The sequence below is a fragment of the Zingiber officinale genome, chromosome 3A, assembly GCF_018446385.1.
Source record: "Zingiber officinale cultivar Zhangliang chromosome 3A, Zo_v1.1, whole genome shotgun sequence".
Taxonomy (NCBI): domain Eukaryota; kingdom Viridiplantae; phylum Streptophyta; class Magnoliopsida; order Zingiberales; family Zingiberaceae; genus Zingiber; species Zingiber officinale.
In genome coordinates, this window is record NC_055990.1 from 39,603,684 (window position 1) to 39,675,772 (window position 72,089).

At 40.7% G+C, this 72,089-nt stretch overlaps 2 protein-coding genes, 2 long non-coding RNA genes and 1 pseudogene across 6 annotated transcripts; all 5 read left to right on the plus strand.

The window, feature by feature from the left end:
- Nucleotides 1-9,977: 9,977 nt before the first annotated feature.
- Nucleotides 9,978-10,858, plus strand: LOC122053691. Its single transcript, XR_006132308.1, has 3 exons — nucleotides 9,978-10,466; nucleotides 10,560-10,650; nucleotides 10,844-10,858. It is a non-coding gene; the product is annotated as an uncharacterized LOC122053691 (long non-coding RNA).
- Nucleotides 10,859-14,789: 3,931 nt separating this feature from the next.
- On the plus strand, nucleotides 14,790-17,920 carry LOC122050368 (annotated as a pseudogene).
- A 908-nt stretch (nucleotides 17,921-18,828) lies between these two features.
- Nucleotides 18,829-19,390, plus strand: LOC122053692. Its single transcript, XR_006132309.1, has 3 exons — nucleotides 18,829-18,956; nucleotides 19,050-19,140; nucleotides 19,334-19,390. It is a non-coding gene; the product is annotated as an uncharacterized LOC122053692 (long non-coding RNA).
- Nucleotides 19,391-38,918: 19,528 nt separating this feature from the next.
- LOC122051770 lies at nucleotides 38,919-43,542 on the plus strand. 3 transcript variants are annotated; one of them, XM_042613045.1, is made up of 9 exons: nucleotides 38,932-39,080; nucleotides 39,605-39,906; nucleotides 40,996-41,093; nucleotides 41,205-41,229; nucleotides 41,336-41,456; nucleotides 41,578-41,712; nucleotides 41,998-42,198; nucleotides 42,528-43,191; nucleotides 43,346-43,542. In XM_042613045.1, the coding sequence occupies exons 2-8, from the start codon at nucleotides 39,609-39,611 to the stop codon at nucleotides 42,538-42,540; spliced, it is 891 nt and encodes a 296-aa protein (XP_042468979.1). In that variant the 5' UTR covers nucleotides 38,932-39,080; nucleotides 39,605-39,608; the 3' UTR covers nucleotides 42,541-43,191; nucleotides 43,346-43,542. The 3 variants fall into 3 exon arrangements, with proteins under 3 accessions (XP_042468976.1, XP_042468978.1, XP_042468979.1); XM_042613042.1 differs by having other exon boundaries at nucleotides 38,919-39,906; XM_042613044.1 differs by having other exon boundaries at nucleotides 38,919-39,906; nucleotides 43,371-43,542.
- A 1,012-nt stretch (nucleotides 43,543-44,554) lies between these two features.
- Nucleotides 44,555-46,770, plus strand: LOC122051771 (pectinesterase-like). Its single transcript, XM_042613046.1, has 3 exons — nucleotides 44,555-45,351; nucleotides 45,505-45,879; nucleotides 45,947-46,770. Exons 1-3 carry the CDS (start codon nucleotides 44,769-44,771, stop codon nucleotides 46,627-46,629), a joined length of 1,641 nt encoding a protein of 546 aa, XP_042468980.1. The 5' UTR covers nucleotides 44,555-44,768; the 3' UTR covers nucleotides 46,630-46,770.
- The last annotated feature ends 25,319 nt before the right edge of the window (nucleotides 46,771-72,089 follow it).

Consider the following 72,089-nt stretch of genomic DNA (forward strand, 5'->3'; position numbering starts at 1 on the left):
TTGGACTAACACAATTTGCAGGGCAAAAGGAGCAAAAAGCCTTCGGATGAACAATACCCGAAAGTGCCTTCAAGCATTGGAAGGCGCCTTAGTACTGTTCATGGAAGGCGCCTTCCAAAGGATAAAAGTTGACAAATTCAGCGATAAGCTTCAGCAGATTTGGGATCAGATTTGACCCATTGGAGGCACCTTCAACGCCTATGGAAGGCGCCTTCGATGCCCTATATAAGGCAGTATCGACTAAGCTTCTTTCAACAACTGATATACGAGCTACTGCGCGTCAATTCGAGGTTCCGACTGCTCTGACTTGCTACTACGACTCTGCTACGAAGCTGATGTGCCCGACGACTACTCTGAGGACTTCCGATAGCGACTGGTTGACCGACACCGACATAAGAGTGCTCTCACATCGATCCCTACGTGTTGGTAACAAAGTTATTCTATAATTAATTACTAAAAGAGGGAAGTGTAGCGTGTTACACTTCGCCTAAATTCTTTATACTCGATTCCCTCTTCCGGAGGTACCGAAAGAGGTATTTTAGTGGATTACCCATCGATAGGTCTGCGGGACCTGAGTCTTGGAGTAGGAGTCGCCGAAGGCTCCGAAGTAAGTAAAATAGACTGTGTTTTATTGTGTTTGCTTTCTTATTTAGTTTTTCGCTGCGTACTCATCTTTTAAAATAAAAAAGAATAAGTTTTCAAAACCACACGATTCACCTCCCTCTCACGTGTGACTCGATCCAACAAGTGGTATTAGAGCTGGTTCTGCTCTGAATTGGTGCAACCACCAATCAAGCCAAGGGGAATTGTTTTATTTTATTTTCAAATTTTAGTTTTTCATATTCAATTTGAATCGGTAGAACTTACCCTTTCAAATAATGATTTCTCGTTCGGTTCTTAACTCGAAGTTGGTGCAACACTACTCGAGTTCTTTGAAATTTTGTATTCTTCTTCTCAAACTCTGTTAATCCAAGACCAAGTCTTGGTACCTTTCATTAGTTTTCTATCTACAGCTCTAGATGACCCAAAATGAAGGGTGCAACACCATTCGTCTCACACTCTTCAACAGGGATGATTTCCCATATGGGAAGAAGTGGATGGAGGAATATCTAAAAGCTGACTTCGACTAATGGTTCAGCATCACCAAAGGGTACAAGGCGCCAATTGACAATGCCGGAATTCCAACGTGTTGGTTGCTACTCGGAAAACCTAGAGGTTCCACTGTACAAAAATTTTGTACAAAGGTCTGAACCTTTTTCCTAGCTACCATGTGTTCTTTTAAATTAAATTTTGGATCGCCTGCGGAACTTAACACGTTTGATCCAAAACTTAATCTATTTGTTCTTTTAGGTTTTAACTTGGATCTCCTGCGGAACTTAACACGTTCGACCCAAGTCTCCTTAAGTTATTAATTCCATTAAATACTAATTTCCATAAAAGGTTCCCAGTACTGACGTGGCGAGGCACATGACCTTCTTGGATATGGGAGCAACCACCACCGACTAGACAAAACCTTTAATAGAAAGCTAATATTTAATTTCCTAAAATAACTTTAGGTTAACCAAAGAGAACAATCAAATCACAAGAAAAGAAAGAAAACAAAAGAACACAACATCGAAAAACATATTCGAAATACTAGATCATAAGCCTCTTGTATTTGGTATTATTTCCATAAATAACTAGCATGATGCGGAAATAAAAATTACTAATTATACCTTGTAGAAAAACCTCTTGATCTTCTACCGTATTCCTCTTCTAACCTCGGACGTTGTGTGGGCAACGATCTACCAAGATGAGAAACCACCAACCACCTTCTTCTCCTCCAAGCAAGGTTCGGCCACAAAGGAAGAACTTTACCAAAGAAGAAAATCAAAATACTAACCAAGCTCCAAGAGATGCTAACTTTCTCTCCTTCTTCTTCTTTTTCTCCAAGTAGTATCCGGCCACCACAATAACTCCAAGAGAGATGAAGTATTCGGCCACCACAAGAGGAAGAGAGGGAGAGGGTAATGGCCGGCCACAACACCAAGGAAAAAGGGAGAGAAAACAATAGAGGTTGTGTCTCATGAAGGCACCCCCACCCCTTCTTTTATATTCCTTGGCCTAGGTAAATTAGGAAATTTAATTACAATAAAATTTCCTCAATTTCCTTGATATGATTTAATTTAGAAAAATAAAACAAATTTTCCAAATTAAAGTTCAATGGCCGGCCACATCATTGGAGAGCAAATTGGACAAGTTTTAATCAACAATTAAAACTTCCTAATTTGTTTCCGGAAATTTTAAAAAATAAAATTTCTCTTTAAAATCTCTTCATGGTTAATAAAAGGAAATATCTATAATTTTAATTTTATTAACATGTGAATAATTTTAAAGAGAAAATAAAACATCTCTCCAATCTACAAATAAGGAAAGAGATCTAATCTCTTTCTTTAATCTTTTGTAAATCTTTTACAAGAGAGATATTTTAATTTTAATTCTCTTTTAAATTAAATCTTCCACATAATAATAAACATTAAAATTAAATTTTCTTTTTAATTAATTATGGTCGGCCCTACTAGCTTGGGTTCAAGCTAGGGCCGGCCACCTTAAACCCAAGCTTAGGCCGGCCCTAGCTTGGTTCCCAAGCTAGCTTGGCCGGCCCCCTTTAGGTGGGTATAGAAGGTGGGTATATGTGGGTATAGTACTCTATAAATAAGAGGCTACGATAGGGACCGAGAGGAGGAATTGGTTTTGGTCTCCCGATAAAATTAAGCATCCCATGTTCGCCCGAACACACAACTTAATTTTATCAATGATAATTCATTCCACTAGAGAACTATCATTGAACTACCGCACCAATCCCAAATTACATTTTTGGGCTCCTTCTTATTATGAGTGTGTTAGTCTCCCTATGTTTAAGATATCGAATGTCCACTAATTAAGTGAGTTACTGACAACTCATTTAATTAATTTCTTAGTCCAAGAGTAGTACCACTCAACCTTATTATCATGTCGGACTATGTCCACCTGCAGGGTTTAACATGACAATCCTTATGAGCTCCTCTTGAGGACATTATCAACCTAGATCACTAGGACACAGTTTCCTTCTATAATCAACAACACACACTATAAGTGATATCATTTCCCAACTTATCGGGCTTATTGATTCATCGAACTAAATCTCACCCATTGATAAATTAAAGAAATAAATATCAAATATATGTGCTTGTTATTATATTAGGATTAAGAGCACACACTTCCATAATAACTGAGGTCTTTGTTCCTTTATAAAGTCAGTATAAAAAGAACGACCTCAAATGGTCCTACTCAATACACTCTAAGTGTACTAGTGTAATTATATAGTTAAGATAAACTAACACCTAATTACACTACGACCTTCCAATGGTTTGTTCCTTTCCATCTTAGTCGTGAGCTACTGTTTATAATTTATAAGGAACCGATAACATGATCTTCTGTGTGTGACACCACACACCATGTTATCTACAATATAAATTAATTGAGCAACTACATTTATCATAAATGTAGACATTTGACCAATGTGATTCTTATTTCTAGATAAATGTTTATACCAAAAGCTAGGCTTTTAGTATACACTCTAACACAACGGACCTAGAAAATTAGAATCCAGAAATGAAGAAGAAGGCATAGATTGACTTCAAGGTCCTCAACACATTCTAGTGAGAGTTAACAAAGGAGGAGCTGAACCGCGTCGGCCCACACGAAAACGTTAAAGAGCTATGTGACAAAATTATAGAACTACACGAGGGAACCAACGACACAAAGGTAATGAAAAGAGATCTATATTTAAATAAATCATTTAATATAAAAATACAAGAAGGTGAAACTGACAGTCAGCTACATGCATGGATAAAGGATATCCTCAACGGACTTCACACAATCGACCACTAGATGGAGAACCATAATCTTATAAGGTACGCTCTAAATACATTTCCTTGAAATGCACTGTGGTCGTCCATCGTGGACGCCTATAAGATTTTGAAGAATTTATCCAAATTAAAGTTAGATGAACTTTTTTGTGAACTAGAGCTGCACAAACAAACTAACGCCAAACCCGAGAAAGGTGTTGCCTTTATTGCAGACACATCAAAAGAAAAGTCCAGAACTAAACCAGAACATGAAGTTGAGTCTGACCAAGACTCAAACGATGAAGAATACCTAGTGAACCTGGTGAGAAAAATATTCACCAGGAGAAAGAAGAATTTCACCAAAAGAGATCTGCAGAAGATCAACTCCAACAATAACAAGATGAACGTCACATGCTTTGGATGCAATAAGAAGGGACATTACAAGACCGAATGCCCAAATCTCAAAAAGAAAAAGGGCCTTAAAGGAACTTGAGATGAATCATCCGTGGAAGAATCAGACGGTAATGAACCAAGGCACACCAACTACCTCGCACTGATGGCTTACGAACCAGACTTGGAAAATGAATCGGAAGACATGTCCGAACTCGAATCAAGCCACAAGTCTGCACTCGTTTCCGAAGGTTCCGATGAGGTACATTTTGATCTTAGCAATTTTTTTAAAAAAAATCATTGCATGTTTAGATAAAAAGTTAACTATGCCTGAAAATAAAATAAACGAACTAAATCTGCAAAATAAAATACTTAATGATCAACTGAATTCAAACTCAATAGTTAAGCAAATTCAACTTGAAATCCCTACTCAAGTTACAAAACTTGAGGATAATTCTAGATTGAAGGGCGAAATACTTGAACTAAAAGAATTACTAGAAAAATTTACAATTAGATCCAAGTACCTTGATATGATACTTAGATCACAAAGAGCTGTATACAATAAATCCAGACTCAGATACAAGTCCAGCTAATCTAACAAAACATTTATATAACTAATAAGTCAAGAGAAGAAACTAACTAAAACCTGGGTTCTGAAAGTGTGCTTAACCACGCAAGTAGGACTCAATCATTTTTATGTATCTAAAAATGGAATTCATTATTTAAAATCAAATCCAACTAAATCTATTAATACAAAACCTTCCAAACTAAAGAATAAAATAAAGTCAAACAATTCAAACTCAAACATAGAAAATAAATCAAATAACTCCAAAACTAACTCAAATTACCACCAAATCTACTATAATTATAAAAGTAATCGACACAAACCCAAAACTTAAACTAAAAAGATCAATAATTCAGGGGGAGACTTTAAATTAGTTGACACCTCCAAATTCAATAAACTTACCCTGAGGGGTAATTATGATTAGTCAAAAAGGGACAAAAGTTTAACTTGATCAACGGTACTGGTGAAGTTTTGAATGATAATAGGTTAGAGAAGCTCTATTTATGCATATCTAGGAATATATGACTTCGACCTTGTAATGCCCGAAAATTCTCAAAACTATTTTAGGAATATTTTATTATTTTTCTGGAATTATTAGATATTTTTCTGGAATTTTTAGAGTATCGGAAGTAGAAAAAATGAATAGAAAAGTAAAATGGTTTAAGCAGGAATCGAACACGGGACCTCTCGGGTCCGCTAAACCTTTAGTTAGCCTTAGTAACCGGTGAACCCAGCAGGGCCGTGTTGAAAGGAAAGGGAACTAATTATATTTATAATTGGTTTGGCCGAATTAATTACTTAGTATAAATAGGAAAGTTAAGTTGAGGTTTGGTTTATTTTTAGAACTTGGTTCGGCAACTCCTCTCCAAAACCCTCACGCCGACGCCAACCCTCTTCCCTCTCCTTCTCTCGGCGCCACAACAAGGGAAGAACTAGGGTTCCATCCCTAGGGTCCCAAGGTCACTTTCTGGCGACGATTTCAGCACAAGGACGTTCCCCTCCGCGAGTAGAGCACGTGGACGCGAGCGAATCGTCGAGAAGTCGTCTCCACCGGAATTTCTAGCGATTAGATTTGTAAGAAATCTAGCACACAAGGTAAGGAACCCCTCACCTGCAGCATAAGTAGCTCTCGCGTGTTTTCTTTTATGCATTAGATTAGTTTTATTAAATTTTGTCAGCATATAGTGTGTATTTTAACTCTTCTCACAGATTTAGGGATTAGTGAGCATCTCTAGATGGGCCGAGCACGTGTATCCTCTGTAGATAGGGGTTTAGATGCTGCTGGGTGCCTGGAGGTGGTCTCCCTGATTGAGAGGAGAGTTAGAGAGCGCCAAATGCTCGACAAAATGCCTAGCACAGCCTTATGATACAGTGGGCATTTAGTTAAATGCCATAGAACGTGTTAATTAGCATGATCAGTTTTTATTTCAGCTTTTATGAGACTAGATGTCCAAATGGGTGTGCTCCCACAGTCGCCTCTAGGTTCAGACAACCTAGTTCTAGGTTCAGATAACCTAGATTCAGCAAAATAGAATTAGCTATTTCAGTATTTTACTTTTCAGTGGTACTGTACTGGATTAGATATCCATTGGGTTGGGCTCCCATAGTCGTCCCTAGGTTTAGCTAACCTAGTAAACCCTACTAGATTCGGAACTTGCAATCCCGGGTCTAGTTAGGGATGCGCGCACAGCAAGTACAGTTGCCAGGGCCCATCAGCAGCATGTTTAGTATTTTTACTTACTATATGTATATGGTTTTCAACCTTTCACAAATTAGTTCGTGAATTCAGTACAATCCTAGCAGTAGCTCAGTATTAGCTTAGCTCAATTTTTAGTATCAGCTTAGTTCTTCATTGATACCATGTGATTGATATCATGTTCAGCTTTAGATATGCCATGATTGTATGCTTATATGCCATGCCATGTTTAGTTTATTCAGTATACTTAGCATATCCTTTCAAACAGCATGATTTAAAATCATATTTGCATCGTATGCATGTGTTAGTGAGGTAGATGATTTCTTACTAAGCTTTTTAGCTTACAGATACTATTTTCCTTATACTGCAGATACAGGTAAAAGGAAAATGGACTAGCAGTGGAGGCTGGAGGTCAATGCAGATCAAGATGTGTGTGGAAGGAACTGGAATAAAGATCCTAGGGATCTAGTTTTATTTTATTATGCATTAGAACGTGTTCAGTATGCATTAGTACTTATAGCAAGCGTTATCTTATGTTTCTGTTAGTTAGCAAGAGAACAGTTTAAAACCTTGTTAGTTTTGGTTTCCATATGTTTACATGCCATGAATTAGTATTCTATGCCTTAATCATGTTTAGTATGTTAGTCATTACCTAGTAGAATGTTTCTCTTAGCTTTTATAGCGTTGTGTAATGACCTTGGCACGCATCAGTGCTGATATCAGGGGCCTGATACGAAATCAGAAACCCCTGATCGGTCAGCAGACCGATCAGGGAGTCTCTGATCGGTCGGTAGACCGATCAGGGACCTGGTTTCTGCGAACAGAAGCTTTCTGTTCGTTCCCTGATCGATCCGTGGATCGATCAGGAGCTGGGTCGCGAAAAAAAATGGCTCACTGATCGGTCAGCAGACCGATCAGTAAGCCACTGATCGGTCTCATTGACCGATCAGGGATCGGTCGGCAGACCGATCCAGCAGCGTACAGGATTGCAGCGTAGTTTATGGATCGGTCGGTTGAACGATCCGGAGTTTCCTACCGTGCCAGTATCAGTAGATCGGTCTGTGGATTGATCCGAAGTTTATTATCAGTTGTAAACACCTCCCCTAGCATGTGTACAACTCCTAGGTACACCTAGAATATTAAGATCAGATTTCAAAGATAATAGTTTAGCAAAATTTTAATAAATCCAGATTTTCCGCAATAGTAATTTAGCACAGCATTATGTAACGATCGGCCTCGCAGCTTAGTCAGTAGGAGGCGGGTCGTTACAGACCTAATGCATTTGGATTAGTGGAACTAACTGAAGCTACCATTTACAAATCCTAACTGGTTAGACCAGAGTTTTTTTATTAAGTTCAGTGGTGATCCGGCAGTAAGAATGGGGGACCCACTTCCTGAAGGGTCTCAGCTTGAGAACCGATGAAGGGCTGACTAAGCGGTTAATGGCCGAGCCGATCAGCCGGGTAGGTCCGAGCGGAGTTAGAGATAACCCATCTATGGGTTTGGGTTTCCGACGCCAAGGCAGGAGGATCGAAGGGCCGACCGGTAGCCCGAACGGCAGGGGCCAAAGAGCCGAGCGGGCAACCCGCCCGGACAAAATAAGGGCGATGGGACAAAAGGTGGCCGAGCGGCCTATGCGCTCGGCTCGGGATATGGGATATCGGTAGAAGCATGTCTGATGATTAGGCCGTACACAAGATCGCACGATGGAGGATCTTGCCGTCACATCATGGAAAGGTTGATACAGTAGCAGTATGGCCTCATGGACGCCTTTTCTGACGGATCCATATCTGGGCATGGTCCTTCTGACAGACCCATGCCTGGGCATGGTCAAATGCAGGTGGTTGCTTTGATTGGCGCGCCCAGGCTTCTTCGAGGGGTCTATATAAGGCCTCCATTTCTTCACCGGAGGTATGCACGTCTTCATCTTGAGGCCACCTTTTTGTCATTCCTCGCCTGACTTGAGCGTCGGAGGACCGTCGCCGGGACACCCCTCCCGGCTCGGTTTTGTTGCAGGTTCGCCGGAGCACTCGAGGATCCAGCAGAGAGCGCCACGTGCCTAGCGTCCGCTGACTCTTGATTCGGACAGGATCAAGTGGATAGGACTATTTTAAAAATTTCAAATGCATGGTTACTCTAATGATGTCAGGGTGACTCACCATAGCTTAGAAGTTTATCCAAAAAATACCTATTTGTTGAACCCAAAGCTAAACTTGAATCAAACACAAGGTTAAATCCAACCCTAAAATTCAACCTAATTCATCTCAAAACATTATAGAATGTTGGTTGCTACTCGGAATATCGTTCTAGTTCCCCTGTACAAAAAATTTGTACAAGCATAGAACTATCCTAGCTACCCATGTGCTCTACTGAAGTTAAATTTGGATTACAAATGATGCTTAACATTATTAATCCAAATTGTCCTTCAGAAGTTAAACTTGGATTGGAAACGATACTTAACATTTTTAGTCCAAGTTTAACCGATGTGTTATTCATAAGTTAAACCATATTACATAAGTTAATTAAATATCTATTTCAAAGATCGACTTCCAGGTTAAACATGGTGAGACACTAGGCCTTCCTGGGTATGGGATCATCCACCATTTCCTAGATAAAGCCTTTCAAAGAAATCAGATATTTAACTTCTTATAGTAAACTAGGTTTAACTACGGAGACCTCAATAGAAGCACAATATCGAAACATGAAATCGAAAAATAAAATCGATAACAAAATGATAACCTAAAACCGATAACCTCTTGTGTTTGGTTTTTCAAGATCTATACAAAAGGATGAACTAGTTATGATGTGGAAACAAATAACTAGTTATACCTTTTGTAGCTTATAGACCTTTTGATCTTCTACTGTATTCCTCTCATTCTCTTGGACGTCATGTGGGCGACGATCTTCCAAGATGAAATCCACCCAAGCTTCTTTCTTTGCTTCCAAGTTTAAGCCACCAACTAACCTCCAAGGGATGCTAGACAAGAGAGCTTCATTCTCTTCTTCTTCTCCTTCAAGCAACCGGCCACCAAAAGATCACCAAATTTGATTCCGCCGGCCTCCAAGTGTAAAATACCAGAAAAATAGGCAAATATTAATAAGGGAATTTTCCGGAATTTTTAGAAATTTTTCGGGAATTTTTCGGAGTTCGTACGGATGAGTTAACGGGGATCAAGATGGGGCCCGGAAAAGCCTGTTTAGGCTACCCAGTTTTAGTAAGGAAAAGTTTTATTTTTCTTTTCCTTTTTACTTTTCTTTTTCTTTATATTTTTCTTTATTTTCCTTAATCCCTCCGTTTCTCTCCCTCGTGCAACCGAGCCCATCCCGACGCCGCATTCCTTCTTCCTCCCTGCCCTCTCCTTCTCCTCCTCTCCTCTGCCGCCCCAGCCGACGCCGAGCGTCGGCCACAAGGGCTCTCTGTGCCCTAGCGTCGGCTGCCGCCGCCGCATCATGCCCTACTCGCCGGCGCCTCTCCTCACTGCCGCCCGACGCCTTCCTCTTCCATGCCCTAGCGCCGGTGCCGCCACCACAGTCGACGCCGAGGACTTCTTCTCTTCTCCTCTCCCTGCTCTAATCGGCGCCGCAACATCCGCCGCCGAGGCCTTAATTCCTCTGCTGCCGAAGCCCTAGCCGCCGGCGACGCACCGAGCTTCTTTCTTCCTCTCCTCCACTGTGTTTCTGCTGACCTTGGAGGCGCCATCTTCCCGGAGAGCTGTGCCCTAGCCTTTGCACAGTGCCACTGCCGCGGCATCTTCTGCCGTAGTTTCCGGCCGATTTCCCCACTCACTGGAGTAGGCTACGGTTTCCAATCAGTGACACTCTTCACCAGAGAGTAACCTGCCAATGTGGTTAGGAGTATTTGAGTGGAGATTTTGACCCCCACCTTGCTGCAATCACTGGATCCGGCAGTAACTTTAGCCACAAACCTTGATCCAGCAGTATTAGGGTAAGGAATTTGGTGATTTAATATTTATGTGAGTGAAGGATAAATTGACACATAATTAATTGATAATTATTTGATCATTAGGTTTGTTGGCAGCGACCCTTTGATTTACAGCAGCAATTAATCTTTGCTAGCAGTAGAGTTTTGTTTTCCGGCAGCAGCTTGGTCTAGCAGCGGTTGATTTGAGGTAAGGTTTATGGTTTCGATCTTTGTGTTAGATTATTGCTAGTTGTGTTAGCAATAATTATTGATTTAGGTTTATAAGTTGTATAACGGTGTAATTGGGGTTAATGTAACTAACCCTAACTGGTCAGTGGATTAGGAATTAGTTTAGCTATTTGTTTAAAATTGAATTAGCTAAATTGTGCGATTTAACACAGGACTTTGACGCGAGATGAGTATCTCGGAGTCAGATCGGACCTTTCTATTTTCGGAGGCGGGTACTTTTGACTTATGTCATTTGATATGCTTAGTAATTAAATTAACATGTTGCATTAATTGTGTTTCTTATCTGTTTCGGTTAATCACTACCCAAATCTTACATGCTTGATTGATTGATTGGTTTTGCATCTCAGGTATATTTTACCTGTTTGTACATGCTTATAGGGGTAGTGATATGCCATGCTTGACCATGTTCAGGACCTAGGTTTTTATACCTTCTGTGTACCTTTGATTCGATATGATTCGTTGACCTAGGGTGCACTTTTCTATATATATGGATTAGGTCAGGATGTTTATATGGTTATTGTCATGCATCATTTGCATGATTGCATGCTGTGCGATAGTCCGCTCCATTATTGTTGAGCACATCGCCAGTTACATGGATCTGCACACACCACCACTCATGGGTTAGTGGTCGATTCAGGCTGAGTGTGTTGCAGCAGGGACTCTGTTAGGCACCGTTGGTCCGCTCATGGGTAGTGTGACACAATGTGTTATCCGGCAGGGATTCCTCCCCGTCTTTGAGTACCGGGAGTTGAGAGCATTGCGCTCCCCCATCTATGATTTGGGGTAGGAGGATAGGTGTACTCCGACAGCATCCCGTCCACTCGGTCACTCATCAGGAGTAGTGACGACAGAGTGCACGGTTGTCACAGCCCTACCCACTCGGCCTCACTGGCGTCAGGGGTGACCAGGACGCATCATTGGCATCATATGCATGATGCATTTATTGCTTGTGTTTGTAGTTGCTGCATTTATATGCTGCATATTGTTTGGATACCTATGTTTGACATGCATACAGGATTCTTTATCCCTCGGACTGTTTGACCTTATACTCAGGACCTGGTTAGTACAGTATTCTCCTGTTTATTTCAGATGCATTCTTATCTTTCTTATCAGGAGACTGTACGCATGATTAGTGCTAGGTGTTGTTTCTTTACTTTGCATATCAACTGTACCTGCTGAGTGTTGGACTCACCCCGCCTCCATTGTTGTTATTTTCAGGTTGATGCTGTCAGGAGGGAGTTCCAGTCGCTAGTCCCCACAGCACGTAGTGCTAGTCCTCTGCTGGGTTGAGTTGTTATTTTATTTTAGTTTTTTTTTTCTCTATCAGACTTTGTTTTAGTCTTGTTTTGGATTTTTCATATGGATATTGTATGAAATCCTTTCGTTTGATGGACCTTTGAGTATGATTTGGATTTACTCTACTACATGCCTGCCTGAACGGCAGAAGAGGTAAGAAAAATCGGATTTGGGCTTTACGAGTGTAGTTGAGCAGGGTTGATTTTGAGTCAGAGTATTATTACTGCGTGGTTGTGTCAGCCAGAGGCTGAATATATAAATATAAACTGCGTGGTGATTGATTTTTATTACTGTTATTATTCCAGCCGCCTGTGGCTGAGTATTTAGTGCTTGTAGAAAATTTTGATTGTCCGCCGTACAGGGGAGATGCTGCCGGAATTTTCTCGGACAGGGACTCTTCTGGGGGCGTGACAATTTAGTGGTATCAGAGCACAGTTTTACGATCTTTTGTTTCGTATTTTGGATTTTCGGGATTTATCTGATACCAATTTATTTGATATCAGAGCGGGTTATGATACCTGCTTATGGTGTTCTGGAGATTTATCAGATACCTGTTGTTGGTATTCTGGATATTTGGGTTAGCCAGGTTTGCGAGTCAAACTAGGCATTATCGGATTTTCGATATGGTTATGTTTCGGATTTCCGTTTCGGATTTGTGATTTTCTCGTTTGAAATTTTGAGGTCAAATTGGGAACTGGACAGCGACGGAACAGAAAATAGGTATGTTGTTATTTTATGTTGGTTATATTGGTATTGATATCCGTAATTTAATTTAATGGATATGAGACGATCTACTCAGATTCTGCGAGACGCGTGGACGACCACGCGAGGACCACGGATCTCCGGATATGCGGAGATGCCCATCGTTAGTGAGCACCGTGATGACTCAGGATGCAGCGGGAGCATCGGGCTCTCAAATCCCGATAGCTCCTGTAGAGATACCTACTTTGGCCACACCGACGGTATCCACGCCTACCCTGTTTACAGTACCATCAGGAGTACCATTGGTGTACCCGACATTTGCTCCAGCGCAGCCTACGACGTATTCAGTGCCACCACCACTTGGACCTACAGTGTACCCGACACCAGTGGCACCTGTACCCCCAGTGCCTACAGTAGCAACAGCTGCACCATATCCGGTACCTTTTCCTACCGTACCTCCAGTTGCCACCATTTTTGTTCCCCAGGCAGTACCACAGACGGCCTATGCTCCGGTATATACAGCAGTACCGGGAGTTCCTCCTCGGGTTTATTCCGCGGTACCACCTGTAGTATCAGCTCCAGTGTTTCCACCAATTCCTGCAGCCGTCCCGACACAGCTCACTGATATTGTCGCTGCACGAGCTAGGATTCCAGCACTGGCCGAGTCGATGAAGACTCGTTTCACTCTTTTCCGCGGAGATCTTGATCCGAGTATGGCTCTGTCATGGATAGAGACTATGGAGCAGACTTTCTTCTATATGGCTTGCTCCGAGTGGGAGAAAGCAGAGCTGGCTGCTTACCATTTACGGGATGAAGCTAATGCCTGGTGGGTTACTCAGCGTTCTATTATTGGTGAGCGCAACGTCACATGGACCAGGTTCAGAGAGGCTTTTGAGAGCCGTTTCTTTCCACTGTCCTATCAGATGTCTCGCCGACAGGATTTTATGAGTTTGAGGCAGAATAATCGCTCAGTGACCGAGTATAATACTGAATTCCTCCGGTTGGCTCAGTTTTGTCCAGAGTTAGTTGCGGAGGACAGAACTCGCATGATGCAGTTTATACAGGGATTGGATGGTTATCTGCATGTACAGCTGGCCGGATTAGGGATTTCATCTTACTCTGATGCATTGAATCGAGCTTTCATGATAGAGTTAGCTCGGCAGACAGCATATCCGGACAGGAAAAGAAAGCATACGGGTCAGACATCTGGGCAGGTCCAGCAGACACAGGCGACAGGACAGCCTCAGAGTAGTCACAGACGGTCAGGTCAGGGTACTTCTGGGGCGTCTCGTAGGCCTCAGAAATCAGGGCGGTCTTCTTCAGGACGTTCCCGGTTTTCTCAGCAGAACCGGCAACCACCTTCCGGTGATACTCATTGTTTCAGATGTGGATCCAGAGATCACCTCACCTCAGCTTGCTCTCTGGGACAGCCAGTTTGCTTTTATTGCAAACTGCCTGGACACCAGAGCCGAGATTGTCAGCTGAAGGCTCAGCACACGGCTTCCGGAGGGTCAGGTCAGAGGGGACAGTCTAGTCAGTCAGGGGCATATCGAGGAGGGCAGAAAGCCCAATCTTCACAGCGTCAGCAGGGAGTAGCTCCCTCCGCAGCAGCATTTGGCATGCTTGGACAGGAGTACTCCAGTGCTTCTGTAGCACCCCAGAGTTTTGCTCCAGGACCTTATTATCCGACTCAGGGGCAGTATCAGACTCAGTTCCAGCCAGCTGCACAGTATCAGTCACCATCCTCTCAGTCTTATCTGGCACATCCAGCCGCAGCAGCCGCTGGCAGCATTACCACCTCCTCCTCCGCCAGAGACTGGTCGTGTTCATGCTATTACCAGAGAGGACGCTCAGCGGGCCGACGGATCCGTTTTCCGCGGTACGATTTCCATTTATGCATTTACTGCTGATATTTTGATTGATACTGGTAGTTCGCACTCTTTTATATCCCGTACCTTTATGCGGGAGATTGGTAGATTACCTACTGTTAGGTTGCGGCGATTGACTGTCTCCCTACCGTCTGGTGATACTTTAGACGTCACCCAGGAGATCAGAGGTTGCCCGTTAGACTTTGGCAACATGATACTTACGGTAGATCTTCTAGTATTGGAGATGGTCGAGTTTGATGTCATTCTTGGCATGGATTGGCTGTCAGTGTATCATGCTACCGTTGATTGCCAGACGAGGGTGGTCACCTTCCGGCCTCCGAACCAACCCTCGTGGAGTTTCACTGGCATCAGAGACGACGGCATCTCGATTATTTCGGCGATTCAGGCGCAGAAGCTGCTGTCTCACGGCTGTCATGGTTTTCTGTTGTCGTTGATCAGTACTGAGGACAGTAGTAGTTCGCAGCTCTCCGACGTTCCTGTTGTCCGGGAATACCCAGATGTATTTCCGGAGGAGCTGCCAGGTTTGCCTCCTAGAAGGCCAGTGGAGTTCGCTATTGAGCTGATTCCAAGAACTGCGCCGACATCGAAAGCTCCGTATCGTATGGCACCAAAAGAGTTGAACGAGCTGAAGGTTCAACTCCAGGAGCTTTTAGACAGAGGATTTATTCGCCCTAGTGTTTCACCATGGGGTTCTCCAGTTCTGTTTGTCAAGAAAAATGATGGTACCATGAGGTTATGTATTGACTACAGGCAGCTGAATTCAGTGACTGTCAGAAATAAATATCCATTACCACGGATTGAGGATTTGTTTGATCAGCTCAGAGGTACATCAGTATATTCTAAGATTGATCTGCGATCCGGATATCATCAGCTGAGAGTCAGAGACGCAGATATTCAGAAGACAGCTTTCCGTACCAGATACGGTCATTATGAGTTTTTGGTAATGCCATTTGGGCTTACCAATGCTCCAGCGGTGTTTATGGACTTGATGAACCGCATCTTTCTAGAGTATCTGGATCAGTTTGTTATCATTTTCATTGATGACATATTGGTCTACTCTCGTTCCGAGGAGCATGCACAGCATCTTCGCACAGTCTTAGAGATTCTTCGACGACATCAGCTGTACGCGAAGTTCAGCAAGTGTGCATTCTGGCTATCCTCAGTTGGGTTTCTGGGACACGTGGTTTCTAGCAGAGGTATTTCAGTTGATCCTCAGAAGATCGAGGCTATCACCGGTTGGGAGCAGCCGAAGTCAGTTCAGGAGATCCGTAGTTTTCTGGGATTGGCCGGATATTACCGATGTTTTGTCGAGGGATTCTCGCGTATTGCTATGCCGCTGACACGTCTTACCCGGAAAGGCGTGAAGTTCATATGGTCCGATGATTGCGAGACCAGCTTCCAGGAGCTGAAGCGGAGATTAGTGTCGGCTCCAGTTTTGATTTTACCTTCTGGAGAGGATGGATTTGTACTTTACACCGACGCGTCTCTACAGGGTTTGGGCGCTGTTCTGATGCAGCACGGCCGAGTAGTCTCTTATGCTTCTCGTCAGCTGAAGGAGCATGAGAAGAACTACCCAGTTCATGATTTGGAGTTAGCCGCCATCATATTTGCTTTGAAGCTATGACGACATCATTTATACGGTGTCACATTTGAGATTCTCACTGATCATAAGAGTCTCAAATATATTTTTACTCAAAAGGAGCTTAATCTCCGACAGAGGAGATGGATGGAGTTCCTGAAGGACTACGATTGTATCATTAGCTACCACCCGGGGAAAGCTAATGTGGTTGCAGATGCACTCAGCAGGAAGTCCAGAGGGACTGTGGCTTGCCTCCGGATTTCGGTTACGGATTTGATTCAGAGTTTCTCGGAGTTAGATCTTGAGGAGCAGGGATCTACAGAGCAGGGTATTCTTGTTACCATGGTTGCTCAGTCGTCGATCAGGACGAAGATCCGAGAGGCCCAGGCTAGTGATCAGCATATGCAGTTCATTGGCAGTCAGATAGCTTCCGGTCAGCAGGCTGAGTTTACACGAGACGAGGAGGGTGTTATATACTTTCGAGATAGATTATGTGTACCCCAGTCTCATCCGGTCCAACAGGAGCTACTTCAGGAGGCTCACCGTTCTCGATTTGCGATCCATCCAGGTGGGACTCGTATGTATCGAGACTTGAGACGTTCCTACTGGTGGAACGGCATGAAGAAAGACATCGCGGATTTTGTAGCTAGATGTCTTGTCTGTCAGCAGGTGAAGGCTGAGCACCAGAGACCTGCAGGGTTACTTCAGCGGATTCCTATTCCCGAGTGGAAGTGGGATCACATTACCATGGACTTTGTGGTAGGTTTGCCGAGGACACGACGAGGCCATGACGCGATTTGGGTAATCGTTGATCGATTAACCAAATCTGCGCATTTCTTAGCGATTCAGAGGACTGATTCCCTGGATCGATTAGCAGATTTGTATTGTCGAGAGATTATCAGGCTACATGGTGTTCCATTGAGTATCATTTCGGATAGAGATCCACGGTTTACGTCTCGTTTCTGGCAGAGTCTGCAGCAGACCTTGGGCATACAGCTCCGTTTCAGTACAGCTTTCCATCCACAGACAGATGGACAGTCAGAGCGGACCATTCAGACTTTAGAGGACCTGCTGAGGTCATGTGTTATGGATTTCGGAGGCAGTTGGGAGGACCATCTGCCGTTGGTAGAGTTTGCCTACAACAATAGCTTCCATTCGGCTATCCAGATGGCACCGTTTGAGGCGTTGTATGGTAGACCTTGTCGGACACCCGTCCTTTGGGATGAGGTTGGAGAGGCTCAGTTGTTGGGACCTCATAGAGTTCAGCAGGATGCAGAGTTGGTCCGTACTATCAGACGGAGGATGTCAGAGGCGCAGGACCGCCAGAAGAGTTATGCTGATCGGAGACGCAGACCACTAGAGTTCTCTGTTGGCGACCATGTATTTCTACGAGTTTCACCCACGAAAGGGGTGAAGAGATTTGGCCTCAGAGGTAAGCTAGCTCCGCGGTACATTGGTCCCTTCGAGATCTTGGAGAGGATCGGAGCAGTAGCTTACCGACTGGCACTACCACCGTCCACGATGTATTTCATGTATCCATGCTGAGGAGATATGTACCCGATCCGACGCATGTGCTGGCAGATATCCCAGTTCCAGTTCAGCCTGACATTACGTATGAGGAGGTTCCGGTACGGATTCTCGACCGGAAAGAGCGTCAGTTGCGGAACAAGACTATCCGGCTGGTTAAAGTCGGATGGCAGCATCATTCGGACGAGGAGGCTACTTGGGAGCTTGAGGACACTATCCGAGCTCGATATCCCCATCTTTTCACTTGAGGTATGTGATTTAGTTTACCGTTCAGCATTTATACTCTATATCTGTTGTTAGTATTTGCTGATGGTAGATAACGAAATTTGGGGACCAAATTTTTATAAGTGGGGGAGAATGTAAAATACCGGAAAAATAGGCAAATATTAATAAGGGAATTTTCTGAAATTTTTAGAAATTTTTCGGGAATTTTTCGGAGTTCGTACGGATGAGTTAACGGGGATCAAGATGGGGCTCGGAAAAGCCTGTTTAGGCTACCCAGTTTTAGTAAGGAAAAGTTTTATTTTTCTTTTCCTTTTTACTTTTCTTTTTCTTTATATTTTTCTTTATTTTCCTTAATCCCTCCGTTTCTCTCCCTCGTGCAACCGAGCCCATCCCGACGCCGCATTCCTTCTTCCTCCCTGCCCTAACCGCCGGCCGGCGGTTCCTCCTCTCCGAGAGCACAAAAACGCCGGCCACTTCTTCTCCTTCTCCTCCTCTCCTCTGCCGCCCCAGCCGACGCCGAGCGTCGGCCACAAGGGCTCTCTGTGCCCTAGCGTCGGCCGCCGCCGCCGCATCTTGCCCTACTCGCCGGCGCCTCTCCTCACTGCCGCCCGACGCCTTCCTCTTCCATGCCCTAGCGCCGGTGCCGCCACCACAGTCGACGCCGAGGACTTCTTCTCTTCTCCTCTCCCTGCTCTAATCGGCGCCGCAACATCCGCCGCCGAGGCCTTAATTCCTCTGCTGCCGAAGCCCTAGCTTCTTTGCTCTCCTCCACTGTGTTTCTGCTGACCTTGGAGGCGCCATCTTCCCGGAGAGCTGTGCCCTAGCCTTTGCACAGTGCCACTGCCGCGGCATCTTCTGCCGTAGTTTCCGGTCGATTTCCCCACTCACTGGAGTAGGCTACAGTTTCCAATCAGTGACACTCTTCACCAGAGAGTAACCTGCCAATGTGGTTAGGAGTATTTGAGTGGAGATTTTGACCCCCACCTTGCTGCAATCACTGGATCCGGCAGTAACTTTAGCCACAAACCTTGATCCAGCAGTATTAGGGTAAGGAATTTGGTGATTTAATATTTATGTGAGTGAAGGATAAATTGACACATAATTAATTGATAATTATTTGATCATTAGGTTTGTTGGCAGCGACCCTTTGATTTACAGCAGCAATTAATCTTTGCTAGCAGTAGAGTTTTGTTTTCCGGCAGCAGCTTGGTCTAGCAGCGGTTGATTTGAGGTAAGGTTTATGGTTTCGATCTTTGTGTTAGATTATTGCTAGTTGTGTTAGCAATAATTATTGATTTAGGTTTATAAGTTGTATAACGGTGTAATTGGGGTTAATGTAACTAACCCTAACTGGTCAGTGGATTAGGAATTAGTTTAGCTATTTGTTTAAAATTGAATTAGCTAAACTGTGCGATTTAACACAGGACTTTGACGCGAGACGAGTATCTCGGAGTCAGATCGGACCTTTCTATTTTCGGAGGCGGGTACTTTTGACTTATGTCATTTGATATGCTTAGTAATTAAATTAACATGTTGCATTAATTGTGTTTCTTATCTGTTTCGGTTAATCACTACCCAAATCTTACATGCTTGATTGATTGATTGGTTTTGCATCTCAGGTATATTTTACCTGTTTGTACATGCTTATAGGGGTAGTGATATGCCATGCTTGACCATGTTCAGGACCTAGGTTTTTATACCTTCTGTGTACCTTTGATTCGATATGATTCGTTGACCTAGGGTGCACTTTTCTATATATATGGATTAGGTCAGGATGTTTATATGGTTATTGCCATGCATCATTTGCATGATTGCATGCTGTGCGATAGTCCGCTCCATTATTGTTGAGCACATCGCCAGTTACATGGATCTGCACACACCACCACTCATGGGTTAGTGGTCGATTCAGGCAGAGTGTGTTGCAGCAGGGACTCTGTTAGGCACCGTTAGTCCGCTCATGGGTAGTATGACACAACGTGTTATCCGGCAGGGATTCCTCCCCGTCATCGTGTACCGGGAGATGAGAGCATCGCGCTCCCCCATTTATGATTTGGGGTAGGAGGATAGGTGTACTCCGACAAGATCCTGTCCACCGGTCACTCATCGGGAGTAGTGACGACAGAGTGCACGGTTGTCACCCTACCCACTCGGCCTCACTTTTGTATGAGATGATCGTCAGGGGTGACCAGGACGCATCATTGGCATCATATGCATGATGCATTTATTGCTTGTTTTTGTGGTTGCTGCATTTATATGCTGCATATTGTTTGGATACCTATGTTTGACATGCATACAGGATTCCTTATCCCTCGGACTGCTTGACCTTATACTCAGGACCTGGTTAGTACAGTATTCTCCTGTTTATTTCAGATGCATTCTTATCTTTCTTATCAGGAGACTGTACGCATGATTAGTGCTAGGTGTTGTTTCTTTACTTTGCATATCAACTGTACCTGCTGAGTGTTGGACTCACCCCGCCTCCATTGTTGTTATTTTCAGGTTGATGCTATCAGGAGGGAGTTCCAGTCGCTAGTCCCCACAGCACGTAGTGCTAGTCCTCTGCTGGGTTGAGTTGTTATTTTATTTTAGTTTTTTTTTTCTCTATCAGACTTTGTTTTAGTCTTATTTTGGATTTTTCATATGGATATTGTATGAAATCCTTTCGTTTGATGGACCTTTGAGTATGATTTGGATTTACTCTACTACATGCCTGCCTGAACGGCAGAAGAGGTAAGAAAAATCGGATTTGGGCTTTACGAGTGTAGTTGAGCAGGGTTGATTTCGAGTCAGAGTATTATTACTGCGTGGTTGTGTCAGCCAGAGGCTGAATATATAAATATAAACTGCGTGGTGATTGATTTTTATTACTGTTATTATTCCAGCCGCCTGTGGCTGAGTATTTAGTGCTTGTAGAAAATTTTGATTGTCCGCCGTACAGGGGAGATGCTGCCGGAATTTTCTCGGACAGGGACTCTTTTGGGGGCGTGACACCAAGGAAGAAAACAAAAGGAGAAGAGAAAAGGAAGAGGGCCGACCACCAATGGATTGGAAGAGAAGAATAGAAGATGTGTTATCTCATGAGGCACCCCCTCCATCTCTTTTATAATCCTTGGTCTTGACAAAAAAGGAAAGTTTTAAACAGAATTAAAACTTCCTATTTTCCTTGCTAATGACTAAAAAGGAAAGTTTTAAAACAAAAAAAAAATTAAAACTTCCTTTTAATGCTTGTCATGGCCGACCCTACACATGTGCTCCAAACAAGGAAAGTTTTAAACATAAAATTAAAACTTCTTTATTTATTTTCGGTAAGAAATTTTTAATAAAAAATTTCACTTTTAAATCCCTTGTTGGTTATAAAAGAAAAATTTTATAAATTAAAATCTCTCTTTTAAAAACATGTGAATGATTACAAAAATGAAAGTTTTATCAAAAATTAAAATATTTCTTTTAACTATAAATAAGGAAAGATATCAAACCTCTCTCTTAATCTTTTGTAGAAAGCTATAAAAGGAAAGATTTTAAAATTTAAAAACTCTCTTTTAAAACCATGGCTTCCATAAAAAGAAAGATTTTAAAATTTAAAATACCCTTTTAATTTTTATGTGGCCGACCACCTAGCTTGGGCTCCAAGCTTGGCCGGCCACAACTTGGCTCCAGTCTTTGGCTTGGCCAGCCCTAGCTTGGGCTCCAAGCTTGGCTTGGTCGACCACATCAAGATGGGTAAGAAGCTGAGCTTTAAGTGGATATAAGGCTTTATAAATAAGAGGCTACAACAGGGACCGAGAGGAAGAATTGGTTTTGGTCCCCCGATGAGCTTGAGCTTCCCGTGTTCGCCCCGAACACCCAACTCAAGTTCATCAATAATAACTCATACCACTAAAGAGTTATTATTGCACTACCGCACCAATCTCATATTACAATATGAGCTCCTTCTTATCATGAGTGCATTAGTCTCCCTATGTTTAAGATATCGAATGCCCACTAATTAAATGAGTTACTGACAACTCACTTAATTAATATCTAGCTCCAAGAGTAGTACCACTCAACCTTATTGTCATGTCGAACTAAGTCCACCTGCAGGGTTTACATGACAATCCTTATGAGCTCCTCAAGGGGACATCACCAACCTAGATTACTAGGACACAGTTTCATTCTATAATCAATAACACACCATATAAATAATATCACTTCCCAACTTATCGGGCCTATTGATTTAACGAACTAAATCACCCTTTGATAAATTAAAGAAATAAATATTAAGTATATGTGCTTATTATTGTATTATGATTAAGAGCATATACTTCTATAATAACAGAGGTTTTGTTCTTTTATGTAGTCAATATAAAAAGAAACTACCTCAAATGGTCCTGCTTAATACATTCATAGTGTACTAGTGTAATTTTATAGTCAAGATAAACTAATACCAAATTACACTACAACCACTCCAATGGTTTGTCTCATTCCATCTTGGTTGTGAGCTACTATTTATAATTTATAAGGAACTGATAACATGATCTTCTGTGTGGCACCACACCCCATGTTATCTACAATATAAATTAAATGGACAACTATACTTAATATAAATGTAGACATTTGACTAATGTGATTTTTATTTCAAAATAAATGTTTATACAAAAAGCTAGACTTTTAATATACATTCTAACATATAATTCCCTAATTGAAAATATAGATTGGGTGAGATGACTAAGGATTTAATTAAAATTCCAAATAAAATAAAATAAAATAAATTTAAAAATTAAAATTAAATTTAAATTTAAAATTATAAACTTAAAATTTAACACTTACAATTAAAAATTAAAATCAAACTTAAAATTAAACTTAAATTTAAAAACTTAAAATTAAACTTAAAAACATGATATAAAAAAAGGCGCTAACCGAAGGCACCTCCGAGACCATAGGAGGCGCCCTCGGAAAGGCAGGAAAAATCTTGCCCTAACTGACCGAAGGCGTCTTCGGTCGGTTGAAGGCGTCTTTTGATGTGCCGAAAGGATGCCCATATATCTCCACAATGACATGATATTATCCACATTGAGCCTAAACCCTCATGACTTTGCTCTTGGGCTCTCCCCAAAAGGTTTTATGCGAATTGAGATATCCTATATCCTTTTAACCCCATGATCTTTCCCAAATGTTTCTAATGTGGGAATTTGATTGAACCTCAACAATCCTCCCCTCAAACGAAGGACCACAATTACTCTCATAGTCCGGCCTCCCCTTGAGTATCTACATCCAGTCACTTTTGACCTACTCCGGGCCTCCCTGCAAGCATCCGATTACCCTGACCTACTCACCTCTCCATAAGTATCTGGTCACCCTGACCTGCTCTAGGTCTCTCCATGAGTATCCGGTCATCCTGGCCTGCTTCGGGCCTCCCCATGAGCATCCGGTCACCCTGACTTACTCCAAGCCTTCCCACGAGCATCCAGTCACTCATGACCAGCTCTGAGCCTACCCTCAAATTCATTTAAGGCCACCCCACATTGCATCTAGTCTGGACCATAGCTCCGATACCATTTGTTGTGTCCAAAGGATGTCCACATATCTCCATAATGGTATGATATTATCCACTTTGGGCCTAAACCCTCATGACTTTACTCTTGAGCTCTCCCCAAAAGGTCTCATGCGAATGGAGATATCCTACATCCTTTTAACCTCATGACTTTTTCCAAATCTTTCCAATGTGGGACTTTGATTGAACCCCAACACCTTCCGCAACACATGGAAGATGCCTTCCATCAGGATTGAAGGTGCCTTCGACCAAACCTTTTCCAATGAACAGAGTGATGCTTTGTTCGGGAATTCAGACACAACAAGGCACCTTCCAGCAGTTCTCTCCTATGATTTTTCATCTCCAAAGCTCAAAAATACCTCCTAGGTATACCCTAATCCAATCTATCTAGTTAATATTTGGTTACGTATGAATTTTCTTTGTCAATCTGTGCTTATATGTTGTTAGAAAATGATGGCATATTACCCCTAGCCCTAGTAATGCCCCATCTAATGATGCTAGGTTTCCCTTTGAGTAGCTTAGATTAGATTTTCTAAAGCATACATATGTTGCATTAAAATCTAGATATCTAAGTAGGACTTTCTTTACCCAGTATTGCGCTCTTATTATAGAGATTATAGATTACTACTAGTTGGATAGACTAGTTTACTGTAGTCATGCTATAAATCTAGACTTATGTGCATAGTTTTACAACAATCTTGTTAAGATTGATGACCTAACTTACTCTACTAGAGTTGGTGCGCAGGACTTACACTTCTCTCCCACTCTATTATATGATAGCCTAGGACTTAGGAGGTCTGCTTGTCTATTTTTGTGTTACCCTAGTAGGGATTTGTCATTTGGTGAACCCTACTTACATAGTACATTAGATACTATCTACATGTATTTCTTTGGGGAGGAGAGATTACCTACAGTCGCTGACTTTATTTCACTCTCACTCAAGGTATAGGACTATATTTTATATCGAGTTCTGACCACTTGTATTTTGCTAATCACATCTTGCGACGTTGCAATGATGCGACCATCTCATTCATTTTTCTGTATACACTATGCCTGCGTCTTGACATCAACATTGCATTACACATATTCCATAATGTCATTCATGCATCCAGTCTCGCCACTAGGTTGCAGGTTCACATGCCATACTACCATATTTTGATATATATTCTTAACCATAGGGGTAGATATGATACATGGTATGACCACTTCCTTTAGTACATATGACAAGATTAACTAGCGTCAGCTTGTATTAGTGCATATAGACATTACTGCTTGGGGGGAACTAGCTTGGAGAGCGGGGCCACAGCTAGATATACCAAGAAGGCCGAGGATGATTTCCCACCTATCATTCTGGCCGAGGGGGAGGAGTTGTAAACATTCACAGAGGAGGAGCTCTTAGGACAACCTTTGACTCTGACCCAACCCTCAACCTCACTATCCATCGAGGGTTGACTAGCTCGACTCGAGGAGTCCTTTGCATAGCTTCGGCAATCAGTCTTTGATGGATTTAGCGCCATTCGAGGGGAGATGACTATCGATTTCTCTGCTCTTCGGGAGGAGATAACCACTGGCTTTCAGCAGATCCTATGGACTATGCGAGCACCTGAGCAGCCTCCACCACCTCTAGCTGATGATGATCAGCTCTGACCTTATTTATTATATAGTGCATGTTTTGGATGCTGTGACTGTTTGGACATGTACTATTTGCCACTCTTTACCTTTGTTGCTTGTTCAAACCAGGAATGTGTTTCATAGAATAGGCTTGTTGTTTTCAAAACATTTTCTAGCCAATTTGCAACTTCTAGGAAAAATTTCTTACATTTTCTTAAAATTATCATTTTCTTAGAATTTCAAAATTGATTTTAACTTTAGACTAGATTAAATCCATAGAAATGTTCCTATAGATCTAGGACTTGAGCATCTCACAAACACATTAGGTTTACATTGCTTGTGAATTCATAAACTTAGAACGATGTGAAATGCATATGCCCATTGCCTTGGACTTAAGATGTTGATATTTGTGCATCAACACAAGTCTGAGCGAGAAATATCAAATTACAGTGATCAGATTAAGTAATCCATCTTAGTTAAATACTAACTGAACACATATACTTAACTTAACTAACTAAGTGAATACTGTTATCCTCTGATAGTTAGTTAGTAACTACTGGTTAGATATGTAAGGATAATTTCTAGATGATTATATATTTTTTTTCAAATAATATAGTGCAGGGGGAGGATATTTGCTTGCTTAAAGTTATTTTAAAAACCTTTCTATGTTAAGAATTTCTTGTATTTTGAAAATATTTCTAAATTCTTATTTAGAATATTTTGAAACTGCTTATAAAAGTCTTATGAAAATATATTTTTAAATATTTTTGAACAATAACTTAGAAAGGTCTCTAAAGTTAGTATATTTAAAATTTACTTAAGAAATATTTTGAAAACTCCTTAAAACTTTAACTTTGATGTTGTTTTTTTGCAAGAGTTAGTTTCAAAACATGTTATAAATTTTCAAAATTTCCTTAAATAAAAAGCCAAAATATATGTTTTGAAATCTAACTTGAAAGGTATTTTGAAAAATAAAATACAAATGTTCTAAACACTGTTTTAAACATATTTTGAAAGATGTTTTTGATAACACTTTAATAATTGTTTTAACATATTTAATGTCCTGGACCTTAAAATTACTTTTGCAAAAGCTAACTTTCGAAATCTAGTATACTCATTCAAAATTTTCCTTGCAAAAATTTTGAAGCTCTTTTAAAATATATGTTTTGAGGAATTAAATGTTTTTTCAAGTCCTTTATAAACTACTTTAAACACTTTCACATATGTTTTTAAAAAGCTTGATACAATCTTTCGTCAAAGTTAATAATTGTTGGACCAGCTAGGGTCGACAAGAGGGGGTTGAGCTTATCTGTCAAAAAGTAAAACAAACACCTTTCTCATCCCTTCAACTCAGATTAGTAGCAACAATATAATTAAAATAAACAACAAAAAAAATAAAGGAAGAGGTGCATGGTTCACTTGGTTACAATCTAGATGGTTGTTAATCCAAGGACAATGAAAGCTCTAAAAAAAATCACCTTTGGTGAAGGAGGAGAAGCCTCTTATACTCGTTAATTGCTCAGACTATTGCTAGGAAAATAATACAAGAGTTGATATCTATTTCTTAGGCCTAGGGGTCTTTTTATAGCCCCTAGAAAATCTTATCCGTGACTTGAAGGAGCCTTCTATAGGGTTGGAAGACACCTCTAGCGAGACACCCTTTATCCTTTGGCAATGACAATGTCAGCCTGGTTGAAGGCACCTTCCATAGGGCTGGAAGGCACCTTCGTACTGTTCATCAAAGGCGCCTTCCACAGTGAAGGTGCGGGGGTGCCTTCTCGCTAGCTGCGTCTTCCACTCGACTTCTTGTGTTCCTAAGCTTCTGCACACTTAGACACAAGGGTCAAACACAACAGGACCTAACTTAACCTGGTTGATTACATCAAAACTACCACGGGGTTTCAACAATCTCTCCCTTTTTGATGTGCATCAACCCAGGTTCAAGTTAGGGTAAAAATAATGTAATAAAATTATTGTAAAGAAATTGCAATAATAACATTTTAGGGACATTAAGTATATGTTGCAAAATTTAAAAGTTTGCAAAATTCAATAAAATTTTAAAATCTCCCCCTAAAATCTCCAACTTGTATACCTATTCCTCCTTCTATGATCACATCAATAACATAAGAAGTTAGAATCTTTCGAAGTTAATTTTGAGGGGTACTTAATAGTAAACAGAATGGTTAAAAATTTTCATAAAGTCATATTTTGTATTTTAAAAAATTAATGATAAAATATTTTGAAAAAAATCTAACTTTATTAACATAGTAAATCTTTTTAACAGTTAGTTAATTAAATATTTATTTCGATAATTGGCTTATAGGCTATGGCGAGACATTAGGTCTTCTTGGATATTGGAGCAATAATCACTTTCTTAGACAAAGTCTTTTAAAGAAATTAATATTCAATTGAACTCTTTTATAATTAAAATAATTTTATTCTAAGTATTATCTTGGAACCCAATATAAGTTCCTACCTACTGGATTAATAAGAAATTTTAGAGGTACATAATTTTTAGCAATATTCCTAATTTATCTCTGGTGATGTCTGATATACCAGTTCAAATTATTATATCTCCTAATATTTTGAGTTTTAAAGCATGCACGGTTTTTCATGTATTCTATTTTTGTTTTCAGTTTATCATTTTCTATTTTTAAATTATCAAACAAATCTAATGGGCATACTTTTGCTAATTGTCTTTTCAAATCATTATTTTCTTTTTTTAGTTTTACTAAATCCTTAGAAAGAACTTTAATGAACTGAAAAGATTGTTTGGGTGAAAGAACGCTTACCTCACTTACCTTAAGTTTTGATGCTCCTCCTTCATCGCAGCTTTCATCTGATGCTCCTCCCCCTTTGTCAATTTTCATCTTTGAGCTAGTTTCATCATCCTTTTGATGGTCCACTATTAGGGCTAGTTCAGTATAGGCTTCGATTTCGGAGTCGGAGGACGATGATTCATCCCATGTGGCTTTTAGATTATGTTTGGGCCAAGCTGGCTTCTTATTCTTTTCCTTGTCTTTGTTCTTCAGTTTTGGACAGCCATCCTTGATGTGCCCTTCTTCGTTGTAGTTGTAGCATCAGACCGTCCTTTTATTTCGATAATGCTTTCTCGCCTGCGATTTACATTTATTAGATTTAATAAACTTATTAAACTTCCTAACCAACAGTGTTGCTTCATTTTCGTCGATGGATATTTTAAAGTCAGGATCTTCCTTCTTGGCTTTCAGGGCAAGATTGTTGTTCGACTTTTTGATTTCTTTAGAATCTGCACATCGAGTTTCATGAAGTTCAAAAGTGGAAAACAAATTCTCTAGTGTACTTACCTCGAAATCCTTAGAGATGTAATATGCATCTACTAAGAATGACCATTTTTGAATTCTCGGGAAGGTATTAAGCACATGCCGGATTGCATCTAGATTCATTACCGATTCTTCGAAATTGTTGAGCTAAGTGATAAGTTCTTTGATTTGTGCTTGGAGTTGCGCTACCTTTTCTCCATTGTTCATGTGCAGGTTTGTTAGCTGGGTTTGGAGGATGTCCCGTCTTGCTAACTTCTCTTCGAAGTGCCTTTGTGGAGTTCTAGGAACTTCTCCCAGAGCTCTTTGGCGGAGTCATAGCTGTCGATTTGATTGACTTCCTGAGGCGGAAGGGCGCTGAGCAGATGGAATTCTGCTTTACCATTCGCTATGAAATCATCTTACTCCTTCTTCGTCCACTGGTATTCTTCTTTGTCTTTTGGAACTCCAAAACTATATTTCATAATTAACAGAATCTCAAAATTTGTTTAAAGAATTCCTCCATCCAGTATTTTCATTGCGTGAAGTCTCCCTCGAATTTTGGTGGGTGGATGCTTGCACCAGCCGTTGTCTCGTTGCTTCAATCGACGATTAGTCCTTTTAAGACGGTTTGGCTCTGATACCACTTATTGGACCAGTTAGGGCCGGCAAGAGGGGGCTGAGCTTATCTGTCAAAAAGTAAAACAAACACCTTTCTGGTCCATTCAACTCAAATTAGCAGCAATAGTATAATTAAAATAAATAATAAAAAAAATGAAGGAAGAGGTGCAAGATTTACTTGGTTACAACCTAGATGATTGTTAATCCAAGGACAATGAAAGCTCTAAAAAAATCTCCTTTGGTGAAGGCGGAGAAGCCTCTTACACTCGTTAATTGCTCAGACTATTGTTAGGAAAAGAATACAAGAGTTGATATCCATTTCCTAAGCCCAGGGGTCTTTTTATAACCCTTGAAAAATCTTATCCATGGCTTGAAGGTTCCTTCCATAGGACTGGAAGGCGCCTCCAACGAGGTGCCAAAGGATAAAGCTTTATCCTTTGGTAATGACAATATCAGCTTGGTCGAAGGTGCCTTCCATAGGGCTGGAAGGCGCCTTCATACTCTTCATCGAAGGCGCCTTCCAGCCATGGAAGGCACCTTCCACAGTGAAGGTGTGGGGGCACCTTCAATTCACTTTGAAGGCACCTCTAGCAGCAATTCTAGCCTCCTTTCGCCCTTCTGCTGCTTCGATCACCTGGGTAATCGCGCCCATCCAAAATAGGGCTCACTCGAACCCATTTTTCAGCTTTCTCCTAGAGAAGGCTTCCGCTCCAGCTTCTCGTCCCTCGGAACGTCGTGCACGTCCTTCTCGTTCATCGGTGTACTCTTCCGCAGCACCTCGTCCCTTGGATGCACCGACCCCATCGGCTCCCTTCTCGTGCCATCCTTCTCGCTAGCTGTGTCTTCCACTCGATTTCTTATGTTTCTAAGCTCCTGCACACTTAGACATAAGGGTCAAATAGAATAGAACCTAACTCAACATGGTTGATTACATCAACACTACCACAAGGTTCCAATAATAATTTCTCTAAACTCCCTCTTGCAATAATACTGAAAGTAGTTTTGTGCTGCAAAAACTCTTTTTTGATTTCTTTACTTCATAATTTTTTAGCATCTGTTGACTTAATTTTTTAATGAATGTCAAAGGGAGAGGATTAGGGTTTAAATTAGAAAACAAATAAAATTCAGAATAACTTAACTTTAAAAATGGTCAAGAGAACAAAACTAATCGTCTCATTTTTGTTGTTTCTCTTAAAATCATTTTTTTGTCATATATTTATCCTAACTTAACCCTAGTTGTCATTACATCAAAAAGGGAGAAATTGTTGGTGTAGATTGTACTAACGGTCTAATTCAGATTTTGATGAATGATAAGAGAGTTAAGTTAGGTGTTTTGTGATCTAATTGCTTACTGAGTGTGTAGGAATTGACAAGTTCGAAGGACCGAACACCAGGCTGAAATCCAGCTAGGTTTGCGGGACTGGATAGCTGGTACGAAGTCCAGATAGGTCAACGGGTTGACCAAATATCTGGCAGGAAGTCCAGTTGGGTTTGCGAGACCGGACAATTAATAGAAGTCCAGTTGGATTTGTGGATCAGACAACTGACATAAAGACCTGGTGGATCAAAAAGCTAGTCAACTGACTGTAAGATGGTAAGTAAAGGTAAATCACTAGAGGAGAGTGATTTTGTAAGGGTGCGCCCCAATTGGGGGATAATAGGCGTCGGTCTAGGTTAGGTCCATTTTGGATCTCTAATCAGAGACCTTGACTAGTTCCTGGTCTTGAAAGGACAGGAGCTAATTACTACTTATTTTCACTATGCTAACTTTGTTTTGCAGGTTAGATGTTTTAGTTTTGGACTAACACAACTTGCAAGGAAAAAGGAGCAAAAAGCCTTCGGTTGAACAGTACTCGAAGGCGCTTTCAAGCATTGGAAGACACCTTCGTACTATTCATGGAAGGCACCTTCAATGGCTTGAAGGCTCCTTTCAAAGGATAAAAGTTGACAAATTCAGCGATAAGCTTCAGCAGACTTCGGGATCAGATTTGACCCATAGGAGGCGCCTTCAATGTCTATAGAAGGCGCCTTCCATGACCTATATAAGGTAGTCTCAACCAAGCTTCTTTCAACAACTGATATTCCAGCTACTACGCGCCAATTCAAGGTTTCGACTGCTCTGACTTCTTGCTACGACTATGCTGCAAAGCTACTGCGCTCAACGACTGCTTTGAGGACTTCCGATTGAGGCTGGCAGACCTATATTGACACAAGAGCGCTCTCACATCGATCCCTACGTGTTGGTAACAAAGTTATTCTATACTTAATTCCTGAAAGAGGGAAGTGTAGCGTGTTACACTTCACCTAAATTCTTTGTTCTCGATTATCTCTTCTGGAGGTACCAAAAGATGTATTTTAGTGGATTATCCATCGATAGGTCTGCGAGACCTGGGTCTTGGAGTAGGAGTCGCTGAAGGTTCCAAACTAAGTAAAACCGATCATATTTTATTGTGTTCGCTTTCTTACTTAGTTTTTCGCTGTGTACTCATCTTTTAACATAAAAAATAATAAGTTTTCAAAACGATATGATTCACCTCCCTCTCACGCGGGACTTGATCCAACAGATACAATTCATTGTCTTACTATGAGGAACTTTCTGTCATCTTTGGTGGAGACCAAGCATCTGAGAAAGATGCTCAAGTTCCTACTAATATTGTGGAAGAATTAGACAAAGTTCCAGATGAAAATGATGATGAAAGGATGGGTGTTAATGGATATTCTGCTTTATATACCCAAAATTTTATGTTTGGATCAAATGAAAGGAGTTTTAAGCCAAAAAGGAGAAAGGGCGAGGCACTAAAGATTTCTCTAGAGTTATTAGAGAGATTCTTGGGGAAGAACTTAACAAGGCAAGTAATTGATTGAGTAAAGCATTGGAATATGATTAAGGCACTGAAAAAAGAATGAAGATGAATGAGATTTTAACAAAGTTACATGTGCTAGATTTTGAGGGATGTTCTAAGACAATCGTCTTATGATTTTTACTAAATATAGATTCACTATTTGAGTGCATATTATATGTTTGATTGTCTAAACTTATTGAATGTCCTCAATATAATTCATTGCATGAGAAAAATTGTAATTGGATCACAACTAGTGATTATCTTTACATGTGCAATTATGAACATATTAGACTTTCTCTAGTCGTCGAATTGATGGATTCTAACATCATCAATTCTGTAAGACTAGCACGAGTTATACTCCTTGGTTCACCAAGCAGTTATTTTCTCACTGGCTGGAGACACTGGGATGTCAAAAGTTAAACATGAATGCTAGTTTTGGTAACTAGCTCATTGGAGTGACTCGCTGTAAGACTTCATATTATTATCTACATATATAGATATATCTATGAAACTCTTACTACAGGTCGAGTACAAGTTTCCTTCGACTTGAGGTATACAAGTTATCTTGGTCATTGAGACTTATGTTTTGACATCTTAAGCAAGCACCTCATTGATATGTAGACCTGGGATGATTGGGTAAAATTTGAAATACTCGAAGATGTTTGGATATTCCACAGAGGATTCATCGCTCCTTGTGAGGAGACATATACCCCTTGACCACTTGTTAGGATTATTACTTAAAGTCTTTGGCCAAAGCATCATATGTTAAGAGTACGAGACTCTTGTACACATGTACGAGTAATTTGAATCTGTAGAACGAGGAAATATTACTTAGGCTAGGTGTGACTAGTCAGTCTAATGGGGGCAGACACATAGACCATGTCCTGAACTAAATGAGTATAAGATGAGTGAAAGGAACAAGACACGACTCACTGTAGTTGTTGAAGGGTTTAGAATTAGTTCTAAGATCAATTATGATTTTCTGGATAATTGGGGATCATGATGTACTACTAAGTGTCACTCATGAACATTCTATAATTAAGTAGTTAATTATAGACGACTAAGATAAATTGGGAACCTATTGGGTCACATGAATTAATGAGTCTCTAAAAGACGTAAAATAAGTTAAAGAATAGGATTCTTAGATCTAGAGATAAATGTTTGGTTGAACCGTACATAAGACAAATATGGAAATATTTGTCATAATGGAAGCGCGGATGGGCTACATCTGTAAAATACTGGAAAAATGACGAATATTAATAAGGGAATTTTCCAGAATTTTTGGATATTTTTCGGGAATTTTTCGGAGCTCGTATGGACGAGTTAGCGGGGACCGGAACGGGGCCCAGAAAAGTCTATTTGGGCTATCCGATTTAAGGGAGGAATTGTTCCTTTAATAAATTCTTTTATTAAATATTTCTTATTTCTTTTTTTCTCTCTTATATCGCCGAATTCCTTAAGCCCGACCCGCACCTCATCTCTTCCCCGACGCCGCCGACTACTCCAAGCCCTAACCGCTGCCCTCTCCGCCGCCGAAGCCTTCACCCCTCGGTGCCCTAGCCACCCGACGCCGAGCCACTGCCGTCGGCGACGCACAGAGCAGGGCCGGTCAGCTTCCTCCTTTCTCCCAAGTCCGATTTCTCTGTGCCCTTCTTCCTCTCTGCCGCGTCTTGGCACAGCGCCGATCGCCTCTCCCTCCGCCCGGAGCAGCGCTGCCGCCGGCCTTCCTCAGCCCTAGAGCTTTCCCTCCGATCGTCGAGCAGAGCTTCTGCCCTAGCCGAGCGCCTTCGATTACTGCCGCCGGCACCTCTTTCATTCCGAGCAGTGCAGATTTGATCTAGGGCTCGAGTTCGGTGGCACATCTCTCCCCTTTTGTCAATTCAGTCACGTACGTTTACTGTGATAGTGCTGAATTGGGATTACCGGTGGCCGGATTTGGAGGTAGATTTTCCTTGTATATTTGGATTTAGTAGTAGGGTGTTATCCTTGCTAAATCTGCCAACCAAACTGAGTTGTGCAGGGATATCGTCACTTCCGGCCAGATTCGAGGAAAAACTGTAGCTTGTTGCTGGAATCAATACTGTCCCACTGTTTCTTGGTGAGTTTTGGATAGAAGTAAGAGCATTGTTATTAGAATAAATATAGATTACATGGTTAGGTATCAAGTTCATGTATTAATCTGACACAATTTGATTGTAGATAATTGGAGATACCTAATCCATTGTAGTTGTGGAAAGGGTTAGGGTTAGTGAGTTAACTCTAATTGAATAATGAAATTATGATTTGGTTTAGTTAATGAAGGCATGATAGAATTAACTAAATTAAATATGGACACAGGACTTTGACGCGAGACGAGTATCTCGGAGTCAGGATTTGGACCATTTTATCGGAGGCGGGTACTTTTGACTTATTGTCTTTGATATGCTTAGTAATTAAATTAACAAGATGCATTAATTGTGTTTCTTACTTGTTTCGGTTAATCACTGCCCAATACATGTTACCCGTTTGATTGATTGTTTGATTGCATCTCGTATTGGTCTTGTACCTGATCTATCATGCTCATGGGTAGTGATATAACCACGTTTCACATGTTCAGGACCTAGGTTTGATACCTTATTGATCAGTATATCTTGATATGATTCATTCGCTTTTGTGCACATTATGATATGTCCAGAGGTTGGATTAGTATATTACCATGTTTAGTGACATGCACCATTTGCATGATCGCATGCTGTGCGATAGATTGCTCCATTATTGTCGAGCACATTGCCAGTTTCATCACTGTTCGGTGCTCCGTTGTGACGCTCATGGGTAGCGAGATATAGCGTGGTAGCACGTCAGTTTGACTCTTCCGGTGCTCCGTTGATCCGCTCAGGGGTAGTGTGACGCAGCGTGTAGCACGTTAGAGATTCCTCCCCGTCATAGCGTACCGGGAGTTGAGAGCATTGCGCTCCCCCATTTATGATTTGGGGTAGGAGTACGTATGTACTCCGACAGCATCCCGTCCACTCGATCACTCATCAGGAGTAGTGTTGCTGAGTGCACGGTTGTCACAGCCCTACCCACTCGGTCCCACTTATGTTGTGAGTTGGCTGACTGGCGTCAGGGGTGACCATGACATTGGCATCATATGCATGATGCATTTATTGTTTGTGTTTGTGTTTGTTGCACTTATATGCTGCACATTGCTTGGATACCTTGATTGACATGCATACAGGTCTTCTATACCTTTCGGACTGTTTGTCCTTTTACCGGGTCCTGGTTAGTACAGATTCTCTCCTGTCTTCTTCGGTTTGTAGTTACCTTTATCTTTATCAGGAGACTGTACGCATGATTAGTGCTAGGTGTTATTTCTTTACTTTGCATATCAACTGTACCTGCTGAGTGTTGGACTCACCCCGCCTCCATTGTTGTTATTTTCAGGTTGATGCTGTCAGGAGGGAGTTCCAGTCGCTGGTCCCCACAGCACGTAGTGCTAGTCCTCTGCTGGGTTGAGTTGTTATTTTATTTTAGTTTTTTTTCTCTATCAGACTTTGTTTTAGTCTTGTTTTTGGATTTTACATATGGATATTGTATGGAATTCTTTCGTTTGATGGATTTGTGATATGATTTGGATTTTATTCTACTATATGCCTGCCTGGACGGCAGAAGAGGTGGGTTCGTCGGTTTTGAGCTTTACGAGTGTAGTGGAGTAGGGTGGATTTCGAGTCAGAGTTTTATTGTTTTGTTTACTATTTTATTAACTGCGTGGTTGTGGCAGCCAGAGGCTGAATACTTATATAAACTGCGTGGTGATTGATTTTATTTACTGTTTTTATTCCAGCCGCCTGTGGCTGAGGTATTTATGTATGTAGAAAGTTTCAGATTGTCCGTCGTACAGGGGAGATGCTGCCGAAATTTCTTCGGACAGGGACTCCTCTGGGGCGTGACAACATCTCTTATGGTAAAGTTGAACCATATTTGGTTTAATCATGAATTATTCATAAACCAACTTAGTTTAGTTGTGAACCAAACCAAGGGATTAATGAACTAATTTTTAGTTAAGAGATAATGAGTTGGATTTGAGCTTTTAATCCAACTCATTAAAGAGGATTATATATAGATATAATTGGGAGAGAATTAGATACAAGTTTTATTATTTGTTTGATTGGATTTTGAAAACACAATCCTCCTCTCCCTCTCCTCTCTCTCCCGCTGCTAATAAGAGGGTGCTCCCTCTTGTTGTCGTGACCGCCACAAGGGAGAAAAACTCTCCCTTTTGTGCTTCTCTTCTTCTTCCTCTTGATCCCTCTTCTTCGCTTGCGGCTAGTAACTTCCGAAGGAGAAGCTTATACTCAATGAATTGTCTTGAGGAGCTCGGCGTGGATACAAATAGAGGCGAGGTTTGACAACGTCGCTACGGTTGATGCTCTTCTCGATACAGATGATGCAAGTGTTGGATTATGACGCACGTGAGGGGGGGGTGAATCACGTGGTTTTCAAAATACTTCTTTTTTTATTTTTAAAACTCAAGTATGCAGCGGAAAGTAAGAAAGCAAAAACCAAGACACAAGAAAACACAGACGGTTTTTACTTAGTTCGGAGACTTCGACGACTCTTATTCCAAGGCCCAAGTCCCGCGAACTTATTGATGGGCAATTTACTAAAAATCTCTTCTGGTACCCCCGGAAGAGAGAGTCGAGTACCAAAGAATTAGGTCAAGTGCAACAAACTGCACTTTCCCTTTTATAAAGATTAAGTACAGAAAACAAATGTTACCAACACTCTTTAGGTATTGAAATGAGGTACTTCATGTTGATGTTTATCTGCCAGGCATGATCGAAACTCCTCGGAGCAGTCGTCGGGCTCAGCAGCTTCACAGTAGAGTTGTAGCAAGAACCGGGAGCAGACGGAGGCTCAAATGTGCGCGCAGTTGCTCGTTTGTAGTTGTTGTTCCAATGCCTCCTCGAAACTGCCTTATATAAGGCTTGGAAGGCGCCTCCAATGAGACAAATTCAATCCCAAAGTGATCGGTGCTTATCCAAGACTTCGGCCAAATTTCATCCAGTGGAAGACGCCTTTCATGGCCATGGAAGGCACATTCTATGAACAGTACCGAGGCGCCTTCCATAGCCATGGAAGGCGCCTTCGGGTACCGTTCACCTAAAGGCAACTTTGCTTCTTTACTTGCTTTCTTGCCCTGCAATAAATGTGTTAGTCCAAAATAACCTACAAAATGCGTGTTAGCACAATATATATAAAAAATAGAGTAATTAGTTCTTGTCCTCTCAGGACCAGGAACTAGTCAAGGTCTCAGTTTAGGAATCCCAAATGGACCTAAACTAAACCGACGCCTACTGTCCCTCAACTGGGACGCGCCCTCACAGTCACTCTCCTCTAGTGACTTACCTTTGCTTACCTTTTACCAGACATCCGGTCAGCCCGTCGAACAGTCTTGACTTCGTGCCAGCTATTTGGTCAGCCCGTTGACCTAGCTGGACTTTGTGCCAGCTATCCGGTCGGCTCGTCGACCTAGCTGAACTTCCCTGCAACACTGAGTTAGCACAATAGATAAAATGGTAAGGTAAAATAGTGTTAACAGAATTTAAGATTCGCTAGTCTGGTCGACCGCGTGCGGTCAACAGAAAACTAGTCGGTCACATTTAACCTAGGGTTATCTCTCCCTTGGGTTACCTAGCTTCACTCAGTAGGACTTCCATTGCCTTACTTTACTCACTAGGATTTCCTCCACCAAGCTTCACTCACCAGGACTTCCACCACCTAGCTTCATTCACTAGGGCCTAACTTCACTCATCAGGACTTCCACTACCTAGTTTTACTCACTAGGGTCTGACTTCACTCACTAGGACTTCCACCACCTAGCTTCACTCACTAGGGTCCGACTTTATTCACCAAGACTTCCACTACCTAGCATCACTTACTAGAGTCTGGCTTCACTCACCAGGACTTCCATCCACTACCTAACTTCAGTCACTAGGGCTTGTTTGGATTAACCTTTGGTCAAACTGATTAGATTTGGGTGCATTGTCAAACATCAAAACCCTAGAGGTTAATTGCACCAACAGTAAGATATATCTAATGTAAATTTACTTAAAGTAAAATTTTAATTATGTGATTATGTTTGACATGTTGTATCTTTGTATGTGTGTGGTGTGCGTGATGTAATAATTAGAAATTATTATTATTTTATTTCCCACTACACATGTTTACGAAACATGTTCTAGCACGCATCTGCATCGAACATTTACCAACAACATGATCTTAACATGTTGAAGTGACATAAAGTGGTAAGAAAAATTGATTATGATCGTAAGATTATAGATATTTTCTGCACCATACTAGATGATGAAAAAGAAATTTAGGTGAAAGTATTATTGAGTGGAGAGATTCTAGGGATAAATCTTATAAGTTTTGTGGTCATTTCTTTATATAGGTTAAATTTATAATTTCCTGGACAAATTAAACTTAGAGGTTAAACTTTGTTTTTTATGCAATAGTAGCTTAAGTTCTACACTAAATTCTTTAAAGTTGCTACAACTGAGTATTGCTTGATTGTCTCTTGCAATTTTCCTTGCATTTTAATTTAAGAAAGTTCGGCTGAATGTTTATTATATGGTATATTTTTTGGGCCTATGATATGGATATAATAAGATCTGAAATGCCATTAAATGGCCGCATCTTGAGAAAAATTTGGTTTAACACACTTAGTTTGATCCGAACAAATACTGTCAATTTTGTTCGATTTAGTAAAATTTAATTTGATTTAGTTTAATTTTATTTTATTTTATTCTATTTAATTTAATTTAATTTAATTTTATCTGATTTAATTTAATTAATAGAAAAAATAAAAATTATTTAAATTTAGTTATAAGGATATTTTTATTATTTTATAATAATATAAATTTCTTATAAAAATAAGAAACACCAAATAATCAATAGTTATATACATAATATATAATTCTTCGATTGAATATAGTAATATAATATTAATTTAATTACGTTACATTATAAATTTTATGACAGGACGTTTCCAAATTTAGAAAGAATTATAATGTGAATTTGTTCGGTGGATTCGAACAAATGTAATATAATGTTGTTCAGAATGAGAAAATTCGAAAAATATAATGTTTTTCTTTTTCTTACAAAAAAAAGATGTGGATTTGTTGCTTCTCGGCTCTATTCGATTCCGGCGCTGTTCGAATCCAAGGAGTTGCTTGGTCTGCGGCATGGAATCTGAATTCTGAACCCTAAAAAAAGGCAAAAAGCAGAGGCCACACATCAACGAAAGGTACGCGAGAGAAACGGAGCAGCAGCAGCGAGAAAAGGGCGTGGTTTGGGGTGCTCTTTAATCGGATTTCTCTCCCCTTCGCGCCATCTAGGATCCGGTGTATCATCTTCTTCTTCGATTTCTTTTTCCTTGATCCGGTTTGCTGCATTTCCTTTCGTGGCTTGCGATTCAGTGAGCCTTCCCTGCTGCCTCTATTTGATGTTTCGTATCTCTCTCCTTTGATGTCGCAAGTAGGTTAACGTATTGTTGTCGTCTATTTGGGACTTCATCTCTCCTGTGTGTTTGTAAGATTCCTTGTGTTTTATTCTCGTTGGCGGTATCATCTGATTCAAAGGTGATGTTTTCATTGCCAGTCTTATAGATCCGATCGTTGTTGTAATATACTTATGGAATGTGGCAATTGGCATGTTAAACCGAGAATCTCTGCGATCGTGCATTTCTCTTTTTTGATTCCTTCGAAGTGATTATTGTTCCTCAATGGCTTTGAATAAGCCTTTCCTTTGTCCGCGTTCCTGTGGGCTCAGCCAGATGAAGGTTGGTAAGGAGGGAAGGCGATCTGAAGGGAGGTTTTTTGTTGCCATGGACATTGGTTCTGCGGTTGGTCCTTGCAATGAATTGAGCTTGATCAGCAGTTTGGAACACCATGATGGTGTTCCTCGAAGAAAGGATGGTAAAATTCTGAAGTGGCATGCTTCGGCACCCTTCTGCCAAGTTCGCAGTTCTGAAGCCTTCCTATCAGAGGATTTGAGGTTGAAGTTGGTGAATCGGGATGGATCATCGAAACACGTAAATCAGAAGTTGATTGTCGCCGTCGATGTTGATGAAGGTATTCTTAATTAGCACAAAAGACATGGGAATTTCAGTTTTGCCTTTGTGTATTAGTATATGTGTTAAGATTTCTGTAGCAGTTATCTTGCATGAGGGCTCCCTGATTTGAGAAGCCTAATGCATCAGCACTAATAATCCAGTGTCATTTGGATATCTGGTGAACACACCGACAATATTCATCCTGGTTCTATGGCAAGATCGACATACTAGGTCCCATCCAGACTTGTTGGGGAGGAATTGGATTTTTACAACTTCCACTGGCTGCTTAACTGAGTTTTTCAGTTTTGAAATAAGTCAGATGTGCATTTAGATATAAATTACAACATTACCAGCTGAACATGGAAGGAGAAAATTCAGTCTTAAATTGTTGCTTCTGCATGTGTAACTAATTGGAAATAACTACTAGAAAATCAACATGATCATGCATTGAATAGAAAGATCTTCCTTTTTATTTGCGTTTAAGTCTTGTTTCAGTACACTTAACAAATGAGACATTTTATCTCCATTTCTTCTCTTGGTATATTAGGTTGGCCCTTTGGGCTTAGTTTTGGGTGGAATTCATTCTTTAGTTTTTTTCAAATATCAAAAATAGTTGTTTTCTGTAGCTCTTTTCAATCAATTTTCTAATATCTAGTGTACCATTACAATGTTTGTAAAAGCTTACACTATTGTACTTTTACTGTATCCTTGAATTTTCTATCTGTACAAGAAAACTGTTAGAGCATATCATGAACTAAAGTCTCTATTGACAATTAGATGTATGAGTACCTAAACCACACTTCATAACTTAGTTTGCAAAATAGCTGAGTTAAGAACTTGCTTTGGGATCTATAGTGTACAGGATTGTTAGAGAGTTCTGATCTGTTAGCTTCACTTTACTTTTCTTATGCATGTACCTTGGCTAATATTACTAGCACATTCTTTATCTAAAATAAAATGGTTACTTGTTATCATTGAATGTTTTGTGTTATCACTGTTATATGCACCATGTTGCTTTTGATTGTATGCAAGCTTGCTCTATTGATGTTGGTATCGCCAATTGCATAGTTCTAAGCTGAATCTACTCTCCTGTCTTTATGATTTTCAGTTCTGGGAAGCTTTCTTTCAGCTTTGAACAAATTTATTGCGGACCGCTACTCCTCAAATCATTCTGTTGCAGAGTACTTTGTGTACGAATTTTTTAAGGTACCATATGAGCTAGATGAATTGAAGTTGATTTAATTTAAGCTTAAGTTTTTACATGTGAAAGAATCCAGAAAAATTGCAATGCCTTTATAATTCATTTCTTGTCGACAGATCTGGAAATGTTCTCGAGCTGAAGGTAATCGATCCATGTTCTTTTTTTTTCTTCTCTATTTTGTTGACTTGGAGATGTTTATTCTTTATTTTGAGATGCATCATAGTTTCCCCTTCTTTTTTCGTTGAAGCCGATATCCGTGTTCATGAATTCTTTAAAACTTCCTACTTCAAATCTGGCATTTTCCCCATTCCCGGTGCTCGGCATACTCTTCGTAATCTTTCTACTTTTTGCAACCTATCTGTGGTAACGTGAGTATTCTTTAATTTTTTTTTTCTTGTTTAGTTCTTTATAACTGAATTGTGTGACCATCTGTATCATATGTGAATTGATTCACTGCGACAACTACGATAATAAGTTTTTTTTTAATAGTTCTCGTCAGAATGCTATTAAGGATCACACACTCGAATGGATTGAAGAGCATTATCCAGGCTTGTTTCAGGAAATTCACTTTGGCAACCATTTTGCTCTAGACGGAGTATCAAGGCCAAAGTCTGAGATTTGCAGGTTTGCTGGAGTATCTGTTCTTATTCTTATTGTTTTCTCTTAATATTCAATGGAATTAAGGGGAGTTTGGTTTTCTCTTAGTATCTGTCAAGAATATGTTGTCGATATAACCCCGAATAAACTTGAAGCATAATGTGCTACTGAGTGTTGCTCCTACTCTCATCTCCTTCACTCAGATCATGAAATTCTTGTCTTTCTTTAATTTGTATGACTCTTTGTAACATATCTTATGTTTCTTACTCTTCCATTATTACTGAATTGATCCATAGACTTAACTCTCTGCAGATCTCTGGGAGCACATGTCCTGATCGACGACAATCCAAAATATGCCCTTGAATGCGCAGAGATTGGCATCAGGGTGCTACTCTTTGATTACGACAACTCGTATCCTTGGTGCAAGTCGTGTTCGTCGACTTCACATCCATTGGTGACGAAGGTCCACAACTGGCAAGAGGTAGAGTTGCAGCTACTCTCATGGGTGCCCAGGTAGACAACATAACCTCCAAACTTCGACCCTCAGTAGCAACTATACCACCATTCCTCAGGATATGAAGCTCATTTTTTTTCTACATTTAGTTATATTTTGGAAAATTATAGTGAAGTCTCTGCATTGTACGCAATACGAGATACATGGAAGAATTGGAAACTTTGTGAATACTTGGATAGAACGACCAACAAGATCAATAACAATTTGATGAATTTTTTAGATTTTTTTTTTTATAATTTTCATTGTGTTCCTCCTTAACCTTAAATTCTTTATAGTTTATTAACAAAATGCACAGATAATAGTTCCATTACGAGTCAAATTAGTACAGGCGATTGATTTAGAGAGCTCGTGAAGTAGAGCCATGGAGGAGATTGGTGATGGCAATGGAGATGCTGCAGATCTTGAAGAAGTAGCTGTTCCTCTCCGTCAACGGCGACCGCAGGCCGGGCTTGTCGGCGAACGCGCTCTCGCAGGTGTCGGAGTTAGTCATGGCGCCGGAGACGAGGTCGTTGACGTCGTCGTAGTCCCTGCGGCGGAGGGCGGCGGCGGACTTCCGGAGGCCGTCCACGGCCTCGCGATACTCCTCGACGCAATCGCTGAGGCACCCAGCGGCGTAGGCGCCGCCGCCGCCAGTGGCGGCGGCTGCGGCGTGGCGCTTGGAGAGGGCCTTGGCGAGGGAGACGGTGGCCCTGGCATGGTCGAGGCCGACGTCTAGGGAGATGGACGCGAGGCCGCGGAGGTCGGCGCGACGGCTGCCGGGGCGGGAGGCGAGCGAGGCGACGCAGACGTCGTAATACAGCGTACGGTTGCATGTGGAAGCGATGAGGCCACCGGTGGCTACGGCGGGAGGAGTAGGAGGAGCTGCGCCGTCGGAGACGGCGACCACGCCGACTGATGACGCGGCGAAGAATGCGAACAGGACGAGCAGAGGAGAACAAGCCATGGCGATGGGAATCTGACGCCTAACTCTCTCTCTCTTTGAACTGTGACGGGTAATTTTCAAAACACCCCAACTACAATACTTTTTTAAAAAACATTCCCTCACATTTACTCTTCGAAGGGAACAAATACATAGTTTAACGCTAAGATAAAAAATATTAAAAATTTTAGGACGTATTTCTATAATGTCCCAATTAAATCTAACAGGTCGAAAGTTGGCATCTTCTGGCAGCTCCTTCCCGCCGTAGGAAAAGCACAAAAAGGGGTGGCGGTCTTTTCACTTCGCTCACGTGAAGAGATGAATTATTTGCTCCGTCTAACAGCCTGTTTACTAGAGGAGATCGAAAGCTGAAGAAGATGGATCACGAGAAAAACACGAAATTTTCATCTGATCGCTCAACAAATGAAAGACACCGTGCAATAATTGGATCGATTGGATTGGAAGTAGCTTTCAGAATCTCAGGCACCTTCCATGTCGCAGCAATTATTCGCACGCTTATAGAAGTAAACTATCAAGAATCTCTATCCAAAAAACACAGTGCTGAATAATGCAAGGCATGCTTCTCTGCTTTAAGGATCTCCCTCGTGCTCCATATCTAACAAGGTCCCCGATCACAATGTGAAGTAGAGTAGTAGTTTGAATGCATGATCTAAACTGGTTTTGAGATGAGATCAGATAATGCAATAAGTTTCCATAGTAGTAAAAAAAATGGAAATAAAGCTTGTTTTAGTTGGGATAATTATGATAGTTTCGTTGGATAAAAGTTAATCTAGATGCTGAGGAAGAGGGGTAGATTTGAGTCTTTATCTAGCTGCATTAGTTTTTGTGAGGTTAACATTTTTATAATGGTCATTGAGTCACCATCTACTTTGAAAAGGAGATTATCCAATGGCATTTGCTATATCAAGCTTTAGTTATAATGGAGTTAGATCCATTCATTCTTAGTTTATTGTCGCACGAGAAGGAGGATCTAGAGAGAGCAACTAGTGGAAAATGACAATTGGTAGACGATGATAGTAGTTCAAATCGAACACAATGCTTCAAATGATGTACAACCGTCGACCGATCCACAACTTTGGTGTGCCTAACCAAATCACCACGAAAATGGTTGGACCGAGAAGCAAGCCGACTATTGTGACTGTTCACGGATTTGGATTCAGTAGCTCAGGTTCGCTGAGGGCCTACAAGTTGTAATGTCTCGCACAGTCTCTATCACCATTAGCCACTCACGACCAAGCTTTTGATGCTTCGCAGCCAGCCAACCAAAGGCCACATCGTAGTGCTCAAAACCTTTAACTCTTCTTCCAACTTTTATCGCACCATCGTAGTGCACATCCTCTCTCTCTCCCTCTCTGTCTCTCCCGTGAACGATCTCATCATTCTCCACTTCGCATCAGCTCCAATTAATTTATCGGCTACTACGATCGATCGCCATTGCTTCCCTGGCATATCAGCCACAATTCTCGAGTGGAAGACTGCGTGGTCGGCGATGGCACCAGTTGGGCGGTGGCTCGTGCCTTCCTTTTCTTCTCTTCCTTCTCGCTATTTATAGACCCGCCGATCGATCGTAGTGGAGCAGGATTTACCGGTTTTTAGCCTTTTTTTTTTGGGGTAAAAACACGTGTAGCAATGTTGTCGAAGGGAGCAGCTCTTCTCTTCGTGGTGTGCTCTGTGATTCCCTTGGTGGTTGCCGCGGCGGTGTCGCCGGCGGCGGCCTGTAGGTCGTCTTTCTATCCGAAGCTTTGCGTGGCCATGCTCTCTCCGCTGCGGTCCAGGACGTCGAGCCAGTACGAGTACGGGAAGTACTCGGTGCGGCAGGCGCTGCGGCAGGTGCGGCGCACCTCCGCGCTGCTCGACGGTTATCTCGCCGGCAGGCTGGGCGGCGCCAGGGCGCACCGCGGGGTCGGCGGCGGCGGGGCGTTGGGGGATTGCCGCGAGCTGGCAGGGCTGAGCGCGGAGTACCTGGCGGAGGCGCAGGCGGAGCTGGGACGTAGGGCGGCGCGGCCGGACGCGGCCGCCGCCGGGCGGGTGCTAGCGCTCATGAGCGCCGTGGTGACCAACCAACAGACGTGCTACGACGGGCTGCTGGCGTCCCGGGACGGCAGCTTTCCCGAGCTGCAGGGCTCCCTGGCGAACGGGACGCAGCTCTACGGCGTCTCCCTCGGGCTCGTCAACACCGCGCTAGGTCGGAGCTCCGCCGCCGGAAACGCAGGTGATCATCTCCTACTCGCCTTTGAAATTTTGAATGCCGCGCGTACTCTGTTTTGGGACCCAACTTTCTAAAAAAAAGCCAACTTGACGCCATGAATCGCCTCATCTCGTACAGTTTACTGAGAGAATTTTCAACTTTCCTCTTTGAGTCCAGGGCCGTCGTCTTCCGGTGGTCAAACTTCACCGCCACCGGTCGCATCACCGTCGACCTCCGGGCGGAGCCTCGTCGAAGAGCTCAGCCAGATGGTGCCGGTAAAGCTATCGCAGTCAGGGCTGAGGGTAGCCCAAGACGGGACTGGCGACTTCACTTCGATCTCCGACGCCGTCGCCTTCGCCCCCAACGACACTGCCGCCGCCACCGCGGGGTACTTCGTCGTCTACATAAGCGAAGGCATTTACCACGAGAACGTGGTCGTCCCTATGAACAAGAGGAATCTAATCTTGATCGGGGCGGGCATAAATCGAACAGTGATCACGTCGAATCACAGCGTCGGCGATGGGTGGACGACCTTCAACTCCGCTACATTCGGTGAGAATCCAATAAAATCCATGATCGAGTTGAAATTTGAAGGATTGATCGAAGTGTTACTTTGCAGCGGTTAACGGGGAGAGGTTCATCGCCGTCGGCATCACCTTCGAGAACACGGCGGGGGCGGCGAAGTACCAGGCGGTGGCGGTACGGAACAGCGCCGACCTCACGATCTTCTACCGCTGCAGCTTCCTCGGTTACCAGGACACTCTCTACGTGCACACCCTCCGCCAGTTCTACCGCGACTGCGACGTCTACGGCACCGTCGACTTCATCTTCGGCAACGCCGCCGCCGTCTTCCAGAACTGCAACCTCTACGCGCGCGTCCCTCTCCCGGGTCAATCGAACGTCGTCACGGCGCAGGGCCGCACCATGCCGGAGCAGGCCACCGGGATATCCATCCACAACTGCACGGTGAGCGCCGTTCCCGAACTCGGCCGCGCCGCCAAGACCTTCCTAGGCCGCCCGTGGAAGGCCTACTCGCGCACGGTCTTCATGCAGTCGTTCATCGACAGCGCGGTGGACCCGGCGGGCTGGCTCGAGTGGAACGGCGCCTTGGCGCCCAGCACCATCTACTACGGCGAGTTCCAGAACTACGGCACCGGCGCCGACACAGCCGGCCGGGTGAAGTGGCCTGGCTTCAGCCTCATGAACTCCGACGACGCCTTCAACTTTACTCTCTTTAACTTCACCGCCACCGACGCATGGCTGTCGTCTACAAGAATTCCTTACAACAGTGGCCTCTTGTAGAGCGATCAATTCCTGTAATCGATGAAGAAATTAGGAATCTTGGAATCGCCATTTGACCGCCCAATGTGGCTGTGATTAAATGTCTATAAATCTCTGGACAAATCGAGCTCTGTTCTTAATTTATCTTTGCTCTTGTTTTTACTTTGTTTAGTTGTTCATTAGATGGACGAGGCTCAATAGCTGGCTGACCGCCACAGCCGCGTGCTAGTAGACGTGCATCGACGAGTTCCCCGCCGGCGACCGCCGGGGATAGGCCGGCAAGCAATGCGATGGCCATCGTGAGAAAGGTCTTGTCTTTTTCACCTACGCTGCATGGTTCCGGCCTCCGTTCCGGGAGGAGAACTCCGGCAAACTTTGACGGAATATAACGGAAGCGGAGATTTGAAAAGCTACTTCGGGTGCACTATCTAATTGGCAGGCAAATAGGATGAAAATATAATTATAAATTAATCTAACATTCATGAATAATTTTAGTATTCAGTTCAATACACATTAAATTAATTAAATAAATAAGATGGATAACTTATTAAACTAAATAAATAAGACAATTCAATTTGTTAATATTTATAAATAATATTCATGAATAATATTTATAAATAATATTAATAAACAATATTCATGAATCATGTTTATTGATAAAACTCATATCAATATACTCAATGAATAAATAAAAAATCTTAAAATAAACAAACAAATTTAAGTTATTAAACTCATTAACTTTCAAACAATCAAATAAGTTTAAATTAAAACTTTGATAACATTTAAATGAATCAAGTTTAGATTAAACTTGAATTTAGAGGTCGATAATATTTAAATGAACCAAACTCAAACTCATAAAAAATAAACTTAACTAAGCTTAAATAATCATTTTAAAAACTTGGTTCATTTTAGACTCGACTTGATTTTACTCAATTACTTTTTAAACAAGTTTAAACATCCTAAAACTTAGTTCAACTTAACTTGTTTACAGCTCTAAATAGTGAGTGATACCACAACCCCCTTCCAACAGGCAGATTTGATGACCCAAAACCCGATAATCCATTTGTTGGTTGCTACTCGGAAAACCTATAGGTTCCACTGTACAAAAATTTTGTACAAAGGTCTAAACCTTTTCCTAGCTACCATGTGTTCTTTTAAATTAAATTTTGGATCGCCTGCGGAACTTAACACGTTTGATCCAAAACTTAATCTATTTGTTCTTTTAGGTTTTGACTTGGATCTCCTGCGGAACTTAACACGTTCGACCCAAGTCTCCTTAAGTTATTAATTCCATTAAATATTAATTTCCATAATTGGTTCCCAGTACTGACGTGGCGAGGCACATGACCTTCTTGGATATGGGAGCAACCACCACCGACTAGACAAAACCTTTTATAGAAAGCTAATATTTAATTTCCTAAAATAACTTTAGGTTAACCAAAGAGAACAATCAAATCACAAGGAAAAGAAAATACAAAAGAACACAACATCGAAAAACATATTCGAAATTCTAGAACGTAAGCCTCTTGTATTTGGTATTATTTCCATAAATAACTAGCATGATGCGGAAAGAAAAATTACTAGTTATACCTTATAGAAAAAAAAACCTCTTGATCTTCTACCGTATTCCTCTTCTAACCTCGAACGTTGTGTGGGCAACGATCTTCCGAGATGAGAAATCACCAACCACCTTCTTCTCCTCCAAGCAAGGTTCGGCCACAAAGGAAAAACTTCACCAAGGAGGAAAACCAAAATACTAACCAAGCTCCAAGAGATGCTAGCTTTCTCTCCTTCTTCTTCTTCTTCTCCGAGTAGTATCCGGCCACCACAAGAGCTCCAATGGAAGAGAAGGGTTCGGCCACCACAAGAGGAAGAGAGGGAGAGGATGGCCGGCCACCCCAAGGAACAAAAGAGGGAGAGGAATAATAGATGTTGTATCTCATGAAGGCACCCTCACCCCTTCTTTTATATTCCTTGGCCTAGGCAAATTAGGAAATTTAATTACAATAAAATTTCCTCAATTTCCTTGACATGATTTTATTGAGAAAAATAAAATAAAATTTCCCAAATTAAAACCAATGGCCGGCCACATCAATGGAGGAAAAAATTAGACAAGTTTTAATCAACAATTAAAACTTCCTAATTTGTTTCCAGAAATTTTAAAAAATAAAATTTCTCTTTAAAATCTCTTCATGGTTGATAAAAGGAAATTTCTATAATTTTAATTTTATCAACATGTGAATAATTTTTAAAGAGAAAATAAAACATCTCTCCAATCTACAAATAAGGAAAGAGATCTAATATCTTTCTTTAATCTTTTGTAGATCTTTTACAAGAGAGATATTTTAATTTTAATTCTCTTTAAATTATATCTTCCACATAATAATAAAAATTAAAATTAAATTTTTTTTTTAATTTAATTTGGCCGGCCCTACTAGCTTGGGTTCAAGCTAGGGCCGGCCACCCAATTTTATACCTAGGCTGGCCCTAGCTTGGTTCCCAAGCTAGCTTGGCCGACCCCTATTGGGTGGGTATAGAAGGTGGGTATAGGTGGGTATAGAACTCTATAAATAAGAGGCTACGATAGGGACCGAGAGGAGGAATTGGTTTTGGTCTCCCGATAAAATTAAGCATCCCGTGTTCGCCCCGAACACACAACTTAATTTTATCAATGATAATTCATTCCACTAGAGAACTATCATTGAACTACCGCACCAATCCCAAATTATATTTTTGGGCTCCTTCTTATTATGAGTGTGTTAGTCTCTCTGTGTTTAAGATATCGAATGTCCACTAATTAAGTGAGTTACTGACAACTCATTTAATTAATATCTAAGTCCAAGAGTAGTACCACTCAACCTTATCGTCATGTCGGACTAAGTCCACCTGCAGGGTTTAACATGACAATCCTTATGAGCTCCTCTTAGGGACATTATCAACTTAGTATCTCTAGGACACAGTTTCCTTCTATAATCAACAACACACACTATAAGTGATACCATTTCCCAACTTATCGGGTTTATTGATTCATCGAACTAAATCTCACCCATTGATAAATTAAAGAAATAAATATCAAATATATGTGCTTGTTATTATATTAGGATTAAGAGCACACACTTCCATAATAACTGAGGTCTTTGTTCCTTTATAAAGTCAGTATAAAAGGAACGACCTCAAATGGTCCTACTTAATACACTCTGAGTGTACTAGTGTAATTATACAGCCAAGATAAACTGATACCTAATTACACTACGACCTTCCAATGGTTTGTTCCTTTCCATTATGGTCGTGAGCTACTGTTTATAATTTATAAGATACTGATAACATGATCCTCTGTGTGTGGCACCACACACCATGTTATCTATAATATAAATTAATTGAACAACTACATTTATCATAAATGTAGACATTTGACCAATGTGATTCTTATTTCTTGATAAATGTTTATACCAAAAGCTAGGCTTTTAGTATACACTCTAACAATCTCCCACTTATACTAAAAGACTAAGCTGCTATATCTGCTGCCATACATCTGATTCCTAACCCTTCAACATGTCCATCAAAAGCTCTTGCCTTAAGGACCTTAGTGAAAAGATCTATAGGTCATCATCTGATGCATTCTAGGTAGCAACAACTTCTCCTCGTTTATACGATTTCTCGTATTGGGTGGTACTTGCGCTCTATTGTGTTTACTTGCCTTATAGACTTATGGTTTCTTCGAGTTTGCTACTGCACCAACATTATTACAATAAATTGTAACAATCTTTGGACAAACCAGAAATCATATCTAAGTCTATCTTGAGGTTATTGAGTCATTCAGCTTTTATGACTACCTCAGAGGCTTGCCATATACTAAGCTTCTATGGTGGAGTCCAAAAAAACACCTATGCTTATCACTCTTCCATAGTTATGACTTTACCTCCTAAAGTAAACACAAAACCCCGAGGTTGACTTATTATTGTCCCTATCCGATTGGAAGTCAAAATCCATGCAACCCACAAGGACCAAATTAACTGCCTTGTAAGCTAGCATATAATCTCTAGTGCCTCTAAGGTACTTCAATATATGCTTTACTGCAGTCCACTGTCCTTGTCCAGAGTTTTGATATCTGCCAACTATGCCCTTGGCAAAACAGATTTCTTATCTCGTGCATAACATTCATTAGGCTTCCGACAGCCGAAGCATAAAGAACTGCCTTTATTTCCTTTGTCTCCTTTGATGTCTACAGAGACATATCTTTAGATAAAGTTACTCCATCCTGAAAAAGGTAAGAAACCTTTCTTGGAGTTTTGCATGCTTTAAAACGAGCAAGGATTTTTCCAATGTATGAAGCTTGGGATAAGTAAAATATTCTTTTCTTGCGATCCCTTATTACTTTGATCTCAAGAATATATTCATTCTCCCAAGTCCTTTATATCGAATTGTTTGGACAACCATACCCTTACTTCTGACAACATTTTGATATTGTTTCCAACTACAAAAAATGTTATCTATGTATAGTACAAGAAATACCACCACGCTTCCATCACACCTTTTGTATGCACAAGACTTACCCGGTTACTAAATAAATCCATAGGTCTGAATTACTTTGATAAACCGGATGTTCCAAGACCTTGAAGCTTTGCCTCAGTCCATAGACTGATTGAGCTTTACATAAGATGCTCTTAGCCCTTTGCAATGAACCCTTCTGGTTGCTTTATATGGATGCTTTCTTCAAGACTTCCATTAAGGAATGCTGTCTTGACATCCACTTGCCAAATAGATAAAAGAATCCGGATAGACTTAAGCATGGCTACCAGTGAAAAAGTTTCCTTTTTCATCTAACCTTGCTTTGAATGTTTCTACCTTCCTGTCTATCCCTCTTTTCCTATTATAGACCTTTTTATACCCAAAGGCTTTTACACCATTTGGTGGTTCTACAAGCTTCCAGATTTTATTAGAATACATATATTCTAATTCTGTTATTCATTACTCTTTGCCAAGATATTGCATCTTTATCTTGGAGTGCTTCGTCATATGTCCGGAGATCAGGTTCATGTCCTCCAGGGATCGAGTCCAAAAACTCTCCCAAAACATGAATCTTTTTAGGTTGCCTAACAACCCTCCTACTATGACAAGGCACTTTCTGCAATTGTGTATCATTTGTGATACGTGTTGCAGTTTTCTTGTGGTATCTCATCTTGTACAGTTGGTACTAGGTTAGACATGTCCTTTATTATTTCCTTAAGAACAAATTTACTTATGAGCACGTGGTTCATAGTCCTTTTCTAAAAATCGTTCATTGATGCTAACAATGACCTTCTGATTTTTAAGACTATAAACCTACTTTTGTTTATCTAGGATATCTTACAAACAAGTGAACTCCTATCCAACTTATCATTGTCTCTCTATAACATATGTGCTGGATTTCACTAATCCGAATATGCTTCAAAATAGGTTTTCACCTATTCAGCAATTCTATATGAGTAGAGAGTTCTAACTTGGAAGGTACTATGTTCACTTTCGTTTCCAGAGTTTATCCTTAAAACAAATTTGGTAATTTTCTGAATAACTCATCATCTATCTAATTATTCCATAAGAGTCCTTTACCTTCTTTCTACTGCACCATTCTGTTGGGGTGTACCAGATGCAGTTAGTTGGGATTGAAATCCAACTACTGATAAGTGACTCCTAAAATCTCTCAAGAGGTACTTGTCACTACGATCTTCCATAGTGACTTTTTACTTTAACATTTCTCCGCATCAACCTTGTACTCTTTGAACTAATCAAAGTACTTAGTCTTGCGGTACATTAAGTAAATTTATTTGTATCTTGAATAGTTGTCTATAGACAAAATATTCAATACTACCTCTTGTCTGGATAGTCATAGGATCACACAAATCAGAATGAACCGTTTTCAACATATCTTTGACTCCTTACTGTTAGGATCGTTCGTACTCGGCTAGAGAGGGGGGGTGTGAATAGCCGACCCCAAATCCGCTTTCTTTCTACAAATCGAGTTAGCACAGCGGAAAATACAAAGAAACGAAAGAGAAGAAAACCAAACCTTAACACAAGGATGTAACGAGGTTCGGAGATTAGGGCTCCTACTCCTCGGCGTGTCCGTAAGGTGGACGAGTCCAGTCAATCCGTCGGTGGATGAGCCCCCGGAAAACCGGCTAATAGATACTCCTTGTGGGTGGAGAAACCTCGCCACAATAACTCGCAACAGCAAGATAGAATACAAGGAATACAAGAAATAAATACAATGAATGTAACAATACAAGCTTGCCTTCTTGTCGTCGACTGAAGTTCTGGAAGCAACAACTTCACGGACGAATGCCAACAAGCAGCTCAGCCGAAAGAAGCTCACGCGGGGCTTCGGAAGTGAGCTCAACAAAGCTCAGTCGAAGCTCAAACTTCAGCAGCAGAACAGAAGTTCTAAGAAGGAAAAAGAAAGAGAGAGTTCTCACAGAAGATGCCCTCGTCTCCTTATACCGCCAAGAAGAAACAATGAAGAAACCAGCCGCGTCACAGAACTCGATCGTGGACCGATCAGTAATATCCTGACGGCCCGCATCGACGTGAAGAAGCTCGCTTTCGCCCCGATCGGTCCATGGACCTATCAGGAACCTCTGATCGGTCCATGGACCGATCAGAATCCTCTGATCGGTCCACGCACCGATCAGGAACTCTCGACGGCCCGGGACCGATCAGCTTTGGCCGATCGGTCCCGGACCGATTAGCCCCTCTGCGCCCGCCTCCTGTTCGGCCGATCGACTCGATCGGTCACCGATCGATTATCACACAAGAGGCTATCGATAGATCGGTCACCGCACCGATCGTAATATTCGAGATCACCGATCGATCACCGGATCGATCTAGTTCATGGTTTTCGCCCAAACCAAGTCCAAACCAACATCCGGTCAATCTTGACTTGTTGGTACTTCATTCCTAGCATCCGGTCACTCCCTTGACCTGCTAGAATTCTCCGCAAGTGTCCGGTCAATCCTTTGACCTACTTGGACTTTCTCAACACCGGATGTCCGATCATCCCCGATCCATCCGGATTTTCCTGCACGCTTCACTCACCCGACTTTCACCGCTTCACTCACCAGATTTCCACACCGCCTAACATCCCAGTTAGGACTTTTCACCGGCTTCACTCACCGTGACTTTCCAACCGCCAACGTCCCGCTTAGGACTTTCCCACCGCCTCGGCTTCACTCACCAGACTTTCCAACCGCCTAACGTCCCGCTTAGGACTTTCCCACCGCTTCACTCACCAGGACTTTCCACACTGCCTAACATCCCAGTTAGGACTTTCCCACTGCCTGGCTTCACTCACCAGGACTTTCCACACTGCCTAACATCCCAGTTAGGACTTTTTCACTGCCTGGCTTCACTCACCAGGACTTTCCAACTGCTTAACGTCCCAGTTAGGACTTTCCCTCGTGCCAAGACTTTCCGCGTGCCAAGCTACCTGCTTGGACTTTTCCCCGTGCCAAGTCTCCGTACTTGGACTTTTCGCGTGCCAAGCTCCCTGCTTGGACTTTTCCCGAATCACGGTCAACCAGGTCAACTTTGACCTAAGGTTGCACCTACAATCTCCCAAACACCTATTCTTGTCAAACATCAAGAATACAACTCTCTTCTCGTCAAACATCGTCAAACATCAAAACACAACTCGAGTCAGGTCAACTCGAGTCAGGTCAACCAGGTCAACCTTGACCTAAGATTGCACCAACAATCTCCCCCTTTTTGATGTTTGACAAAATCCAAAATCAAGTTAGGTTAACCCGATAACCTAACTTAGGTTTTCCAATGTTCTTCCTTGAACATTCTTCCAAAACCTACACTCTCCTCCTTGGGACATCTCTCCCCCTTTTTGACACACATCAAAAAGAGGGAATCAAGGTCAAGAGTTTCTTCCTAATGAAAATCCCATACCTTTCATTGAAACCCTTAATTTCCCCCTTGAAACTAAACTCAACACTCAATTTAGTGATAATCCCATATCACTAATCCTCGAAAGTCTTAAGGAGTAAAAACTCCCCCTAAAAGTCAACTCCCTCTTGACAATTAGGTAAAACTCCCCCTAAAGGTCAACTCCCCCTTGACCATTGCACCAACAATGTCTTAGAGAGTTTCAAACCTTTAGAAACCCGAAACTCACTCCCAAAAACTGAAATTTCAGACACCTGCTGAAAATCAGAAACTGGCACGCACTGATCGGTCCTCAGACCGATCAGAAGCCCCATGGATCGGTCCCCAGACCGATCCACGCTTCACTGATCGCACTGGATCGTCACTGATCGGTCACCAGACCGATCAGGCCTTCCCTGGATCGGTCCGGTGACCGATCCACACTCTCCCGGGAGAAGTTCAGAAACTCACAGAAAATTACAGAAAATTCCAAAAATTACGAAACTTTGAGGATACATTCCTCATATCATACACTATCAAGGAAAAATAGTTTTCTATGAAAATAGTTTCCATTTTTCAATCTTGATACAAAGTTCAAAAACTTTGAAATAGTTCAAGTTTAACTCAACTTTGTATCACAATGTTCAATGATGAATGCTATCACTAGGAAAGCTTCATCAAGGTTTTTCAAATCAATTTTAAAATGCTTTTAAACCCTTTAATTTGGGACCATAATCTTAGGGCTAAATGTACATGACTTGTACACAAGCTTTCCCTATGATCCCCCATTTAGAATTAGGCTCATCTAGGTACAAGAACCATGCACCTTGATCCTAACTCATCATCCTAATATCTCACACACATCTAAGGTGTATCAAACACATTCAAGTCAATTTTGATGTGAGATATGGGTTTAGGTTAGCTTAATCTAAGTTCTCATGCATTTTTCTAAAACAATAACTTGATCTCCATATCAAATTGTGTTGTTTATCCTTAGATCAATTTCATTGATTATAAATGCAAGAAATGATGACATGGCATAAAATGATATCATACATAATAACATGTGCCAATGTCATGATGTCATGGCATAAAGTATGAAACTTTAACTAAGGCATGACATATAACTAACCTAAGCATTATCATGACATTTTAAATGATCATAAAATAAATATGATGTCATGACATGGCATATGGCAAACAATACATGGCAAATAGCATATAAAGGTATAGAAAATACCTAATTCTAGTCTTAGTTGCAATTTTTGATAATTTTGATCATTTTGCCATAAATTCTATATTCCTAAGTGTAATGGACCTAAAATCAAATACAGAAGATTTTTAGATCACTATGTGCCAATTAGATTGACTCTAGAAAACTCCTTAATTGAGATTGGCACATCCTAATCACCTTAGGAATAATTTTCCATTTCATTTTCAAGGCTTGATTACACCTTAAAAATTCCTCAAATGCCACCTTTTGCTATGAATAGATTAACTATCTATCCAAATAAGGTTGGCACACTCTAATCCATCTAGCGTGATGAAATCACGCTCCTAGGAACCCAATACCTATTTGAGCTCATTGGGTTCACTAAATATTCACTAGGGATGACTTCTTTCAATACCTATTTGGTAGCAAAAAGGGGGCGGAAACGTCTTCTTTCAAAATAACTTAGATAATGCACCAAAGAGAAAGTACAGGACTAAATTACTTCGAAAGGAACTGAGAAAAACTTACTTAAAGCTTAAGACTTACAAGAAACACTTCTCAGAGTAGAACTTGTACTGGAACTCGGTGTCTGTTCTGCAATGAGTATACTAGAGGGTTTTATAGAGAAGGGAAGAGAGGGATAAGGATGAGCTGAGTGCACATGTGGGCCTCATCATCACTCACGAGTATCCCTTACTTTTCCTTTGTCTACCCCTTTACAACACAGCCTAGATTCTTTACAGCTAAGGCTAGTTGATTCTTTTTCATTTGGACGGCTCCCCGAGGCTCAGTCCATGTGAAGTCGAATCTTCTTTTTAAAGTAAGATTAAAGGCATATCTTCTTTTGGATTTGATGGGATGGCTCACCACGCTCCTTCATCTTTTTCTTATGGTGGAGTGTCCACCATTTCTTGGATTACTCCTTGTAGTTGAAGGAACGCGCCGAATAAAGAACTCTTTACAGCTGTAACCCTTGGCAGGGAATCTTAAAGTAGAGTCCTTTAGGATGCTCAGATCTGATACTGAAATCTGCCTCCTTGATGTCTTGGATAAGCTTGAGCTCAAGGAGGTTGTGGATGAGTTGGTTGGCCACGGTCTTCTCGATGTCGGCAAGATGCTTTCTGGCGTCTTCTTCGAGAACGGTGCAGACTCCTGGGCCTCGACTACAGGTGACCTCTTTGTATTGAGCCAGAAAGTGATAAGGCTCTTCAGATGTTGAGTTGCCTGATTGTTGGGCTTGGCCTGGAGTTGAGTAATAGTATCCTCCCATTGTTGAAGAACCAATTCGTCTTCGTTTGTAAGGATCCATGGGCCTGTAATTATAGAAACCAAACGAGACAAAGTGTCAGCCAGAGTGTTATCCTTACCTTCAATATGCTGGAAATGCACAGGAATGCCCAGCCCGGTAATAAAGTCCGTAAATGAAATCCATCGGACTCGTGAAGGTTTGTTTTGTGCTGTTTTATTGAAGAAGCTTATGATTGCCTGGCAATCTGTTCGAATTAGAAGCTCTTCCTTATCAAGATAATAAATTTTAAAACTATTCATGCTGTTCATGATAGCATGAATCTCCGCATCTATGGTTGATTTGAGAGGGGAAAACTTTCCACTTGCATAAGCACTGATTAATTCTGAAGTCTTTGGATCATATTTTTGGGGTTTCCATTTTAGAACACCTCCCCAACCTTCCATACAGCCATCGGCTTCAATTATCACATAGCACTGTGCAGGTGGTATAGCTAATTCAGGTAAATCCTTGATAATAGATTTTACCTTATCAACCACAGCCCAATCTTGGCCATTCATTCGCTTTTCACCATTGGGGGATGTTTTGGAATATAGTGGCCCAAGAATTTTTCCCAGATTAGGGATATATGAACGGGCGTAATTGAGAATTCCCAGCCAAGATCTTAATCCTTTTGTAGTTTGCAGTTCTTCCCTTTTGAAATCAGCTACCTTGGAAATAATGTGAGGTTGAAGTTTTATTTTTGAATTTCCAATGGTTGCTCCCAGGAATTCTATTGTGGGACTACCGATCTTCATTTTTGTAGGGCTTAATATAAGCCCATTTCTTCGGCATATATTGAGAAGGACCTTAAGATGCTCCCGATGATCTTCCTCTGTTTCTGAAAATACCAAGATGTCATCAATATAAACTGCTATAAATTTTTCCGTACCTCGAAAGCAGTTGTCCATTTTTCTTTGGAAGATTGCAGGGGCATTTTTCAAGCCGAATGGCATTACCAACCATTCAAAGAGTCCCTCAGGTACCCAGAATGCCGTCCATGGTATTGAGTCGGGATCCATGGCTACTTGGTGGAAGCCACTTTTAAGATCAAATTTGGAGAAGATTTTACTTCTTCCAACCTTATGAATAATGGTATTAATACCAGGTAGGCTGTACTGATCTTTATGAGTATTATCATTCAGCCTTTTGTAGTTGAAAACCATTCTCTCCTTACCTTTCGTTTCCTTTCCTGTCTTAGGATCAACTGTTGTGCCAGAATGTACTATTATTGCTGTAGTCCTGTGACAGCTAGTACTTGGTCTTATAACTTTAAGATCAAGGAGAGCTTTTATGTGATTGCGGAAAGAATCCATCATCTGGGGAGTCACATGTTTAAGAGGTCTATCCTCAATTGTTAAATCTGGATTCTTAATCATCAGTCTGCAAGTAACTTGATTAGAAGCCCAATACTTCATCGGATTATTTCCAATATAACCTGTATTGGTTAATTCAGAAATCAAATCTTGGAGATACTGTCCGGGTTGCCATAGACATACCTGCTCCTGGATTTGATTGTATTCTTCTTCCTCAAGCTCTAATTCCTCTATTGCAGGGGCTACAGGTACAACCTGTTGAGTATGAATTGTTGTAATATTTTTGTAGAAGGTTACCTCATTGCCTTCTATGCGGATTCCCCCATGCATGGCTCGGATAAAATTGCAGCCCAAAATCATAGTAATATTTCCTCCTAATGTCAATGGAAAGGCATAGGTATAGGGTATTCTGAATTGATGCTCCCCTATTTTCATACTTCCGTATTTCAATTTCTTGTTTGCAGAAGTCCTTGAATTAATGCCACTGAAATTGACAACAAACGTATTATCCTCAATAGCTAAAGGAGGTATTGATACCTGGTCAATACAACAAGTAGTAGCTCCGGTGTCAAGGATTGCATTGACTTTGAAATTTTCAATTCCCGGAATAGAGAGTTCTACTACCAGATTAAAGAGCCCATTTGTTTTTAGCTTTGGCTGCTTGGCTTCTTCTATGGAGAATAGCTTTTCTTTCCCTGAATCAATAAGAACATGAGTTTCTTCCTCAAATATTTCTTCTTCTTCTTGAAAAACTTCCTTCCCTTTTTCTAGTCTTTCCCTGAGATCTTTATTTTCAAGTTCAAGAAGATCTAGCTTTAGTTTGAGCTCCTCGTTCTCAGTATCAACTTCTAATATATTAGCATTTTGAATTCTGAGCAATTCTTCTTTTTCAGTAGCATACTCTTTCTTTAGCTGGTCAATCTGGATTTCAGCCAGTAATTTTGTACTTGCAACTTCTTGCTTAAGTCTCTCAATTTCAGCTGCTGCCCAAGTAATATAGTTTTGCTGTTCCTGAATTAAATTTGTAGGAGTAAAAGGAACAGGGACTGACCTTTCTACTGGTATGCTCATATCAAAATAGTTTCGGGTGCACATCCCGCATGAAGTAATCTGGCAAACACCGCAATGCATTCGGTGTTTTTGCATAGTGATTCTTTTACAGCAAGAACACTTCTGATATAGAGATGCTATTTCTCCATTGATCTCCCAAACATGGTTGCAGTCATGCTGTATCTTAGATACCTTAACCATTGGTTGCCATCCTTCCGTTTTCCCTATCATGTATGAATTTGTTTGCTCTATAAAGACAAATAACATTTCTTGATTAAGGATGGTGTTCACCTGGTAGTCTTCTCCTTCGGATATACTGAATATGGCGTCTGAAGGTGCATCACCTTCTTGTACTGACATGATCTCATAATCCTCAGGAATTTCAATGCCTTCGAAAAGAGCTACCCTTCTGGTATTTTTGAATTCTTTAGGACAGTCTCTTGCAAAGTGCCCCTCTTCACCACATAGAAAACATTTGCATTTCTTGTTTCTGAGTAGATGCTTCTTTTTCTCTACTCTGGCATGTGTTTGATGAGGTTTACCTTTATAAGTGGTTGACCGCCTAAGTCCATATTTCTTTTTAGAATCTTGGTAATACCCTGGAATGGGCATTTGACTGCAGAAAGACAAATCTTTAAAGGATCTTATCCCTTTTCTTACTGACTATATGAATCTTGCCTCCAAGACAGGAAGGCTTTTCACTGGACCAGAATTGTCTAAGAAATTTTGGCTTAAGCTTCCGGGAGAATTAGGCAGGCGAATCAAATCTGCCTTTGATGAAAAATATCAAGGGAATACTGTGGGAGTGCATCCCAGAGTAATCTTTACCTACAAGTACTTAGAAGAAGAATGCAAGAAGACGGCGTTTAGCAGATCCCTTAAAGATTTGTCTTTCTGCAGTCAAATGCCCATTCCAGGACTTTCACCTAGCTTCACTCACCAGGATTTCCACACTGCCTAACATCCCAGTTAGGACTTTTTCACTGCCTGGCTTCACTCACCAGGACTTTCCAACTGCCTAACGTCCCAGTTAGGACTTTCCCACTGCCTGGCTTCACTCACCAGGACTTTCCAACTGCCTAACGTCCCAGTTAGGACTTTCCCACTGCCTGGCTTCACTCACCAGGACTTTCCACACTGCCTAACATCCCAGTTAGGACTTTCCCACTGCCTGGCTTCACTCACCAGGACTTTCCACACTGCCTAACATCCCAGTTAGGACTTTTTCACTGCCTGGCTTCACTCACCAGGACTTTCCAACTGCCTAACGTCCCAGTTAGGACTTTCCCTCGTGCCAAGACTTTCCGCGTGCCAAGCTACCTGCTTGGACTTTTCCCCGTGCCAAGTCTCCGTACTTGGACTTTTCGCGTGCCAAGCTCCCTGCTTGGACTTTTCCCGAATCACGGTCAACCAGGTCAACTTTGACCTAAGGTTGCACCTACAATCTCCCAAACACCTATTCTTGTCAAACATCAAGAATACAACTCTCTTCTCGTCAAACATCGTCAAACATCAAAACACAACTCGAGTCAGGTCAACTCGAGTCAGGTCAACCAGGTCAACCTTGACCTAAGATTGCACCAACACTTACCCCTCGGACTTAAAAGCTTCTTGGTTATTTTCCTTCCAAGTAAGACTCGCAGGTTGGAAAGATTTCCACTACTAATGAACCCAAAAGTTCATCAGCTACCAATGAATCCTACTTAAGTTAATATAACCTAGCCTTAGATGTCAAAGATATAATTGGTTCATTTTCGAAGGTTGCTTTCTCTTAAGTTAGAAGATGTGTTATTAATTTCCATTTGTTGCATCATGGGAGTTATTGGATTATAAATTGTCAACCAACATACCAGAATAGATAACTTGCCTATTTTTCTTGATAACAACTTTGTTATCAAAATAGACACAATATCTATTATATAATAGTTTAGAAACTGAAATCAGGTTCTTTCTAAACTTAGTATGTAAAGACAATTCTTAATAATCCAAATTTTATTCCTATTAGAGAATAAACCTATCCCACTGCAACAGCTGCTACTTTTGCAGTAGTGCCCATGTGGACGGTGTTTTTTATTTTCATTTAGTTGTCGGGTTTCCTGGAACCCTGCAATGAATTGCAGACATGATCAGTGGCTCCCATATCTACACACCAGGTACCGGTAGATAACTCCACTAAATATGTATCAACTAATGAATAAAATACACCTATATTGTTCTTAGTTCTAAGAGGACAGTCTACCTTAATGTCCAAATTCTATTTCCAATCAATTATAATTGGGACCACTAAGTCTATCCTAAAGTATATCAGCTAGGGATTGACCATCTTCCTAAGAATCACAAAAATATTTGGTTAAGACCAACTCCTTAAAAATCCCCATGAATTTTGTATGCCACGTTAGTGTGGACGTATACAAATTCAAAGAGGAAATTTTATCATTTAATTTTATTATCTCGTCAACCTTACTTTATGACGAATAAAATTAATAGTTGGTCTATCTTTAATCAAATATTTGGTCAAGACTCTAAATTTAAAATAATATTGATTCCTCTAACAATACTATTTAAATATACCAACACCTCAAAACACCGTGAATTTTGCATGTCACGTTAGTGTGGACGTATACAAAATCAACATTTGTAAGAGAAGGGTTTTACCCATTAACTATCTTGTCAACGTAACTTTATGACAAATAAAATTATCTCAAACACCGTTAATTTTGTATGCCACGTTAGTGTGGACGTATACAAAATCAATCATTTGTAAGAGGGGTTTTAACCCTTTAATTTTATTATCTTGTCAACCTAGTTTTATGACAAATTAATAGTTGGTTTCATTTGGTCACACAAATAATAGCAGTGACTCTGATGGGGAGGATACTATTAGATGTGTCTAAGTGTATACCATTACTTGACACTAAGTCCATTAATAAGATTATGCCCTTCCGTTGGGGAAGATCACACGCTCTTAATTAACTTCCTATAGTCATCCAAAAATGGAAGTCTGTTCTAGTGATCCGCAAACAAGCTCATCCGTTATGGAGGAAGGCACTCAGAGCCAACGCGCAAGCTTGTTTGCATCACTTACAAACCAGTAATGGAGACCATGAGATTTACTTAAAAATCCATCTCCCACTTAGTTATTTATAAATGAGGAATTTTAACTATGCTAGCCTACTAAACTTGTAAACTAACATGCACACACAGCACAATATAAAAGCAATAAATAGAAAAATCTAATTTTCAACTATTATAGCTTTTATCTCTGGTTGTCCTCCGTGTGTTGTCATCCCAAGCTGCTGCCAAATTTGGCCAACGCCACTGGGTCTAGCTGTCGCATCCATCTTGCTTCTAGTTCCGCTGCGCCTCTGGTCCTTAGAAGGTTCCACGCTTTGCAAGATTCGATCCGCGACATAAATATAATTTTACATTTTTGATCCTATATTCCATAAAAGGAATGTACATGTATCTAGATCAAAAATAAAATCCTAATAAAACTAAATACAGCTCTTGCTGTATTTTAATACAATCATGCACACACAGATAAATGCCCTTGACATGTCCAAGGGTCCAATCACACACATAATAACTAAAAGCCATAATAGTTGGATCCTGCATCCACAAAGTTAGCACATCCTACTATTAACCTGCCTAAATTATGTATGACATGTGCATAATTAAACTAATACCAAATACACAGAGGTAAAACCCTAGCTCTGATACCAATTGTTGGTTGCTACTCGGAAAACCTATAGGTTCCACTGTACAAAAATTTTGTACAAAGGTCTGAACCTTTTCCTAGCTACCATGTGTTCTTTTAAATTAAATTTTGGATCGCTTAGAACTTAACACGTTTGATCCAAAACTTAATCTATTTGTTCTTTTAGGTTTTGACTTGGATCTCCTGCGGAACTTAACACGTTCGACCCAAGTCTCCTTAAGTTATTAATTCCATTAAATATTAATTTCCATAATTGGTTCCCAGTACTGACGTGGCGAGGCACATGACCTTCTTGGATATGGGAGCAACCACCACCGACTAGACAAAACCTTTTATAGAAAACTAATATTTAATTTCCTAAAATAACTTTAGGTTAACCAAAGAGAACAATCAAATCACAAGGAAAAGAAAATACAAAAGAACACAACATCGAAAAACATATTCGAAATTCTAGAACGTAAGCCTCTTGTATTTGGTATTATTTTCATAAATAACTAGCATGATGCAGAAAGAAAAATTACTAGTTATACCTTATAGAAAAAAAAAACCTCTTGATCTTCTACCGTATTCCTCTTCTAACCTCGAACGTTGTGTGGGCAACGATCTTCCGAGATGAGAAACCACCAACCACCTTCTTCTCCTCCAAGCAAGGTTCGGCCACAAAGGAAAAACTTCACCAAGGAGGAAAACCAAAATACTAACCAAGCTCCAAGAGATGCTAGCTTTCTCTCCTTCTTCTTCTTCTTCTCCGAGTAGTATCCGGCCACCACAAGAGCTCCAATGGAAGAGAAGGGTTCGACCACCACAAGAGGAAGAGAGGGAGAGGATGGCCGGCCACCCCAAGGAACAAAAGAGGGAGAGGAATAATAGATGTTGTATCTCATGAAGGCACCCTCACCCCTTCTTTTATATTCCTTGGCCTAGGCAAATTAGGAAATTTAATTACAATAAAATTTTCTCAATTTTCTTGACATGATTTTATTGAGAAAAATAAAATAAAATTTCCCAAATTAAAACCAATGGCCGGCCACATCAATGAAGGAAAAAATTAGACAAGTTTTAATCAACAATTAAAACTTCCTAATTTGTTTCCGGAAATTTTAAAAATTAAAATTTCTCTTTAAAATCTCTTCATGGTTGATAAAAGGAAATTTCTATAATTTTAATTTTATCAACATGTGAATAATTTTTAAAGAGAAAATAAAACATCTCTCCAATCTACAAATAAGGAAAGAGATCTAATATCTTTCTTTAATCTTTTGTAGATCTTTTACAAGAGAGATATTTTAATTTTAATTCTCTTTAAATTATATCTTCCACATAATAATAAAAATTAAAATTAAATTTCTTTTTTAATTTAATTTGGCCGGCCCTACTAGCTTGGGTTCAAGCTAGGGCCGCCCACCCAATTTTATACCTAGGCCGGCCCTAGCTTGTTCCCAAGCTAGCTTGGCCGGCCCCTATTGGGTGGGTATAGAAGGTGGGTATAGGTGGGTATAGAACTCTATAAATAAGAGACTACGATAGGGACCGAGAGGAGGAATTGGTTTTGGTCTCCCGATAAAATTAAGCATCCCGTGTTCGCCCCGAACACACAACTTAATTTTATCAATGATAATTCATTCCACTAGAGAACTATCATTGAACTACCGCACCAATCCCAAATTATATTTTTGGGCTCCTTCTTATTATGAGTGTGTTAGTCTCCCTGTGTTTAAGATATCGAATGTCCACTAATTAAGTGAGTTACTGACAACTCATTTAATTAATATCTAAGTCCAAGAGTAGTACCACTCAACCTTATCGTCATGTCGGACTAAGTCCACCTGCAGGGTTTAACATGACAATCCTTATGAGCTCCTCTTGGGGACATTATCAACTTAGTATCTCTAGGACACAGTTTCCTTTTATAATCAACAACACACACTATAAGTGATACCATTTCCCAACTTATCGGGTTTATTGATTCATCGAACTAAATCTCACCCATTGATAAATTAAAGAAATAAATATCAAATATATGTGCTTGTTATTATATTAGGATTAAGAGCACACACTTCCATAATAACTGAGGTCTTTGTTCCTTTATAAAGTCAGTATAAAAGGAACGACCTCAAATGGTCCTACTCAATACACTCTGAGTGTACTAGTGTAATTATACAGCCAAGATAAACTGATACCTAATTACACTACGACCTTCCAATGGTTTGTTCCTTTCCATTATGGTCGTGAGCTACTGTTTATAATTTATAAGATACTGATAACATGATCCTCTGTGTGTGGCACCACACACCATGTTATCTATAATATAAATTAATTGGACAACTACATTTATCATAAATGTAGACATTTGACCAATGTGATTCTTATTTCTTGATAAATGTTTATACCAAAAGCTAGGCTTTTAGTATACACTCTAACACCATTATTATTTGAGAGACAACAAAAGAAGGGTTGTTTTCTCTGTACTACTAGCCCTTCTTTCCCATGAGAGTATAGTATTTCCTTTCGATTTGACCATCCAAGAGGTATATTGATTGGTATTTGTTAAAATAACTAGACGAGAGAAGAGATAATAAAACAAACTTCTTAATTAATTTGTCCATGAGATATATAATATATAGAAAGAGACATTACATACTTGGTCAATTGATAAAATAATAAAAGGAAACTAGTTAATTGATTTATTCTAATAATTACCGCATCTTAATCTTGATTTAGTTTGTTGAATAATTCTCTTTTACCTCCTGACAAATTCAACGAGATATTTCTAACATTGAGTTTGCTTGTTAACTTATTGACACATTGTTTGGATAATGACTTAGTAAAAATATCAGCAATTTGATCTTTCATAGAAATATAAGAAATCGATAATTGTTGATTTGCCACACGCTCTCGAATAAAATAAAAATTAATTTCCACATATTTTGTATGAGCATGAAAGACTGGATTTGCTGTGAGATATATTGCTCCAATATTATCATATCAAATTCTTAGTACAATATTTGATGCAAGATGAAGTTTAGAGAGAAGTGATTGAGGCCAAATAATTTTAAACGTTGTATTTGTTATAGCTTTATATTCTGTCTCAGTGCTTGAATGAGATACCGCAGGTTACTTTTTTGAATTCCATGAGATAAGGTTTCATCTAAGAAATATTATATTAATTAGTACAATGTCTATCTTCAGGAGAATTTACCCAATCTGTATCATTATAGGCCTGTAAATTTTGAGATGATTAATGATATAAAAGAAGACTATGTAAAATAGTACCTTTGAAATAGTGAAGTATTTTTTTTTACATTATTCCAATTTTATTTAGTTGGAGCATATATGTACTGACAAGCACGATTTACAGTAAAGATAATATCAAGGCATGTGATAGTTGTTGGTGCAATTTTTCAAGGTCAAGGTTGATCAATATGACTAAGCTTGAGTTAACTCAAGTTTGAGTCTTGATATTTGAGTTTTGATGTTTGACAATGAATGGAGATTACATGTGTAATTGTCCATTTGAGGAGATTGTTAATGTAATTCTCCTCTGATCAAGGTTTGACCAGTTTGATATGAAGAAGAGTCAAATAGGTCAAGATTGATCATATGTTTGATTGAAAATTTTTAACTAGAGGTTAGGCAAGGGCAAGTTCAACAGGAGAGTTGACAAAAAAAGAAGGGTCGAGTAGGTCAAGATTAACTGGATACTTGACTGGAAAGTCTTGGTGAGTGAAGCCAGATGAAAAACCCTAGTGAGTAAATTAGACAGTTTGAAAATCCCTAGTGCGTGAGGCTAGGTGATGAAAAGTCCTGGTGAGTGAAGCCAGACAGTTTGAAAAACCTAGTGAGTGAAGCTAGGTGATGGAAAATTCTAGTGAGTGAAGTCAGGCAGTTGAGAAATCCTAGTGAATGAAGCTAGGTGATGGAAAGTTCTGGTGAGTGAAGTCAGGTAGTTAGAAAGCCCTAGTTGTTGGTACCCTAAGGTAGTTTTGATATGATCAACCAAGTTAGTTTAGGTCCTGTTGTGTTTAACTTTGTGTCTAAGTGTTCAAGAACTTAGAAGCACAGGACGTCGAGCAAAAGACACAACTAGCGAAAAGAACGGCACGGGAGAGAGCCGACGGGCTTGGTGGGTCTGAGGGATGAGGTCCTGTGGAAGAGTACGCGGGCAGACGAGAAGGAGGCGTGCAACATTTTCGAGGGACGAAAAGTGGGAGCGGAAGCTTGCTCGAGAAGGTCGGAAGTTGGGTTCGGGTGAGCCCTATTCCGGATGACAGAAATCACCCAAACGACCGGAACCGGAATGGAAGACCCAGACCGATGCGAGCGGAATCGAAGCAGGAGATTGGGACCAGAAATCACCCAAAAGGGTTGATTTTTAGCCTCGGGATGCTCAGACTAGTCCGAGGCTCCTGAAACCATTCTCGGCACTCGGAACCCGATTTTTATCTAGTTCAACGTGGCATTTGAACGTTGCATTGGGGATAGATTTCTATCCCATTTCAGGCACTTGGAACCTTTCTAGGTGCCCCGAGCATGACTATATAAGCAGCTCTGCTCCCAAAAACTAAGGAGAACAACTGAATAGTCTAAAACAACACTTGTACAGTTCCTAATTCTTGTTTAACTTTGTTTTGTGACCTTTGAATGCTGTAAGAGACTTCTTCGCCTGAAGGAGAAATTAGTGCGCTTTAACTTCCTTGGATTAACAACCTCCTCGGTTGTAACCAAGTAAAATCTCGGTGCCTCTTTCATTTTAGTTTCTTCTTTATTAATTATGCAAGTATTCTTTTAATCAAGCTGTAAATCCGAAAAAGGTCTTTTTGTTTGTTTAATTTGTGCAAGGGCTATTCACTCCCTATCTAGTCGGCCGTCAACGGTCATAACAAGTGATATCAGAGTGGGTTCACTTTAGGAGGATTAACCGTCAAACGAAGCACACAAGATGACCGGATTGAGCATCCACCCACCGAAGTTTGAGGGGTAATTCACGAGCTAGAAAAAGAAAATGGAGGTATTCTTTAAAATTTATTTTAAATTGCTTTTAATAATGAAATTCAGTTTTGTAGCACTTGAAGGTAAGGAAGAATATCAGTGGATGAAGAAGGAGCAGGCTAACTTCGTGGCAAACTGCAAAGCAAAGTTCCATCTGCTGAGCATCCTACCGCCATAAGTGTTGGAGTGTGAAAGCCTAAGCTTTTGTAAACATTTATATTAAATAAAGAATCACATTTGGTCAATTTATCTACATTTATTTGTAGTTGTTCAATTAATTTATATTGTAGATAACATAGTATGTGGTGTCACATATAGAAGATGATGTTATCAGTACCTTATAAATTATAAACAGTAGCTCACGACCAAAATGGAAAGGAACAAACCATTGGAAGGTTGTAGTGTAATTAGGAATTAGTTTATCTTGACTATATAATTACACTAGTACACTTAGAGTGTATTGAGTAGGACCATTTGAGGTTATTTCTTTTATACTGACTTTATAAAGAAACATATATCTCAGTTATTATGGAAGTGTGTGCTCTTAATCCTAATATAATAACAAGCACATATATTTGATATTTATTTTTTTAATTTATCAATGGGTGAGATTTAGTTCGATGAATCAATAAACCCGATAAGTTGGGAAATGATATCACTTATAGTGTGTGTTGTTGATTATAGAAGGAAACTGTGTCCTAGAGATATTAGGTTGATAATGTCCCCAAGAGGAGCTCATAAGGATTGTCATGTTAAATCCTGCAGGTGGACTTAGTCCGACATGACAATAAGGTTGAGTGGTACTACTCTTGGACTAAGATATTAATTAAATGAGTTGTCAGTAACTCACTTAATTAGTGGGCATTCGATATCTTAAACACAAGGAGACTAACACACTCATAATAAGAAGGAGCTCAAAAATGTAATTTGGGATTGGTGCGCTAGTTCAATAATAGTTCTCTAGTGGAATGAATTATTATTGATAAAATTAAGTTGTGTGTTCGGGGCGAACACGGGATGCTTAATTTTATCGGGAGACCAAAACCAATTCCTCCTCTCGGTCCCTATCGTAGCCTCTTATTTATAGAGTACTATACCCACCTATACCCACCTTCTATACCCACCTAAAGGGTCGGCCAAGCTAGCTAGGGACGGCCTAAGCATGGTTTAAGGTGGCCGGCCCTAGCTTGAACCCAAGCTAGAGGGGGCCGACCATATTAAATTTAAAAGAATTTTAATTTTTATTATGTGAAAGATATAATTTATTAAAGAGAATTAAAATTAAAATATCTCTCTTGTAAAGGATCTACAAAAGATTAAAGAAAGAGATTAAATCTCTTTCCTTATTTGTAGATTGGTGAGATATTTTATTTTCTCTTTAAAAATTATTCACATGTTGAAAAATTAAAATTATAGAAATTTCTTTTTATCAACCATGAAGAGATTTTTGAAGAGAAATTTTATTTTTAAAATTTCCGGAAATAAATTAGGAAGTTTTAATTTGTTGATTAAAACTTATCTAATTTATTCCTCCATGATGTGGCCGGCCATTATAGTTTAATTGGGAAATTTTATTTTATTTTTATCAATTAAATCATGTCAAGGAAATTAATGAAATTTTATTGTAATTAAATTTCCTAATTTACCAAGGCTAAGGAATATAAAAGAAGGGGTGGGGGTGCCTTCATTGGAGACAATCTCTATTATTTCTCTCCCTCTTTTCCTTGGTGTTGTGGCCGGCCATCATCCTCTCCCTCTCTTCCTCTTGTGGTGGCCGAATCCTTCATCTCCCTTGGAGCTCTTGTGGTGGCCGGATACTACTTGGAGAAGAAGAAGAAGGAGAGAAAGCTTGCATCTCTTGGAGCTTGGTTGGTGTTTTGTTCTTCATCCTTGGTAAAGCTTCCTTATTGTGGCCGAACCTAGCTAGGAGGAGAAGAAGGTGGTTGTTGTTTTCTCATCTCGGAAGATCGTTGCCCACACAACGTCCGAGGTTAGAAGAGGAATACGGTAGAAGATCAAGAGGTCTTTCTAGAAGGTATAACTAGTAATTTTTCCTTTCTGCATCATACTAGTTATTTATGGAAATAATACCAAATACAAGAGACTTACGATTCTAGTATTTCGAATATGTTTTTCGATGTTGTGTTCTTTTATTTTATTTATCCTTGTGATTTGATTGTTCTTTTCGGTTAACCTAAAGTTATTTTAGGAAATTAAATATTAGCTTTCCATAAAAGGTTTTGTCTAGTCGGTGGTGGTTGCTCCCATATCCAAGAAGGCCGTGTGCCTCGCCACGTCAGTACTGGAAACCAATTATGGAAATTAATATTTAATGGAATTAATAACTTAAGGTGATTTGGGTCGAACGTGTTAAGTTCCGCAGGAGACCCAAGTCAAAACCTAAAAGAACAAATAGATTAAGTTTTGGATCAAACATGTTAAGTTCCGCAGACGATCCAAAATTTAATTTAAAAGAACACATGGTAGCTAGGAAAAGGTTCAGACCTTTGTACAAAATTTTTGTACAGTGGAACCTCTAGGTTTTCCGAGTAGCAACCAACAATAAGAAGTCAACCGGATCGGCGTCTACAACTCAGCAAAGGAGTTTTGGGATAAATTCCTTGAGCTACACGAAGGGATATAGCCAAGTATATTTACTAAAATGATTAGTGAGCGTAACATAATATTGGAAACATTCGTTAGACAAACTAGGTGTAGGGCCCCAAACATATGAATGAATTATTTTAAGTGAAAAATTAGAGACATGGTCGGATGAAGAAAAAGGTAGCTTATGACTTTTAGATTCCATGCATGTCTTATATGAATGAGATGGAGAGCTGGTAAAGGTAGTAGGTAAATCATATCTATTGATGATTGACTGAACAATGTGAAGAGAAGGATGACCAAGTCGAGCATGCCAAGATGGTTTATCTATGTGTTCACCGACAAAAGTTTTGATTGAAGAACTTTGAAGATAGTAGAGGTCATTTTTGATTCTCCCATTAAACATAATAACATTTGTTTCTTTATCTTTTATAAGATAATGATTATGATCAGTGGTGGACTGATTGGGGAGGCTGGGGAGGCTTTAGTCCCCCAACCTGGCTGCCCTGGACATCGTCGGACGACAAGAAATTTTCTGAGCGACGCAAGAGGATGAGGAGGCTTCAGCCTCCCCCACTTGGATGTCGCCCACACGCTTGCTGCAGTGCCGGTGTAGGCCCAATGGTGGTGCGCCATGCGTTGATGCTGCTGCATCGTACGTTGTGCCTGTGCAGCTATACCATTGTGCAGTGTGGGTGCAGCTGTGCAGGTGCGGTGCCGGAGAAGAAGGAGCATTTTTTCATGTTCTTATCATTTTAATTAAACAATATGACAACTTAGTAAGTGGGGCCCAAAGTTAAATAAATTAAATAATAATAAAAAAAATAAAAACATTAAACACGGACTACAACTCAGGAAATCTGCCTTTTATTTTCTTTTCCCTTCGCTGCTGCTTCCCAGAACGACAGAAACCTTAAGTGTTGGAACCCCAAGGTTGTTTTGGTGTGATCAACAAGTTAAGTTAGGTCCTGTGTGTTTTTAACCTTGTGTCTAAGTGTGCAGGAGCTTAGGAGCACAGGTAGTCGAGCAGAAGACGCAGCTAGCGAGAAGGACGACACGCGGTGCGTCCGAGGGATGAGGCGTTGCGGAAGAGTACATCGGCAGACGAGAAGGAAGCGTGAGGTGGTTCCGAGGGGCGAGAAGCCAGAGCAGAAGATTGCTCGAGGAGCAAGAGACGCAGCTAGCAAGAAGGTCGGCACAGGGTGCGGCCAAGGGACGAAGACTGCGGATGAGTACGCTGGCGGACGAGAAGGAAGCACGCGGCGATTTTGAGGGACGAGAAGCCGGAGTGGAAGCCTGCTCGAGAAGACAGGAAGTTGGGTTCGGGTGAGCCCTATTCCGGATGGCAAAGATCACCCAAGCGAGCGGAAGACTCGGTCTGAGGCGAACGGAGCCAGAGCA

Coding starts and splice junctions, on each gene's coding strand:
- LOC122051770 (XM_042613042.1), top strand. CDS start 39,558: ATGGCTTTGAATAAGCCTTTCCTTTGTCCGCGTTCCTGTGGGCTCAGC. Junction 39,907..40,995: donor CGCCGTCGATGTTGATGAAG/GTATTCTTAATT, acceptor TATGATTTTCAG/TTCTGGGAAGCTTTCTTTCA. Junction 41,713..41,997: donor CCAAAGTCTGAGATTTGCAG/GTTTGCTGGAGT, acceptor AACTCTCTGCAG/ATCTCTGGGAGCACATGTCC.
- LOC122051771 (XM_042613046.1), top strand. CDS start 44,769: ATGTTGTCGAAGGGAGCAGCTCTTCTCTTCGTGGTGTGCTCTGTGATT. Junction 45,352..45,504: donor CTCCGCCGCCGGAAACGCAG/GTGATCATCTCC, acceptor CTTTGAGTCCAG/GGCCGTCGTCTTCCGGTGGT. Junction 45,880..45,946: donor CTTCAACTCCGCTACATTCG/GTGAGAATCCAA, acceptor GTTACTTTGCAG/CGGTTAACGGGGAGAGGTTC.